Source organism: Ranitomeya variabilis, chromosome 2 (genome assembly GCF_051348905.1).
Source record: "Ranitomeya variabilis isolate aRanVar5 chromosome 2, aRanVar5.hap1, whole genome shotgun sequence".
Classification (NCBI taxonomy): Eukaryota; Metazoa; Chordata; class Amphibia; order Anura; family Dendrobatidae; genus Ranitomeya; species Ranitomeya variabilis.
Window position 1 is genome coordinate 111,612,825 of NC_135233.1, and position 72,089 is coordinate 111,684,913.

At 44.2% G+C, this 72,089-nt stretch overlaps 1 protein-coding gene across 2 annotated transcripts; it reads left to right on the forward strand.

Annotated features, from left to right (window-relative positions):
* Nucleotides 1-11,822: 11,822 nt before the first annotated feature.
* LOC143809158 (uncharacterized) lies at nucleotides 11,823-28,545 on the forward strand. 2 transcript variants are annotated; one of them, XM_077292297.1, is made up of 8 exons: nucleotides 11,823-12,024; nucleotides 14,238-14,358; nucleotides 15,199-15,266; nucleotides 17,016-17,150; nucleotides 19,999-20,160; nucleotides 24,042-24,203; nucleotides 25,711-25,822; nucleotides 26,763-28,545. In XM_077292297.1, exons 1-8 carry the CDS (start codon nucleotides 11,871-11,873, stop codon nucleotides 26,764-26,766), a joined length of 918 nt encoding a protein of 305 aa, XP_077148412.1. In that variant the 5' UTR covers nucleotides 11,823-11,870; the 3' UTR covers nucleotides 26,767-28,545. The 2 variants fall into 2 exon arrangements, with proteins under 2 accessions (XP_077148412.1, XP_077148413.1); XM_077292298.1 differs by lacking the exon at nucleotides 17,016-17,150.
* The last annotated feature ends 43,544 nt before the right edge of the window (nucleotides 28,546-72,089 follow it).

A 72,089-nucleotide genomic window follows, 5' to 3' on the forward strand; every position in this document is an offset into this window, starting at 1 on the left:
AGCCTCTCCAAGAAAAATAAAGTGCTCTCCTGGTGGGATCCTTGGATTTCATCAGTCCACATACCTCCGTCCGTTCTTGCTCTCATTTAGTAACTTTTGTAAGCTGCGATTTGTACTATGGTTAATTCTGTATTTCTATGTTGGAATTGCTGTGATTCTGAACATTGTGTATTCTTCCCCCTTCCCCTTGTACCTTTTTCCTCTTTGTTTCTCCTGCGGGGGATGTTATATGTACTTATTTCTTTATTGCTAATAAAAAGTTAATTGGTTAAAAAAAAAAAAAAAAACTATGAAATAACACATGTGGAATTATATACTTAACGAAAAAAAGTGTGAAACAACTGAAATGATGTCTTATATTCTAAGTTCTTCAAAGTAGCCACCTTTTGCTTTGATGACTGCTTTGCACAATCTTGGCATTCTCTTGATGAGCTTCAAGAGGTAGTCTGTTGTGAATTCGGCTTTTGGGCTCCCTCCGGTGGTCGTAGGTGGTAATGCAGTTGTCCCTGGGTTGCAGCCCTGGTCAGGTGTATCTGCTGATTGCAGTTCTGACTGGGGTATTTAGGCGTGCAGGATTCATTAGTCCTTGCCAGTTGTCCATTGTATTGGGAGGTTTTGTCCTTGCCTGGTTCCTTCTGCCTTGCTGCCAAATCTGCAAAGATAAGTGTCTGACGCTGCGGCGCAGACCGCAAATGTGAACGTAGTTTTAGTTCAGGGTTTGCGGTCAGTACAGATTCCACTTCTCCAGAGAAAGTTTCATGCGGCTCCAAAGTCACTGGATCATAACAGTACAACTGGCCAACAATGAGTTAAATGCATCTCAGAAGAAGGGAAGAAAGGTGTTGAGTCATTTTTTTTTCTGTAGTTTGTTTTGCCTGTTCCCTCTTTTTCTCTGGGTGGCTGAGGAGCCTTGTGTTAGCATGGATGTTCATGAATTAGCTTCTCGTGTAGACCAGCTTGCTGCTAGGGTGCAGGGAATTTCTGATTATATTGTTCAGACTCCTGTTTTAGAGCCAAAGATTCCTACTCCTGATTTGTTTTTTGGTGACAGGTCTAAATTTTTGAGTTTTAAAAAGAACTGTAAACTGTTTTTTGCTTTGAGACCTCGATCCTCTGGTGATTCCATTCAGCAGGTTAAAATCGTTATTTCCCTGCTGCGTGGTGATCCACAGGATTGGGCATTTTCCCTGGAATCTGGGAGTCCGGCTTTGCTTAATGTAGATTCCTTTTTGCAGGCTTTAGGACTATTATATGATGAACCTAATTCTGTGGATCAAGCGGAGAAGACCTTGTTGGCCCTGTCTCAGGGTCAAGAGGCGGCAGAATTGTATTGTCAGAAATTTAGAAAATGGTCTGTGTTGACTAAATGGAATGATGATGCTTTGGCGGCAATTTTCAGAAAGGGTCTTTCTGAATCCATTAAAAATGTTATGGTGGGGTTTCCCACGCCTGTCGGTCTGAGTGATTCTATGTCTCTGGCCATTCAGATTGATCGGTGCTTGCAGGAGTGCAGAACTGTGCATGCTGTGGCGTTTGTCCTCAGAGCAGAGTCCTGAGCCAATGTAGTGTGATAGGATTCTGTCTAGAACAGAACGACAAGGATTCAGACGTCAGAATAGGTTGTGTTATTATTGTGGCGACGCTTCTCATGTCATTTCAGTCTGCCCTAAGCGGACAAAGAAGATCGCGAGTTCATTTACCATCAGTACTGTACAACCTAAATTTCTGTTAGATGTGTCCTTGATCTGCTCATTGTCATCATTTTCTGTCATGGCGTTTGTGGATTCAGGCGCCGCTTTGAACTTAATGGACTTTGAGTTTGCCAGGCGTTGTGGTTTTCCCTTGCAGCCTTTGCAGAACCTTATTCCTTTAAGGGGCATTGATCCTACACCTTTGGCTAAAAATAAGCCCCAGTTTTGGACACAGGTGACCATGCGCATGGCGCCAGCCCATCAGGAAGATTGTCGATTTCTGGTGTTGCATAATTTACATGATGCTATCATGCTGGGTTTTCCGTGGTTGCAGGTACATAATCCTGTGTTGGATTGGAAGTCTATGTCTGTGACTAGTTGGGGTTGTCAGGGGGTTCATAATGATGTTCCTTGAATGTCCATCTCCTCTTCTTCCTCTTCCGAAATTACAGAGTTTTTGTCTGATTTTCAGGATGTATTCGATGAGCCCAAGTCCAGTTCTCTTCCACCGCACAGGGACTGTGATTGTGCTATTGATTTGATTCCAGGCTGTAAGTTCCCTAAGGGCCGACTTTTCAACCTGTCGGTGCCTGAACATACCGCTATGCGGAGTTATGTTAAGGAGTCTTTGGAGAAAGGGCATATTCGGCCATCTTCTTCGCCGATGGGAGCAGGTTTTTTTTTTTGTTGCTAAGAAGGATGGCTCCTTGAGACCCTGTATTGATTATCGCCTCTTGAATAAGATCACGGTCAAGTTTCAATACCCTTTACCCTTACTTTCCGATTTGTTTGCTAGGATTAAGGGGGCTAGTTGGTTTACAAAGATTGACCTTCGGGGGCGTATAATGTTGTTCGTATTAAGCAGGGTGATGGATGGAAAACTGCGTTCAATACGCCCGAAGGCCATTTTGAATACCTTGTGATGCCGTTCGGGCTCACTAATGCTCCATCTGTTTTTCAATCTTTCATGCATGATATCTTCCGGACTTATATTGATAAATTCTTGATTGTATATCTGGACGATATTTAGATTTTTTCTGATGATTGGGAGTCTCATGTGGAGCAGGTCAGGATGGTGTTTCAGATCCTTCGTGACAATGCTTTGTTTGTGAAGGGGTCTAAGTGTCTCTGTGGGGTGCAGAAGGTTTCTTTTTTGGGTTTTATTTTTTCTCCTTCATCTATTGAGATGGACCCGGTTAAGGTTCAGGCCATTCATGATTGGATTCAACCCACGTCCGTAAAGAGCCTTCAGAAATTTTTGGGTTTTGCAAATTTTTATCGCCGTTTCATTGCTAACTTTTCCAGCGTGGTTAAACCCTTGACCGATTTGACGAAGAAAGGCGCTGATGTGGCGAATTGGTCCTCTGCGGCTGTTTCTGCCTTTCAGGAGCTTAAACGTCGATTTACTTCTGCTCCGGTGTTGCGCCAACCTGATGTTTCTCTTCCGTTTCAGGTTGAGGTTGACGCTTCTGAGATTGGGGCAGGGGCCGTTTTGTCTCAGAGGGATCCTGTTGGTTCCTTGATGAAACTGTGTGCCTTCTTTTCCCGTAAATTTTCGCCTGCTGAACGCAATTATGATGTCGGCAATCGGGAGTTGTTGGCTATGAAGTGGGCGTTTGAGGAGTGGCGACATTGGCTTGAGGGAGCTAAGCACCGTATTGTGGTCTTGACCGATCATAAGAATCTGATTTACCTCGAGTCTGCCAAACGGCTGAATCCTAGACAGGCTCGATGGTCTTTGTTTTTTTTCCCGTTTTGATTTTGTGGTCTCGTATCTTCCGGGTTCTAAGAATATTAAGGCTGATGCCCTTTCTAGGAGTTTTTTGCCTGATTCTCTTGAGGTCCTGGAACCGGTCGGCATTCTGAAAGAAGGGGTGGTTCTTTCTGCCATTTCCCCTGATTTACGACGGGTTATTCAGGAATTTCAGGCTGACAGACCTGACCGCTGTCCAGTGGGGAAACTGTTTGTTCCTGACAGATGGACTAGTAGAGTGATTTCTGAGGTTCATTGTTCTGTGTTGGCTGGTCATCCTGGTATTTTTGGTACCAGAGACTTGGTTGGTAGGTCCTTTTGGTGGCCTTCTTTATCACGTGATGTGCGTTCTTTTGTGCAGTCCTGTGTGACTTGTGCGCGGGCCAAGCCTTGTTGTTCCCGTGCTAGTGGGCTGCTTTTGCCATTGTCGGTCCCTGAGAGACCTTGGACGCATATTTCTATGGATTTTATTTCTGATCTTCCGGTTTCCCAGAGGATGTCGGTTATCTGGGTTGTTTGTGACCGGTTCTCTAAGATGGTTCATTTGGTGCCTTTGTCTAAATTGCCTTCCTCTTCAGATTTGGTTTCGTTGTTTTTTCAGCATGTGGTTCGTTTGCATGGTATTCCGAAGAATATTGTGTCTGACAGAGGTTCCCAGTTTGTTTCTAGGTTTTGGCGGGCCTTTTGTGCTAGGCTGGGCATTGATTTATCTTTTTCCTCTGCATTTCATCCTCAGACAAATGGCCAAACCGAGCGAACTAATCAGACCTTGGAGACTTATTTGAGATGCTTTGTGTCTGCTGATCAGGATGATTGGGTGGCCTTTTTGCCATTGGCCGAGTTTGCCCTTAAAAATCGGGCTAGTTCGGCTACTTTGGTTTCGCCTTTTTTTTGTAATTTTGGTTTTCATCCTCGTTTTTCTTCTGGGCAGGTTGAGCCTTCTGACTGTCCTGGTGTAGATTCTGTGGTTGACAGGTTGCAGCAGATTTGGACTCATGTGGTAGACAATTTGGTGTTGTCTCAGGAGAAGGCTCAACGTTTTGCTAACCATCGTCGGTGTGTTGGTTCCCGGCTTCGGGTTGGGGATCTGGTCTGGTTGTCTTCCTGTCATGTTCCTATGAAGGTTTCTTCTCCTAAGTTTAAGCCTCGGTTTATTGGTCCTTATAGGATTTCTGAGATTATTAATCCGGTGTCTTTTCGATTGGCGCTTGTGGCCTCTTTTGCTATCCATAATGTCTTCCATAGATCTTTATTGCGGAAATATGTGGTATCCGTTGTTCCCTCTGTTGATCCTCCGGCCCCTGTGTTGGTTGATGGGGAGTTGGAGTATGTGGTTGAGAAGATTTTGGATTCTCGTTTTTCGAGGCGGAGGCTTCAGTATCTTGTCAAATGGAAGGGTTATGACCAGGAGGATAATTCTTGGGTTTTTGCCTCCGATGTCCATGCTGCTGATTTGGTTAATGCTTTTCATCTGGCTCGTCCTTATCGGCCTGGGGGCTCTGGTGAGGGTTTGGTGACCCCTCCTCAAGGGGGGGGTACTGTTGTGAATTCTGCTTTTGGGCTCCCTCCGGTGGTTGTAGGTGGTAATGCAGTTGTCCCTGGGTTGCAGCCCTGGTCAGGTGTATCTGCTGATTGCAGTTCTGACTGGGGTATTTAGGCGTGCAGGATTCATTAGTCCTTGCCAGTTGTCCATTGTTTTGGGAGGTTTTGTCCTTGCCTGGTTCCTTCTGCCTTGCTGCCAAATCTGCAAAGATAAGTCTCTGGTTTTGTTTTTGTGGCACACATGCTGTGTGCTTAATAATTCAGTGCTATTCATTGTTTTTTGTCCAGCTTAGATTGTGTCCGTATTTTCTCAGTCTTGTTGGATTCTCAGGAGTTGCAGATATACATTCCATGTCTTTAGTTAGATTGTGGAACTTTTTGTATTATCTGCTGTGGATATTTTTGAAGAGTTTTAATACTGACCTCTTAGTATTCTGTCCTATCTTTCCCTATTTAGCTAGAGTGGCCTCTTTTGCTGAATTCTGTTTTCTGCCTGTGTGTGTCTTTCCGCTCCTATTCACAGTCAATATTTGTGGGGGGCTGCCTATCCTTTGGGGTTCTGCTCTGAGGCAAGTTAGTATTCCTATTTCCATCTATAGGGGTATTTAGTCCTCCAGCTGTGTCGAGGTGTCTAGGGTTTGTTAGGCACACCCCACGGCTACTTCTAGTTGCCGTGTTAGTTCAGGGTTTGCGGTCAGTACAGATTCCACTTCTCCAGAGAAAGTTTCATGCGGCTCCAATGTCACCGGATCATAACAGTAGTCCCCGGGAACTCGAGCGCGGGAAAATATTCTGAAAAGTTCACAGGCTGGAGTTCATATGAGTTCATCCAGCAGAGGGCGCAGCACCGCTACTTGAGGTAACTACAGTACATTTCCCTGCATTCCATTCATTGACCAAGTTTTACAGGCAGGAGCACAGCTGCATTAGCAGAGCTCCTGGGTGTAAAATGATTTAACCCCTTCAGATGGATTTACAGTGTGGGACAAGACTGAACGACGGAAGGTATGGGATATTGTTGTTTGTTTTTTTTACTTTATTTCAGGTGACAAGGGTCTTAAAGGGACTCTGTCACCTGAATTTGGAGGGAACAATTTTCTGTCATATGGGCGGGGTTTTCGGGTGTTTGATTCACCCTTTCCTTACCCGCTGGCTGCATGCTGGCTGCAATATTGGATTGAAGTTCATTCTCTGTCCTCCATAGTACATGCTTGCGCAAGGCAAGTTCTTTAGAACATCAGTGCATATTTCTCGCAAGTCACACGCATGGTCCGTGTGTAATCCGTAATTTTCTCGCCCCCATAGACTTTCATTGGCGGATTTTTTGCGCAATACACTGACAAACGCACATACCGTATATTACGGATGCGTAATATACGGCGGATAGGAGCTGGGCCATAGAGAATCATTGGGCCGTGTGCAATGCGTATTTTCTGGACGTATTTTCTGCGCTCATACGTCCGTAAAACTCGCTAGTGTGATGCCGGCCTTACAATTTATTTCTCTTTCCTCTGATATGAGCTAGCATACCAGAGGAAAGAGAAATGGCGTCCCCCCGAGTCTCCCTGCTCTGTTCCCCGGCCCTCCGGGTCATCTTCCTTGAAGAGAATGGCAGGCACATGCGCAGTGCGGCCACCGTGATCTGCTGGACGGTACCCGGCAACAGTAGGAAATTTTTCATATTGGTTCATTTTGATCACTGTGATAGACCCTATCACAGTGATCAAAATAATAAAAAAAAAACATAGTAAATCAAACCCCCCTTTGTCACCCACTTAGTTACATAAAAATGATAAAATATTTGTTTTTTATTTTTTCCATTCTTTGCAGTTACGGTTGGGGTTAGGGCTGTGGTTAGGGTTGGGGTTAGAGTTGTGTTAGGGTTGCTTTGGGGTTGTGTTAGGGTTGGGGTTAGGGTTAGAGTGAGAATTGGTTTTATTTCAAAATGGAAAAGAAAAGTGATGACAATATGACAGCTAGTGTTGAGCGCAAGTGCTCGTTGCTCGAGTTTGCATCAGGTGCTCTGGTATGCACCGAGTATCTCAGATACCCCGCATGTTTTTTAGGGATGTCTAACAGCCAAGAAACATGCGAGGAAGAGATTTGAGCATGTCTCTCGAGCACCCACGATATTTGGTGAATATCCAAGCACCTGATACAAACTGGAGTAGCGAGCACTTGTGCTCAACACTAATAATGACATATTCAATATTACAGGCTAATGTTATCAAATTCTGTGTCATACCTCTGGGTTCAACATGCTCACTATACCCCTGGATAAAATACTTGAGGGTAGTGTTGAGCATTCCGATACCGCAAGAATCGGGTATCGGCCGATACTTGCGGGTATCGGAATTCCGATACCGAGATCCGATACTTTTGTGGTATTGGGTATCGGTATCGAAACAACATTAATGTGTAAAATAAAGAATTAAAATAAAAAATATTGCTATACTCACCTCTCCGACGCAGCCTGCACCTTACCGAGGGAACCGGCAGCCTTCTTTGCTTAAAATGCGCGCGTTTACTGCCTTCCGTGACGTCACGGCTTGTGATTGGTCGCGTGCCGCCCATGTGGCCGCGACGCGACCAATCACAGCAAGCTGTGACGTAATTTTCAGGTCCTGAATGCCTAATTCTAGGCATTCAGGATTTGAAAATTACGTTACGGCTTGTGATTGGTCGCGTCGCGGTCACATGGGCGACGCGACCAATCACAAGCCGTGACGTCACGGGAGGCAGGAAACGCGCGCATTTTGAAATTACATCAAGGCTTGTGATTGCTTGCGTGCCACCTATGTGACCGCGACGCGACCAATCACAGCAAGCCGTGACGTAATTTTCAGGTCCTGAATGCCTAATTCTAGGCATTCAGGATTTGAAAATTACTTCACGGCTTGTGATTGGTCGCGTCGCGGTCACATGGGCGGCACGCAACCAATCACAAGCCTTGACGTAATTTCAAAATGCGCGCGTTTCCTGCCTCCCGTGACGTCACGGCTTGTGATTGGTCGCGTCGCCCATGTGACCGCGACGCGACCAATCACAAGCCGTAACGTAATTTTCAAATCCTGAATGCCTAGAATTAGGCATTCAGGACCTGAAAATTACGTCACGGCTTGCTGTGATTGGTCGCGTCGCGGCCACATGGGCGGCACGCGACCAATCACAAGCCGTGACGTCACGGAAGGCAGTAAACGCGCGCATTTTAAGCAAAGAGGGCTGCCGGTTCCCTTGGTAAGGTGCAGGCTGCGTCGGAGAGGTGAGTATAGCAATATTTTTTTATTTTAATTCTTTCTTTTACACATTAATATGGATCCCAGGGCCTGAAGGAGAGTTTCCTCTCCTTCAGACCCTGGGAACCATCAGGGATACCGTCCGATACTTGAGTCCCATTGACTTGTATTGGTATCGGGTATCGGTATCGGATTAGATCCGATACTTTGCCGGTATCGGCCGATACTTTCCGATACCGATACTTTCAAGTATCGGACGGTATCGCTCAACACTACTTGAGGGGTGTGATTTCCAAAATGGGGTCACTTGTGGGGTGTTTCCTCTATTTAGACACATCGGGGGCTCTCAAAAACGCAACACTGTGCACGCAATCGATTCTAGCCAATTTTGCATTCAAAACATCATACGGTGCTCCTTCCCTTCCGAGCTCTGCTGTGCACCCAAATAGTACAGGGTGGGCCATTTATATGAATACACCTAAATAAAATGGGAATGATTGGTGATATCAACTTCCTGTTTGTGGCACATTAGTATATGGGAGGGGGAAAATTTTTCAAGATGGTTGGTGACCATGGCAGCCATTTTGAAGTCGGCCATTTAGGATTCAACTTTATTTTTTTCAATGGGAAGAGGGTCATGTGACACATCAAGCTTATTGAGAATTTCACAAGAAAAACAATGGTGTGCTTGATTTTAACATAACTATTTTATTTCATGAGTTATTTACAAATTTCTCATTGACATGTTGCAGAGGTTAACACGTGAGGAGCGGATAGAAATTGTGTTGATGTCTGGTGAACGCAGTACCTGGGACATTGCAGCAGATTTCAATGCAAGACACCCTACGAGACCACCCATCTCCCATGCTACAGTTCGCAAACTGCTTGCCAAATTTTGTGAAACAGGTTTAGTGTTGGATTTGACAAAATGTGGATGCAAGAAAACTGTCACTAATCATCAGTGTCTGTCCTAGCATCATTCAGCAAGAGCCCACAGGGTAGCACTCGCTGCATGTCATTGGAGAGTGGCATCATTCGAACATCCCTTCTGCGGATATTAGCTACTCACATATACTCACACTTATTGTTATTGCACTCAACAAAACTGTATGTCTTTTTGCTAACTTGTATTGTTGTTTTTCTTCTCAGTCCCGGAGTACTGTGTTTAACCAGGGGGGAGTGCAGCGCCCCAGAGTCCTGGTCGTTGCAGTACTGTGGCTCCGCCACTAAGGGGAGCTATGGTGCGTCTGATGGCACTGAAAGAGTTCATCTGATCAGGTATCACAGACACCAATACATTTCACAGCCGGGCCTCCGGGGGGAGCTAAGGGTTCTATTCACTAGGCCACTCCCCACCATAGTGGGTAAACTGGGGGTCAGGCAGGAAGTTAGAGGAGAAAGCTGACTGGGTTGGAACCAGGCAACACCTGGTGGCAGAGGGTGTTGTGGGGGAAGATACAGTAGTGTCTCTGTCAGGGGTGGGATCCTGACAGAGGCTTGGCAACTTGAACGAACGTAACGGGACCGTGCCTGCTCAGGATAGCGGCGGTGCCCAAGGAAGGACCAGAAGCGAGATAGATTGTGCTGAGTGAGAAACGAGATCAAGCAATAGGAGAATACCAGTAGGGGTCGTGCTGTAAGACCGAAGCAACACCCTACTGAGGCGCACTACCGGTGGCCGGAACGCCGAGACGGTATTTCAACATCCAGCTTCAAGCAATACTCTAAACAGCGGCAGGGCAGTGAGTCTAAGGCGGGCTGTCTAACTTTAATCACCTATGCAGTCTTGGGGGGCAACTTGTGGAGAGGGGCGACTCTAGGGTCCCGGAAGAGCTGTGAGCCTACCCGTCAAACGGGTGCCGTCCCAACCAGAACACCAGGGAGGGACGGAGGATTAGCGGAACATCATCTAATCGAGTTGTGAGGGAACTTAAGAAACAGACACAACAGTTGTGGGGGACTTTCTGTAAGCACAGCAGGGAAGGACCGCAACACATAGCGCGAGCAGGAAGGCACAGATTTCCACCTGCTAAGAGAACTCCGGAGGTGCCATTGGATCGGCCGGACTTGCGTAGCCTGGTTATCCGGATTCCGGACTGAGGACCCAGAGATCTTCAGTAAAGAGGTAAAGAGACTGCAACCTGGTGTCCTCATTATTTACCGCGACCTGCACCCCACAACTGCACCACTCATCATTCACTACTGTTTCACTGGACGTCTCTCCCACTGACCGACAGGGCCACGGACCGGGTCTAGACACCGTGACAACCCCAGAACAGAGACTCAGAGGCCCGGTACCGGGTACCCCTCGGCCCTGCGGCAGTGGGGGCGCTCCACGCATAGTGGACGAATGTGGAATTACCGCTGTCTGTCGGACGCCCTAATGTGAATAGCGTCCGACATGACAATAACACAGTGTGGAGATTACAGTGAGGAGGCCATCATACAGTGTTGGAACCATCAAACAGTTTGGGGGTTACTAAGGGGTCAGTATACTATGTGGGTGGTACTATACAGTGAGTGGGCCTTATACTGTGAACTGTCTCCTCCTTATATCTCTGAACTAATCTCCCGATATCTTCCCTCACGTAATCTCCGGTCCTCCCAAGACCTCCTTCTCTCCTCCACACTTATTCGCTCCTCATCCAGTCGCCTCCAAGACTTCTCCCGAATATCCCCCATCCTATGGAATTCTCTGCAACAACACGTCAGACTATCAACCACATTCGGATCCTTCAGACGGAACCTGAGAACTTATCTCTTCAGGAAAGCTTACAGCCTGCACTGACCCCGCTGCCTCCTCATCACTACCGAAGCTACCGCCTCACCAACACCGGAGCTCGTGCAACCCTCAACCTACTGTCTCCTTCCCCATAATCCTGTAGAATGTAAGCCCGCAAGGGCAGGGTCCTCACCCTTCTGTATCAGTCTGTCATTGTTAGTTTGTTTACTGTAAATGATATCTGTAATTTGTATGTAACCTATTCTCATGTACAGCACCATGGAATCAATTGTGCTATAAAAATAAATACTACTAATAATAATAATAATTAATAATTAAATGTAAAGTGGGCACTTATGGTTATAAGGGAACTCAGGTTACTGTGACTATGAAAGGGGCACACAGGGCATTATTACTTTCTAGGGGGCAAAATACGGGCTAGACAACCCCTTTAATAGTTTTGCACACAGTTTACCAATACTACCACATACAAGAAACAAATTAAAAACATTATAATGTCCCTTTATGTGCCCCTAATATATTAATCATTTCCTCCTATGTGACCCATATACAGTAATATTGTCCCCTTCTCTGGCCCCCATATAGTAATAATGTCCCACTTTGCTGCCCCCTTACAATAATATTGGCCCCTATACATTCATAATATGCTCTAACACGGCTTGGTCCTTATACACTAATATTATACTAATCATATATAGATTGATGGAGCTGCTCCATGTTTAGTGGTTGCAGTTATCTGACCCATTGTGACATCACTCGTGTTCCGCTCCTTGTGATGTCACATAGAGATCTCCATTGTGACATCACGGAATTTGTGGTTATAAGGCAGCGACGCTGCAGGAAGAGGCTTTGTCTGAAGAAGCTCACTGTGGATTACACATTAAGCGATATTTCTTCAGGCTAAAATGCTCTCTCGATTTCTTTTAATCGTGAGTGTGCTATTAGCATGTATGGAAGACGTGCCTGCCAACATCCGCCGCCGTGATCCCTGGCCAAACCATATGGCGCCTGTCAACATCCGTAGCCATGATTCCGGGCCAACGTATCCCCGCTTTTTTTGTAAGTACTTTTCCAAATATTCACATATTATGGGGTAAACACCATTAGGCTGGGTGAAGGCTTATTTTTGTGCCCTGAGTTCACATTTTTACTGATACCATTTTGGGGTCCAGTCAATGTTTTGATCGCCTTTTATTGCAATGTTGCGGCTGCCAAAACATTTTATTCTGGCGATTTCGATTTTTAATCATTTCCTCCTATGTGACCCATATACAGTAATTTTGTCCCCTTATCTGGCCCCCATATAGTAATAATGTCCCCTATGCTGCCCCCATACATTAATATTGGCCCCTATGTGGCACTCATCTGGTAAACCTGTCCCCCATGTGTTCATCATGAGTTAATACTGTCACCCTATGTTGCCCAGTAATAGTAATGTCTCCCTGTGCCCCAACACATGAATAATGTCTCTCTATGCGGCGCCCATACATTCATAATACCCTGTAACGCGGCTTGGTCCTTATACACTAATATTATATTAATCATATATAGATTGATGGAGCTGCTCCATGTTTAGTGGTTGCAGTTATCTGACCCATTGTGACATCACTCGTGTTCCGCTCCTCATGTTCCGCACATCATAATGTCACATTGAGATCTCCATTGACAAATGCAGCGATAACAAAAGTGTATTTAGAATACATTTTTTAAGTGTTTAATTTTTAATGAACTTTTTTCATTTTTTACTGTATTTTTACTGTACTTAATAGTCCTCTTTAGGGACTTGAAGCTGTGATTGGTTGATTGTGCTATACATAACAGTGGATAAACACTGCTATGTATAGCTAAAGCCACGTTCTCCTATGAACGCCAGCTACAGGCTGACTTTCACAAGAGGATCCGCACAACAAGCATGGCATCTTCAGCAGACCCTCGGCTGTCATGGCAACCCATCGTCACCCCCCAACATGTCACGGGTACGCCGATCAGCTTCTGATATGACCCCCCGCGGCACGTGTTAAATGCAAATGTCAGAGATTCATAGCGGCATTAAACAGGTTAACACCCATCGGTGGAGCTCTACTCCACCCGCAACTGTTAAAATCACATGAATCATCCATTAACTGCCAGGAGACATGCAGGCTTGGCATGAGAACGGCATTATACACAAGGACACGACCTTTGACGTACATGTATGTAGTGGGAGTGGGGGAAGTTGTATAGAATCATTTCATTTTTTTACTTTTGCTGTAGAACAGGGACATTATTACTGTAAAAATATACGGAGATGGGGGGTATATATAACTGGAAGGAGCCAAGAATGGGGGGCATTATACCAGGAAAGGGTCCAGGATGGAGGACATTATACCAGGAAGAGGCAAAGGAATGAGGACATTATACTGGGAAAGGGAGACATTATACCGAGGAAATTATACTGGGAAAGGGAGACTATACCAGGATGTAGGACATTATACCTAGAAGGGGCCAAGGATAAAGACTTTATATCAAGATGGTAGATATTATTACTGAATGAGGTCCAGGATAGGGAACATTATTACAGGAAGGGGCCAGGATGGGTGATATTATTATATGAAGGGCCAGAATTGGGGACTTTATTACAGGATGGGGACATTGTACATGAGGGGGCAAACACGTATGTCTTCACAGGATCTGGATTGCTACAAGAGACCATACATCTGACAAATATGCAGGTGGGGACCCAGGTCAAATTTTTTCATCGTGACACATCGGTCTCTACCTAAGCAACTGGATAGATCTCTATATTGTCCATTATATCTATTGTATATTAATATGGCATCATCCCTGAGACATAATTTTGAAAACTTCAGCCCCATTTTTTAATAGTCTTGCCGGGTCCTACAGTCCAATAGAATATATAATAGAGTCACAGATTTCTCTTCTGCAGATTGAGCAGCGCTCAGGTTTTGAGCTGTGTATAACCCCGCCACAGCTTTGTGTTTACATTGTATATTGACAGAAAGCGGCTAATCAGTGCTGGAGCCTGGCTGGACTAGGAGGCGCAAGGCCAGTTGTCCTGTAGTGATAATCAATTGCTGGTAAAACAGTGATTCTATTGAAACAGTCCAGTAATTGACACATCGGTGTAATAAAGGTCTATGCTTCTACATTATGGCTGTCTCAGATAACATGGCAAAAGCCTGGTGACAGATTCCCTTTGATAATAATGGCATAGTGTATTACAGACAAGTTATTGAATATATATAATATACATATTCTTTCTTCTTTTTCAGTGGATGGTATTGTTCCTCTAAACATCTCTTGGAATGAATTCATAATTTATGTAATGGTACTTCCCATCACCATGTTCCTCCTTGGAATATTCATTGGATTCATCTATGACATCATATGGAGGTGAGTATTGTAAAGGATGATTTATATTGTACATGAGAGTCTGTAAAAAATGACATCTTTATTACAGATGAGAGGCTGTGACAAAATTCTGCCAAATCATGCAGGTTTTATTTAGAGATTCGATTCATGGCAAAATTATTCTTCACAAATTGATTGTTCTTATTATGCTCTGGGGTCTCCCCAGTCCCAGATCATAATAAATGGAGGAAAGAAGAAAATAAAGTTCATGCATCACCAAGCCCCTCTCCGGAAGCCCCACTGCTCTCCGCCCGCAGCTCGCGCACAGTGTTGGCTCTTAGTTGGGGCTTACATGAGCAAAGACCTTCCAGGGCCCACTTGTAGCCAAAGTTCCAATCCAAAGGGAACACTTGGCCAGAGGCGCGGTACAATGATAGTGTGGAAAACTGGCCATCGAGAATAAAGCAGCAGAAGTCGGTCAGAGAGGAGAGCTAAACTTTTTGCCAGCGCTCTACTGTTCCGCAAGCTGGAGGCTGCAGCTAGCTTCCACTTTGTCTTATTTGCATGGAGTGAACTACAAACAATCTGTGTTCTCCAAAATTCTGAGTTTTGTAAATATGAGCAAAATTAAATTCCACTCACATAAATCCACTCATGGCTAATCTTCATATTACCTTACAATCCAGTATGATCCACACATATTGAACGTTCATGTACATGAAAAATGGTTGATAAATACCAAAATGTTACTTATTGCCAATGTTTCTACAGAATGTAAGAGACAAATGAATGAAGAAACATAAGAGTCTATATTTCATTCTGCAGAATACAGATATGTTACTCTGTAATTCACAATATACCTTATATTTTACTGTTTTAAAGACATCTGACAAGGGATGAATCCGGGAGAGATGATGGATCTGATGACAGAGCGACTACTGCACCTCTTGGTAAGTACAGCCTAACCAATCTGACACTAAAGCAGTTCTCCAGGATAAGAAAAACAGGGCTGCCATAAAAAGAACAAAAAAAACCCCTGTGCTTTCAAACTCTTCAGCTTGTTCCTGGTATTGCAGCTCTGTACATTCCCGTCACTGGAGCGGAGCTACAATACCGGGCACAACCTGTACACAGGGGAGCTCTTATTTTTCAAACAAACCAATTACATTTTTCTAACCCTGGACAAGACTATAAAATCTATATGCCAATAGTTATTGTTTTGCTTTTTTATAACTTGGTAACAGCTTTATGACGTCAATGATTTACTCTGGGGACATTTGATACGTAATTAATAGAACATCTTTTTCTAAATGGTCTCTTAACCGTTTCGTGCCAGAGCCTTTTTTCGCCTTCATAACCAGGCCAATTTTGAAAGTTTCAACGGATCCCACCAATTCTGAGACAGTTTTTTCAATACATATTGTACTCCATTACAGTGGTAAAATTTGTTCAGTATAAATTGGGTTTATGTCTGAAAATATCGGAAAATTTTGCAATTTTTTTATTTTAAGTCCTTAAACCAGAGTTTTATCACACAAAATAGTTAATAAATAACATTTCCCACATGTCTAGATATCATCAGCACAATTTTTGAAACATAATTTTTTTTTTTAAGGAAGTTAAAGGGGTTAAAAGTTCATCAGCAATAGCATTTTTCTCATTTTTCCAACTAAACTTGCAAAAACAATTTTGTTAGGGACCACTTCACATTTGAAGTTACTTTGAGGAGCATGTAATACCGAAAATACCCAAAAGTGACATGATTCTAAAAACTGCACCCCTCAAAGTGCTCAAAACCAAAGTTTTTGGTATTCCAAAGTCTGACTGCTCTAACTGTAAAGAACCCTTTCCTAATTAGCTGCAGTTATCGTCTTTCTTCCATCGGTAATGAGTGCCCCCTAGTCCTAAGTATGGTCCTTGTAAGGAATTAGTCATGTGCTAAACCTTTGTATTGACCACACATATATATTTATATATATTAATGAGATCTCATGTAAGAAGCCCAACTTTTCCACCTCTCATCATATGAGAGGCCTTCCATCCCATGTAATAATCTAATTTCCCACTTTTGAACTGATTCTAATTTCTGAATATCCTCTTTTAAATGTGCAGCCTAAAACCCCATATTCTAGATGTGGCCAGTGTCATAGAGGGAAAAGAAGTGCACCCCCACTGAAAACTCTCTGGCAATTCCCACTCTGATTTCACAAAAGTTACCTTAGTAACAACAAGTATTTTGATTACTAATATCTACTTAACTGAGGCAAATTTTTAAAAAAGTTTTATTCCACTTTACTGCCCATATTACATCATGTGTCCAGTTCAACAAGAAACATTTATGATGAACAGTCTCCTTTACAGAGAACCTGTCATCAAGAAAATACAGTTTAAAATGCAGGTTCCATATTAGAGAGCTGAGGAAGCGGAATACATTGAGATATAGTTTTGTGAGGAAAGATTCAGTAAAACCCATTTTTTAATCCCTTCACGACATTGAGGTTTTCCCTTTTTGCGTTTCTGTTTTTTCTCCCCTTCTGAAAATATATTAGAAACGCAATGAAAAGAAAAACAACCTTGTAAAAATCGTCTCTTAAAGAATCTTGTCGGTAAAAGATCCGTAGACGTAGAGGTAATAATCTATGGGAAACATAGAGAAGTGTTTATTATCAAAATACTGATTTCTGTGGTTTCTGTTACAGGAAATCATAAAGCTCCTCACGGACCCTTGGCTGAAAAAAGGGACAAGCTCAAAAACATCAGAATCCCTTCCGGTCCGGTTAGGGATCTGGTCGCCAAATTCCAGTCACATCAGAACACGATCGTCAACTCTGACAGTAAGTACTCAGGACTTTTATTACATAAATTTAATGGAAAAACGCCCTTATAAAAAAAGTCTCTTAAAGGAAAATGTCAGTGAATAAACCCTAGACATAGAGGTAACTCTAGTGGTTTGGTCCATCTTTTTTATACATCACTGCACCAATTAGAGGTTATAACATTTATATGATGTTTATTTTATATATTTATCTCACTTACAGTGGGGAATATAAGTATTTGATGCAATGCCAATTTTGCAAGTTTTCCCAACTACATCGAATGGAGAGGTCTGTAATTATTACCATAGGTACATTTCACCTGTGAGAGACAGAATCTTACAATGTGATTTTCTGGATTTAGTTTATGATTTGCATTTTATTGCATGAAATAAGTATTTGATCACCTACCAACCAGCAAGAATTCTGGCTCTCGGAGAACTGTTAGTTTTTCTTTAAGAATTTCTCCTACTCTACACTCATTACCTGTATTATTTGCACCTGTTTGAACTTGTTATCTGCATAAAAGACACCTGTGCACACACTCAATCAATCACATTCCAACCTCTCCACCATTGCCGAAACTTGACAGATCTGGAGAAGATCTGTATGGAGGAGTGGGCCAACATCCCTGCTACAGTGTGTGCAAACTCGGGAAAGAACTACTACATGTGACCTCTGTAATTGAAAATAAAGGTTTCTGTAGCAAATATTAAGTTCTGTTCTTCTATTGTATCAAATACTTATTTCATACAATAAAATGCAAATTAATTATGCAAAAATTATACAATGTGATTTTCTGGATTTTTTTAAGATTCTCTCTCTCACGGTTGAAGTTTACTTACAATAAAAATTACAGAACTCTCCATTCTTTGCAGGTGGGTAAACTTGCAGAATTGGCAGTGTGTCAAATACTTATTTTCCCCACTGTATGTAGCGCCATTATTTCCACAACGTTTTACTTACATTGTTATTACTGTCCCCATTGGGGCTTACAATCAAAATTCCCCCTCAGTATGTCTTTGGAGTGTGGGAGGAACCCGGAGGAAACCCACACAAACTCCTTGCAAATGTTGTCCTTAGTGAGATTTTAACCTAATTTCAATATTCTACATTACGGGAAAGCATGAGGGCAAAACAAACATTGTGACTGATGTCGCTCCTCACGGACCCATGGCGGAAAAGAGAGAAATCCTCAAAAACACCATGATCCCTATGCCTGATGCCAATGATGAAGTAATGAACATGGGCCCAGATGAGGACGTGGTCACCGCCCCTGACAGTAAATTAATTTTGCCTTGACCCTGATAGAAAAGATTGCTGACATCACCCACCCAAAACCCCAAAACAGCTGTCATTCTAACTTTCTTTGCTTGCATAAAATAAACATTTGGTTTTTATAGCAATATGTTATTGATTTGCAGTTTAAAGAGGACTTTTCACCAAAGTTTTCTGGTTGAACTGGTCACATGATATAATAGTGACTGCAGAGTGAAATAAAATGATTTTGTTATTTTTGCATTAGACATTAGTGTGATGACTGATGCATCTCTGGACAGACAGTGTGGGGGAGAGGCAGGACAGCAGAGATGGTGACTGTGCTATCAAAGAAGGATAAAAGCTGATAGAAGGGTTTGTAATGTGACACAGATAAACTCAGTTGTGCTGCCTCTGCCTCCACACTGACTCATGCAGAATGTTAGACCAGGAGATTAGGGCTGTATCCTCAGATCTCACACATTGAGAAACCTGCTCTAAGCTATTGTTGGGCTGTGTTCTTTTTCTGATGTGTTGCTTGTTGCTTATGCTTTTTTTCATAGGTTGAAAAAGGCTTAGGTCCATCAAGTTCAACCTTTCTCCACCAATTGTGCATTTTCTCACTAAATGAACTATAACCCACAATGTTATGTGTACTGAGGAATTCATCCAGATCTTTGTTAAAGCGGTTATAGTGTCTGCCATTACTACCTCTTGTGGTCGGCATTCCAAAATCTGACTGCTCTAACTGTAAAGAACACTTTCCTAATTAGCTGCAGTTATGGTCTTTATTCCATCGGTAATGAGTGCCCCCTAGTCCTAAGTATGGTCCTTGCAAAGAATAAGTCATGTGCTAAACCTTTGTATTGACCACACACATATATTATATATGTTAATGAGATCTCATGTAAGAAGCCCAACTTTTCCACCTCTCATCATATGAGAGGCCTTCCATCCCATGTAATAATCTAATTTCCCACTTTTGAACTGATTCTAATTTCTGCATATGCTATTTTAAATGTGCAGCCTAAAACCCCATATTCTAGATGTGACCAGTGTCATAGAGGGAAAAGAAGTGCACCCCCAGTGAAAACTCTCTGGCAATTCCCACTCTGATTTCACAAGTTACCTTAGTAACGACAAGTATTTTGATTACTAATAACTACTTAACTGAGGCAAATTTTTAAAAAAAGTTTTATTCCACTTTACTGCCCATATTACATCATGTGTCCAGTTCAACAAGAAACATTTATGATGAACAGTCTCCTTTACAGAGAACCTGTCATCAAGAAAATACAGTTTAAAATGCAGGTTCCATATTATAGAGCTGAGGAAGCGGAGTACATTGAGATATAGTTTTGTGAGGAAAGATTCAGTAAAACCCATTTTTTAATCCCTTCACGACATTGAGGTTTTCCCTTTTTGCGTTTCTGTTTTTTCTCCCCTTCTGAAAATATAATAGAAACGCAATGAAAAGAAAAACAACCTTGTAAAAATCGTCTCTTAAAGGATCTTGTCGGTAAAAGATCCGTAGACGTAGAGGTAATAATCTATGGGAAACAGAGAGAAGTGTTTATTATCAAAATACTGATTTCTGTGGTTTCTGTTACAGGAAATCATGAGAATAAGCTAAATATTGGAAATGATGAATCTCCTGGAGGACCCTTGGCTGAAAAAAGTGACAAGCTGAAAAACATCAGAATCCCTCCCAGTCGGGTTAGTGATCTGGTCGCCAAATTCCAGTCACATCAGAACGTGATCGTCAACTCTGACAGTAAGTACTCAGGACTTTTATGACAAATTTAATGGGAAAACGCCTTTATAAAAAAAGTCTCTTAAAGGAAAATGTCAGTGAATAAACCCTAGACATAGAGGTAACTCTAGTGGTTTGGTCCATCTTTTTAATACATCACTGTACCAGTTAGAGGTTATAACATTTATATGATGTTTATTTTATATATTTATCTCACTTACAGTGGGGAATATAAGTACCGTATTTTCCGGCGTATAAGACGACTTTTTAACCCCTGAAAATCTTCTTAAAAGTCGGGGGTCGTCTTGTACGCCGGGTGTATATGGTGGGTGGGGGGGGGAGTGGTCCTGATGACGACGAGGGGGCGTCTCACAGGAAAGTGAGTATCCCCCATTACCTTATCGTAGCACTGCAGCGTGGGGTCTCTGTGCTGGGAGCGGCGGCTGCTGTGCTGTGGGGCGGCGGCTCCTCTTCTGCAGTGTGGGGCCTCTGGTGCTGTGGGGCGGCGGCGGCGTATCTTCATATAGTCGGGGCTCCTCCGGCATCTCCTTAAAGCCTGGAGGCCCCGCCGGCAACTCCATCAGTGCAATGCAGTGGCCTCCGGGAAAATGGCCGCTGCTCAGATTCAGATCTCGTGTCCCGAGATTTCGGGACGAGATCTGAATCTGAGCATGCGCCGCCCCCAGCAGCCATTTTCCCAGAGGCCACCGCATCGCACCTATTGAGCTGCCTCCGGGAAAATGGCCGCTGCTCAGATTCAGATCTCGTCTCCCGAGATCTCGGGACGAGATCTGAATCTGAGCAGCGGCCATTTTCCCGGAGGCCCCCGCATTGCACCGATGGAGTTACCGGCGGGGCCTCAAGGCTTTAAGGAGATGCCGGAGGAGCCCCGACTGCATAAAGATACACCGCCGCCGCCACCCCACAGCACAGAGGCCCCACACTGCAGAAGAGGAGCCGCCGCACCACAGCACAGCAGCCGCCGCTCCCAGCACAGAGGCCCCACACTGCAGAAGAGGAGCCGCCGCACCACAGCACAGCAGCCGCCGCTCCCAGCACAGAGACCCCACGCTGCAGCGCTACGATGAGGTAATGGGGGATACTCACTTTCCTGTGAGACGCCCCCTCGTCGTCATCAGGACCACTCCCCCCCCCCCAAAAGGAACATATTCACCGGCCCTATAAGATGACATACGGTGTATAAGAAGACCCCCGACTTTTAAGAAGATTTTATATTTTAACTGGTAAAGTTGGGGGGTCGTCTTATACGCCCAGTCGTCTTATACGCCGGAAAATACGGTATTTGATGCAATGACAAGTTTGCAAGTTTTCCCAACTACATCGAATGGAGAGGTCTTTAATTATTACCATAGGTACACTTCACCTGTGAGACACAGAATCTTACAATGTGATTTTCTGGATTTAGTTTATGATTTTTATATCATTGATTTGCATTTTATTGCATGAAATAAGTATTTGATCACCTACCAACCAGCAAGAATTCTGGCTCTCGGAGAACTGTTAGTTTTTCTTTAAGAATTTCTCCTACTCTACACTCATTACCTGTATTATTTGCACCTGTTTGAACTTGTTATCTGCATAAAAGACACCTGTGCACACACTCAATCAATCACATTCCAACCTCTCCACCATTGCCGAAACTTGACAGATCTGGAGAAGATCTGTATGGAGGAGTGGGCCAACATCCCTGCTACAGTGTGTGCAAACTCGGGAAAGAACTACTACATGTGACCTCTGTAATTGAAAATAAAGGTTTCTGTAGCAAATATTAAGTTCTGTTCTTCTATTGTATCAAATACTTATTTCATACAATAAAATGCAAATTAATTATGCAAAAATTATACAATGTGATTTTCTGGATTTTTTTAAGATTCTCTCTCTCACGGTTGAAGTTTACTTACAATAAAAATTACAGAACTCTCCATTCTTTGTAGGTGGGTAAACTTGCAGAATTGGCAGTGTGTCAAATACTTATTTTCCCCACAGTATGTAGCGCCATTATTTCCACAACATTTCACTTACATTGTTATTACTGTCCCCATTGGGGCTTACAATCAAAATTCCCCCTCAGTATGTCTTTGGAGTGTGGGAGGAACCCGGAGGAAACCCACACAAACTCCTTGCAAATGTTGTCCTTAGTGAGATTTTAACCTAATTTTAATATTCTACATTACGGGAAAGCATGAGGGCAAATAAAATATTGTGACTGATGTCGCTCCTCACGGACCCATGGCGGAAAAGGAGAGAAATCCTCAAAAACACCATGATCCCTATGCCTGATGCCAATGATGAAGTAATGAACATGGACCCAGATGAGGACGCGGTCACCGCCCCTGACAGTAAATTAATTTTGCCTTGACCCTGATAGAAAAGATTGCTGACATCACCCACCCTAAACCCCAAAACAGATGCTATTCTAACTTTCTTTGCTTGCATGAAATAAACATTTGGTTTTTATAGCAATAAGTTATTGATTTGCAGTTTAAAGAGGACTTTTCACCAAAGTTTTCTGGTTGAACTGGTCACATGATGTAATAGTGAGTGCAGAGTGAAATAAAATGATTTGTTATTTTTGCATTAGACATTAGTGTGATGACTGATGCATCTCTGGACAGACAGTGTGGGGAAGAGGCAGGACAGCAGAGATGGTGACTGTGCTATCAAAGAAGAATGAAAGCTGATAGAAGGGTTTGTAATGTGACACAGATAAACTCAGTTGTGCTGCCTCCACACTGACTCATGCAGAATGATAGATCAGGAGATTAGGGCTGTATCCTCACATCTCACACATTGAGAAACCTGCTCTAAGCTATTGTTGGGCTGTGTTCTTTTTCTGATGTGTTGCTTGTTGCTTATGCTTTTTTTTCATAGGTTGAAAAAGGCTTAGGTCCATCAAGTTCAACCTTTCACCACCAATTGTGCATTTTGTCACTAAATTAACTATAACCCACAATGTTATGTGTATTGAGGAAATCATCCAGCTCTTTTTTAAAAGTGGTTATAGTGTCTGCCATTACTACCTCTTGTGGTCGGCTTTCCTAATTAGCTGCAGTTATTATTTTTCTTACATCGGTAATGAGTGCCCCCTAGTCCTAAGTATGGTTCTTGCAAAGAATAAGTCATGTGCTAAACCTTTGTATTGACCACACACATATATTATATATGTTAATGAGATCTCATGTAAGAAGCCCAACTTTTCTACCTCTTATATGAGGCCTTCCATCCCATGTAATAATCTAATTTCCCACTTTTGAACTGATTCTAATTTCTGAATATCCTCTTTTAAATGTGCAGCCTAAAACCCCATATTCTAGATGTGGCCAGTGTCATAGAGGGAAAAGAAGTACACCCCCAGTGAAAACTCTCTGGCAATTCCCACTCTGATTTCACAAAAGTTACCTTAGTAACGACAAGTATTTTGATTACTAATATCTACTTAACTGAGGCAAATTTTTAAAAAAGTTTTATTCCACTTTACTGCCCATATTACATCATGTGTCCAGTTCAACAAGAAACATTTATGATGAACAGTCTTCATTACTGAGAACCTGTCATCAAGAAAATACAGTTTAAAATGCAGGTTCCATATTAGAGAGCTGAGGAAGCGGAGTACATTGAGATATAGTTTTGTGAGGAAAGATTCAGTAAAACCCATTTTTTAATCCCTTCACGACATTGAGGTTTTCCCTTTTTGCGTTTCTGTTCTTTCTCCCCTTCTGAAAATATATTAGAAACGCAATGAAAAGAAAAACAACCTTGTAAAAATCGTCTCTTAAAGAATCTTATCGGTAAAAGATCCGTAGACGTAGAGTTAATAATCTATGGGAAACATAGAGAAGTGTTTATTATCAAAATACTGATTTCTGTGGTTTCTGTTACAGGAAAACATGAGAATAAGCTAAATATTGGAAATGATGAATCTCCTCGCGGACCCTGGGCTGAAAAAAGTGACGAGCTCAAAAACATCAGAATCCCTCCCAGTCGGGTTAGTGATCTGGTCGCCAAGTTCAACTCATATCAGAACGCGAGCGTCAACTCTGACAGTAAGTACTCAGGACTTTTATTACATAAATTTAATGGGAAAACGCCCTTATAAAAAAAAGTATCTTAAAGGAAAATGTCAGTGAATAAACCCTAGACATAGAGGTACCTCTAGTGGTTTGGTCCATCTTTTTAATACATCACTGTACCAGTTAGAGGTTATAACATTTATATGATGTTTATTTTATATATTTATCTCACTTACAGTGGGGAATATAAGTATTTGATGCAATGCCAATTTTGCAAGTTTTACCAACTACAAAGAATGGAGAGGTCTGTAATTATTACCATAGGTACACTTCACCTGTGAGAGACAGAATCTTACAATGTGATTTTCTGGATTTAGTTTATGATTTTTACATCATTGATTTGCATTTTATTACATGAAATAAGTATTTGATCACCTACCAACCAGCAAGAATTCTGGCTCTCGGAGAACTGTTTTTGATTTTTTTCTCTCGTTACACCGTTTACTGATCAGATTAATTATTATATTTTGATAGCTCGGGCGTTTCTGAATGCTTTGATACCAAATATGTGTCTATTTTTTTTTGTTTTATCACTTTATTTTGAATGGGGCAAAAGCGAGTGATTTGAATTTTTATTTTTTTAATTGTCTTCATGTTTTTAAAAACATTTTATTCCACTTTTTACTTGTTTCAATACTCTATTTAGGAGACTTAAAGCTGCAATCATCTGTTTGCTTCAGCCCTGCTGCCTGTAGCAAAAATGATCATTTACTATGAGCGCTGGGCTTAGGGTGGCGCTCATAGCAGATCAGCAATGACAACCACAGGGGTCTCTTGCAGACCCCGGGTTGTCATGCTATCCCATTAGCACCTATTATGTGACGGGCACGACGATGGGTGAGATTAGTGACGCGCTTCTGCCGTGAATATGATAAATGCAGCTGTTTTGTAAATTGACAGCAGCATTTAACAGGTTAACAGCTATGGGTGGATCATGATTACACTCACGGCTGTTAGGGGCACATGACAGCTGATCAGATCAGCTCTCATGTGCCTAAAAACATGAGGGTTCAGAATAGTAGCCTGCATGTAATGCAGAGCACAAACTATGACGTGTATATATGTCATAGGTCATGTAGGAGTTAATCATTTAAACTTCTGCTCTTTCTGGGATTTGTGGTCCAGTGGGCAGTCCTATCCGTGGTTGACAGCTACCTCTGTATACATACTTCTACAAAGAAATGTGTCAGTTAGTGATAGTACCGCCAACTGGTCCGAAAATCCAAGAAAAAGCAAAGGAAACAATGATTAAAACACAGGTAATACTGAATGTTTTCTCACACAACTACATTATATATGAATCTACTCATCCCCCAGATCTATTATATGATGTCTGCAGATAGAACTGTGTTTTCATGGTGACAGTTTCCCCTTAAGTCATTTCCTAGTATGCTGGGGGTCTCCAATCCCAGGATGGCTGTAGAGTAGAATCAATGTTCTTTTCATGATCAACCAGTCTCACTAACATTGTATTTTACAGAACATCAAGAGGACAAAAAACATGTTCCACCTTCTCTGCTTATTTTTCTTAAAGCGTCTGAACGTCCTACTGGCTTCTCGGAAGATGAAGCCCGTCCCAGCCAAAACCGACAGTAAGTTCTTAAGACTTAAATATATGTTTGATGATATACAGTATGTTATGTTCTAGCATTAACAAGCAGTGGGATAACTAGTTAGAAATTGATCACTCGAGACCTTAATGTTGATAGCGATATTTTTATTTGTGCAAGCTAAAGCTTCAGACTGGGAGCCAAAACCGGTCTTTGTATGGAGTCTAGCTGGTACCAGCAACATATTATTATTATTTATTCATATAGCACCATTGATTCCATGGTGATGTACATGAGAAGGGGTTAAACACAAATTACAGCTATCACTTACAGTAAGCAAAGTAACAGTGACAGAGTGATACAGAGGGGAGTTTCCATACTGGTTCTGTTAATGTTTCTAAAATCCATTTCCTTTCAATAAGTGACTAATCGATAATCTAGTAGTCAATCTGTCAGAGGATGGCCTGTAAGGCTAGGATCAGTTCATTGCCTGTAAAGACTGTAATATAATGTAAGAAGCCTCTTCAGAGAGGCAGAGGACATGAACAGTAGTGCCATAAAAGTCAATATCGACTTTTTAAAAAACCTTGCCACATAACTTAGGAAAAGAAGCCAAAGCAGAAATTCCCATTGCAGATATGTGTTTCGGGGTGTTTGCTTCTCATCAGTGTAAAGCAGGAGATCTGATTTTCCTGCATGAGAGACGTCTGACATGGGGTTTAAGGGTTTAGGTTTCTTCGTGTAGACAATTCTTCCCTGGGAATTTGAGAGAGTTCACATCCTCTTCCTCTCTGAAGAGACTATTTACTTATTCAGATTCCCTGGGAAGCATTGCATTTCCTTTAAGTCTCCACAAGCAATATAATCTGGAAATAATGAATGACATATAAACTTTTCCAGCTGTCTTGCTCATTAAAATCCGTCTCCATATCCATATAGTCATCTTTACTGTTTTGCTAACATTGTGACATTTATTTTGCAGGTGAGGCAGGGCGGGGTCTCGCTGTGAACCCACAAAGAACATGGGATCCAGCTGGAGACGACTTTACATCAGCACTGGATGACATTACTGGACATTCTACACCACTGGATACGACATTACTAGACATTCAGCAGCTAGACGCACTCACAAAACGAGTGAGTTTCCTACTGCAGAACGAGGCAGATTCCGGGCTCGGTCTCTGTCCTCCACCCCTGGATGTACCATTACTGGACATTCAGCAGCAAGCAGCTAGATGCACTTACTGAATAAGTGAGTTTCCTACTGCAGAACGAGGCAGATTCCGGGCTCGGTCTCTGTCCTCCACCCCTGGATGTACCATTACTGGACATTCAGCAGCAAGCAGCTAGATGCACTTACTGAATAAGTGAGTTTCCTACTGCAGAACGAGGCAGATTCCAGACTTGGTCTCTGTTCTCCACCCCTGGATGTACCATTACTGGACATTCAGCAGCAAGCAGCTAGATGCACTTACTGAATAAGTGAGTTTCCTACTGCAGAACGAGGCAGATTCCGGGCTCGGTCTCTGTTCTCCACCACTGGATACGACATTACTAGACATTCAGCAGCTAGACGCACTCACAAAACGAGTGAGTTTCCTACTGCAGAACGAGGCAGATTCCGGGCTCGGTCTCTGTTCTCCACCCCTGGACACGACATTACTGGACATTCAGCAGCAAGCAGCTAGATGCACTTACTGAATAAGTGAGTTTCCTACTGCAGAACGAGGCAGATTCCAGACTTGGTCTCTGTTCTCCACCCCTGGATGTACCATTACTGGACATTCAGCAGCAAGCAGCTAGATGCACTTACTGAATAAGTGAGTTTCCTACTGCAGAACGAGGCAGATTCCGGGCTCGGTCTCTGTTCTCCACCACTGGATACGACATTACTGGACATTCAGCAGCTAGACGCACTCACTAAATAAGTGAACGAGGCAGATTCCAGACTTGGTCTCTGTTCTCCACCCCTGGATGTACCATTACTGGACATTCAGCAGCAAGCAGCTAGATGCACTTACTGAATAAGTGAGTTTCCTACTGCAGAACGAGGCAGATTCCGGGCTCGGTCTCTGTTCTCCACCACTGGATACGACATTACTGGACATTCAGCAGCTAGACGCACTCAATGAATAAGTGAGTTTCCTACTGCAGAACGAGGCAGATTCCAGACTTGGTCTCTGTTCTCCACCCCTGGATGTACCATTACTGGACATTCAGCAGCAAGCAGCTAGATGCACTTACTGAATAAGTGAGTTTCCTACTGCAGAACGAGGCAGATTCCAGACTTGGTCTCTGTTCTCCACCACTGGATATGACATTACTGGACATTCAGCAGCTAGACGCACTCACTGAATAAGTGAGTTTTCTACTGCACAATAAGGCAGATTCCGGGCTCGGTCTCTGTTGTCATCAATGAACACCCAAAGCCTAAGTGAAAGGCAGTCCTTCAGCCATGGTTTGCTAGAGAGATTTCCTCCACTGGGGGTTTTCCTTTCCTGACTGCTGAAGGTTGACTCTTCGTGAGTCAAAGACCCCTTGTCATCATCATCATATGGGCAGCACGGTGGCGCAGTGGTTAGCACAGCAGCCTTGCAGCGCTGGAGTCCTGGACAACATCTGCAAAGAGTTTGTATGTTCTCTCCGTGTTTGCGTGGGTTTCCTCCGGGTTCTCCGGTTTCCTCCCACATTCCAAAGACACACTGATAGGGAATTTAGATTGTGAGTGCTATATAAAAATAAAGATTATTATTATTATCATCAGAGCCACATGTTAAACATTTATTGCCTTGGCTTCTATGAGAACTTTTACATTAAACATCTAGAATAAAGTTAATAAAGAAGTTAGTGAATAATATGTAGCAGTGTATCTGAGCCTCTATGGATCTTTATAACACAGATTATACATTGCATTGTGAGGAAGGATTATTTCCTATAGTCATTGAACACCTGGCTGCTTATAAGCATATTTCCTTACAAAGATATAAATTGGGGTACATTTGTGTTGTTTTAAAAAATGAAGATGATTAAAGAAGATTTAAAAGTGACACACAAAATGTGGAACTGGTTGTATATCAGTCTAGGTGGCATTATATACTTCAGTGTTGCTAGAACATAAATTGCACAGTATTCAAATAGTAACTGTCTTTTTAATTTTAAGTTTGTTAATCAATAATACTAATGAAAATGCAATATATATTATCAGAGAATTGTGCTTCTTCCCCTGGACTGACCTTTCAATCTCAATTCAATCAAAATTCTATCAAATCTGTATTCAGTTGTAAAGGGGAGGCAAATGGAAGATGCATTCAGTCAACATTGCACAGCACCTGCAAGTAAATGCCACCATCTGCTGGCTGCACTGTATAGGCAGGAACTGAAGGACGGAGAGAGTGTTCCCTAGATGAAATAATTTGAGGGGGACACCGGGTCAAGTGACATCTGTGACACAGTTGCTAAATATAAAAGGCCAGGACCGTGAAGCACAAGTCAGGGCAAAAGGACGGGCTCGTGGAAGATATTGTGCTCATTGTACCTTAGAGCGGTCTGATCCTGGGGACGTCTCGACTATGTAGTTCAAGCACCAAAGACTGACTTTTTAGGTAAAGCATTGAAGATCGACTTCGCAGATCAAGCCATAAAAGTCAGATGTTGATCGGCGGCCAGAGAAAAACACCTTTCATTCCTAAAAGAAGACCCTGAGTGAACTGAGATGTTACTTCCAGTTTAGACATATGGTACAGGTTGTGAGCAGGGGGTTATAACTCTGGAACGCTTCAACGGATCCTGATGATTCTGACATTGTTTTCTCGTGACATATTGTACGTCATGATAGTGGTAAAATTTCTTTGATATTACCTGCGTTTATATGTGAACAAATGGAAATGTGGTGAAAATTTAGAAAATTTTGCAATTTTCCAACTTTGAATTTTTATGTCCTTAAATCACAGAGATATGTCACACAAAATACTTAAAGGGAACCTGTCACCCCCAAAATGGCTGGTGAGGTAAGCTCACCGACATCAGGGGCTTATCTACAGCATTCTGTAATGCTGTAGATAAGCCGCCGATGTTACCTGAAAGATAAGAAAAAGACGTTAGATTATACTCACCCAGGGGCGGTTCCGCTCCGGTCCGGTCAAATGGGTGTCTCCGGTCCGCTCCGGTGCCTCCCATCTTCATTCGATGACGTCCTCTTCGGGTCTTTAAGCCGCGGCTCCGGCTCCGGCGTACTTTGTCTGCCCTGTTGAGGGCAGAGCAAAGTACTGCAGTGCGCAGGCGCCGGGCCTCTCTGACCTTTCCGGCGCCTGCGCACTGCAGTACTTTGCTCTGCCCTCAACAGGGCAGACAAAGAACGCCTGCGCCGGAGCCGCGGCGTAAAGACTCGAAGAGGACGTCATGGAATGAACATGGGAGGCGCCGGAGTGGACCGGAGACACCCATCCGACCTGACCGCAGCGCGACCGCCCCTGGGTGAGTATAATCTAACGTCTTTTTCTCCTCTTTCAGGTAACATCGGGGGCTTATCTACAGCATTACAGAATGCTGTAGATAAGCCCCTGATGCCGGTGAGCTTACCTCACCAGCCATTTTGTGGGTGACAGGTGCCCTTTACTTATCTACAGCATTACAGAATGCTGTAGATAAGCCCCTGATGCCGGTGAGCTTACCTCACCAGCCATTTTGTGGGTGACAGGTGCCCTTTAATAAGTAACATTTCCCACATGTCTACTTTACATCAGCACAATTTTGGAATCAAAATATTTTTTTTTTTAGGGAGTTATAAGGGTTAAAAGGTGACCAGCAGTTTCTCATTTTTACAACACCATTTTTTTAGGGACCACGTCACATTTTAAGTCACTTTGAGGGGTCTTTATCATAGAAAATACCCAAGTGTGACACCATTCTAAAAACTGCACATCTCAAGCTACTCAAAACCACATTCAAGAAGTTTTTTTAACCCTTCAAGTGTTTCACAGGTATTTTTGGAATGTTTAAAAAAAAAATGAACATTTAACTTTTTTTCACAAAAAACTTACTTCAGCTCCAATTTGTTTTATTTTACCAAGGGTAACAGGAGAAATTGGACCACAACAGTTGTTGTGCAATTTGTGCTGAATACGCTGATACCCTATATGTGGGGGTAAACCACAGTTTGGGCGAATGGCAGAGCTTGGAAGGGAAGGAGCGCCATTTGACTTTTCAATGCAAAATTGACTGGAATTGAGATGGGATGTAATGTCGTGTTTGGAGAGCCCCTGATGTGCCTAAACATTGAAACCCCCAACAAGTGACACCATTTTGGAAAGTAGACCTCCTAAGGAACTTTTCTAGATGTGTGATGAGCACTTTGACCCACCAAGTGCTTCACAGAAGTTTATAATGTAGAGCCGTAAAAATAAAAAATCACATTTTTTCACAAAAATCTTTTTGCCCCCAATTTTTTATTTTCCCAAGGGTAACAAAAGAAACAGGACCCTAAAAGTTGTTGTGCAATTTGTCCTGAGTAGGCTGATACCCCATATGTGGGATTAAACTTATCTAGATGTGTTGTGAAAAGTTTGAACCTCCAAGTGTTTCACTACAGTTTATAACGCAGAGCCGTGAAAATAAAAATCCTTTTTTTTTCCCACAAAAATTATTTTTTAGCCCCCAGTTTTGTATTTTCCTAAGGGTAACAGGAGAAACTGGACCCCAAAAGTTGTTGTCCAATTTGTCCTGAGTACGCTGATACCCCAATGTGGGGGAAACCTCCATTTGGGTGCATGGCAGAGCTCGGAAGGGAAGGCGCGCAGTTTGGAATGCAGACTTAGATGGATTGGTCTGCAGGCATCACATTGTATTTTCAGAGCCCCTGATGTACCTAAACAGTAGAAACCCCCCATATTGGAAACTAGACCCCCCAAGGAACTTATCTAGATGTGTTGTGAGAACTTTGCACCCCCCTAGTGTTTCACTAGAGTTTATAATGCAGAGCCGTGAAAATAAAAATTCTTTTTTTTCCACAAAAATTATTTTTTAGCCCCCAGTTTTGTATTTTCCCAAGGGTAACAGAAGAAATTGGGTCCCCAAAATTTGTCCAATTTGTCCTGAGTGCGCTGAAACCCCATATGTTGGGGTAAACCCCTGTTTGGGCGCATGGGTGAGCTCGGAAAGGAAGGAGCACTGTTTTACTTTTTCAATGCAGAATTGGCTGGAATTGAGATCGGACGCCATGTAGAGAGAGCCCCTGATGTGCCTAAACAGTGGAAACCCCCAATTCTAACTGAAACCCTAACCCAAACACACCCCTAACCCTAATCCCAGCCATAACCCTAACCACACCCCTAACCCTAATCCCAACCCTAATACCAACCGTAAGTGTAATCCAAACACTAACTTTAGCCCCAACCCTAACCCTAACTTTAGCCCCAACCCTAATCCTAACCCCAACCCTAACTTTAACCACAACCCTAACCCTAACTTTAGCCCCAACCCTAACCCCAACTCTAACTTTAGCTCCAACCCTAACTCTAATCGTAAAATGGAAATAAATACATTTTTTAAAAATGTATTACTTTTCCCTAACTAAGGCGGTGATGAAGGGGGTTTGATTTACTTTTATAGCGGGTTTTTTAGCGGATTTTTATGATTGGCAGCCGTCACACACTAAAAGACACTTTTTATTGCAAAAAATAGTCTCCACATTTTGAGAACTATAATTTTTCCATATTTTGGTCCACAGAGTCATTTGAGGTCTTGTTTTTTGTGGGACGAATTTACGCTTTTATTGGTAACATTTTCGGGCACGTGACATTTTTTGATCGCTTTTTTTTTAGATTTTTGTGAGGTAGAATGAACAAAAACGAGCTATTCATGAATTTCTTTTGGGGTGGCGTTTATACCGTTCCGCGTTTGGTAAAATTAATAAAGCAGTTTTATTCTTCAGATCAGTACGATTACAGCGATACCTCATTTATATTATTTTTTATGTTTTGGCGCTTTTATATAATAAAAACTATGTTATATAAAAAATAATTATTTTTGCATTGCTTTATTCTGAGGACTATAAATGTTTTACTTTTTCGTTGATGATGCTGTGTGGTGGCTCGTTTTTTGCGGGACAAGATGCCGTTTTCAGCGGTACCATGGTTATTTATATCCGTCTTTTTGGTCGCGTGTTATTTCACTTTTAGTTTGGCGGTATGATAATAAAGTGTCGTTTTGTTTTTTTTATCGGTGTTCACTGAAGGGGTTAACTAGTGGGACAGTTTTATAGGTCAGGTCATTATGGACGCGGCGATACTAAATATGTGTACTTTTCTTTTTTTTAATTTAGATAAAGAAATGTATTTATTGGAACAATATTTTTTTTTTCTTTATGTAGGGATTTTTTTTTTACACATGTAAATATATATATATATTTTTTAACTTTTTTACATTGCGCCAGGGGGGGCATTATGCTATAGTGTCAGATCGTGGATCTGACACTGCAGTGCACTGTGTCAGATCAGCGATCACACAGGCACTGCAGGAGGCTTGCAGGCGCCTGCTCTGAGCAGGCGCTTGCAAGCCACCTCTGTCATGGTTCTCAATGGCAAGAGAACGTAGTAAAGCATACAAAAAGGACTAGCTCTTGGAAGATGGGAACTCGAGCTGACTGTGAGCTAAACCTACCGCACAAATAACAGTGGCCGGGTAGCGTGCCTACGTTTTATCCCTAGACGCCCAGCGCCAGCCGGAGAACTGACTGACCCTAGCAGAGGAAAATACAGACCTGGCTTACCTCTAGAGAAATTTTCCCCAAAAGGCAGACAGTAGCCCCCACATATATTGTCGGTGATTTCAGAGGAAATTGATATACGAAGTATGAAGATAGGTTTAGCAAATTGAGGTCCGCTTACTAGATAGTAGGAAGACAGAAAAGGGAACTTCACAGTCAGCTGAAAACCCTTTCAAAACACCATCCTGAAATTACTTTAAGACTCTAATATCAACTCATGACACCAGAGTGGCAATTTCAGTTCACAAGAGCTTCCAGCCTCAGAAATTAACAATCACAGAGAACTGGAACAAAAATGCAAAACAAACTTAGGACTACAAGTCCAACTTAGCTGATAGTAGTCTAGGAGCAGGAACATGCAACAGAAAGGCTTCTGGTAACATTGTTGGCCGGCATAGAAATGACTGAGGAGCAAGGCTAAATAGACAACTCCCACATCCTGATGGAAACAGGTGAACAGAGGCGATGAAGCACACAAGTTCAGTACCACCAGTGACCACCGGGGGAGCCCAGAAACCAAATTCACAACAGTACCCCCCCCCTCAAGGAGGGGGCACCGAACCCTCACCAGAACCACCAGGGCGATCAGGATGAGCCCTATGAAAGGCACGGACCAAATCGGAGGCATGAACATCAGAGGCAGTCACCCAAGAATTATCCTCCTGACCGTAGCCCTTCCACTTGACCAGATACTGAAGTCTCCGTCTGGAAACACGGGAGTCCAAGATCTTCTCGACAACGTACTCCAACTCACCCTCAACCAACACCGGAGCAGGAGGCTCAACGGAAGGCACAACCGGTACCTCATACCTGCGCAACAATGACCGATGGAAGACATTATGAATAGAAAAAGATGCAGGGAGGTCCAAACGAAAGGACACAGGGTTAAGAATCTCCAATATCTTGTACGGGCCGATGAACCGAGGCTTAAACTTAGGAGAAGAAACCTTCATAGGGACAAAACGAGAAGACAACCACACCAAGTCCCCAACACAAAGACGAGGACCAACACGACGACGGCGGTTGGCAAAATGCTGAGTCTTCTCCTGGGACAACTTCAAATTGTCCACCACATGCCCCCAAATCTGATGCAACCTCTCCACCACAGCATCCACTCCAGGACAATCCGAAGACTCCACCTGACCGGAAGAGAAACGAGGATGAAACCCCGAATTACAGAAGAAAGGAGAAACCAAGGTGGCAGAACTAGCCCGATTATTGAGGGCAAACTCCGCCAAGGGCAAAAAGGCAACCCAATCATCCTGATCCGCAGACACAAAACACCTCAAATAAGTCTCCAAGGTCTGATTAGTTCGCTCGGTCTGGCCATTAGTCTGAGGATGGAAAGCAGACGAAAAAGACAAATCAATGCCCATCCTAGCACAGAACGCTCGCCAAAATCTAGACACGAATTGGGTTCCCCTGTCAGACATGATATTCTCCGGAATACCATGCAAGCGAACCACATTTTGAAAAAACAGAGGAACCAGCTCGGATGAGGAAGGCAATTTAGGCAAGGGGACCAAATGGACCATCTTAGAGAAACGGTCACACACCACCCAGATGACAGACATCTTCTGAGAAACAGGGAGATCAGAAATAAAATCCATGGAGATGTGAGTCCAAGGCCTCTTCGAAATAGGCAAAGATAACAACAATCCACTAGCCCGAGAACAACAAGGCTTGGCCCGAGCACAAACATCACAAGACTGCACAAAACCTCGCACATCTCGCGACAGGGAAGGCCACCAGAAGGACCTAGCCACCAAATCCCTGGTACCAAAGATTCCAGGATGACCAGCTAACGCAGAAGAATGGACCTCCGAGATGACTCTACTGGTCCAATCATCAGGAACAAACATTCTACCAGGCGGGCAACGATCAGGTCTATCCGCCTGAAACTCCTGCAAGACCCGTCGCAAGTCTGGGGAAACAGCAGATAATATCACTCCATCCTTAAGGATACCTGTAGGTTCAGAATTACCAGGGGAATCAGGCTCAAAACTCCTAGAAAGGGCATCCGCCTTCACATTTTTAGAACCCGGTAGGTAAGAAACCACAAAATTAAACCGAGAGAAAAATAACGACCAGCGCGCCTGTCTAGGATTCAGGCGCCTGGCAGACTCAAGATAAATCAAATTCTTGTGGTCAGTCAATACCACCACCTGATGTCTAGCCCCCTCAAGCCAATGACGCCACTCCTCAAAAGCCCACTTCATAGCCAAGAGCTCCCGATTACCAATATCATAATTTCGCTCAGCGGGCGAAAATTTACGAGAAAAGAACGCGCAAGGTCTCATCACGGAGCAGTCGGAACTCTTCTGCGACAAAACCGCCCCAGCTCCGATTTCTGAAGCGTCGACCTCAACCTGAAAAGGAAGAGTAACATCAGGCTGACGCAATACAGGGGCGGAAGAAAAGCGGCGCTTAAGCTCCCGAAAGGCCTCCACAGCAGCAGGGGACCAATCAGCAACATCAGCACCCTTCTTAGTCAAATCAGTCAACGGTTTAGCAACATCAGAAAAACCAGTTATAAATCGACGATAAAAATTAGCAAAGCCCAAAAACTTCTGAAGGCTCTTAAGAGAAGAGGGTTGCGTCCAATCACAAATAGCCTGAACCTTGACAGGGTCCATCTCAATGGAAGAGAGGGAAAAAATGTACCCCAAAAACGAAATCTTTTGAACCCCAAAGACGCACTTAGAACCCTTTACACACAAGGAATTAGAGCGCAAAACCTGAAAAACCCTCCTGACCTGTTGGACATGAGAGTCCCAGTCATCCGAAAAAATCAAAATATCATCCAGATACACAATCATAAATTTATCCAAATATTCACGGAAAATGTCATGCATAAAAGACTGAAAGACTGAAGGGGCATTTGAAAGACCAAAAGGCATTACTAAATACTCAAAATGGCCCTCAGGCGTATTAAATGCGGTTTTCCACTCATCCCCCTGCTTAATTCGCACTAAATTATACGCCCCACGAAGATCAATCTTAGAGAACCACTTGGCCCCCTTTATTCGAGCAAACAAATCAGTAAGCAGTGGCAAAGGATACTGATATTTAACCGTGATTTTATTCAAAAGCCGATAATCAATACACGGCCTCAAAGAGCCATCTTTTTTAGATACAAAGAAAAAACCGGCTCCTAAGGGAGATGACGAAGGACGAATATGTCCCTTTTCCAAGGACTCCTTAATATATTCCCGCATAGCAGCGTGTTCAGGCACAGATAGATTAAATAAACGACCCTTTGGAAACTTACTGCCCGGAATCAGATCTATTGTACAATCGCAATCTCTGTGCGGAGGTAGTGAACCAAGTTTAGGCTCCTCAAAAACGTCACGATAATCAGATAAAAATTCCGGAATCTCAGAGGGAATAGATAACGAAATGGAAACCAAAGGTACGTCCCCATGAGTCCCCTGACATCCCCAGCTTAACACAGACATTGCTTTCCAGTCGAGGACTGGGTTATGAGATTGCAGCCATGGCAATCCAAGCACCAACACATCATGTAGATTATACAACACAAGGAAGCGAATAATCTCCTGGTGATCCGGATTAATACGCATAGTTACTTGTGTCCAGTATTGTGGTTTATTACTAGCCAATGGCGTGGAGTCAATACCCTTCAGAGGTATAGGAACTTCCAGAGGCTCTAAATTAAACCCACAGCGTTTGGCAAAGGACCAATCCATAAGACTCAAAGCGGCGCCAGAGTCGACATAGGCGTCCGCGGTAATAGACGATAAAGAGCAAATCAGGGTCACAGATAGAATAAACTTGGACTGTAAAGTACCAATTGAAACAGACTTATCAACCTTCTTAGTACGTTTAGAGCATGCTGATATAACATGAGTTGAATCGCCACAATAGAAGCATAACCCATTTTTTCGCCTAAAATTCTGTCGTTCGCTTCTGGACAGAATTCTATCACATTGCATAATCTCTGGCGCCTTCTCAGTAGACACCGCCAAATGGTGCACAGGTTTGCGCTCCCGCAAACGCCGATCAATCTGAATAGCCATTGTCATGGACTCATTCAGACCTGCAGGCACAGGGAACCCCACCATAACATCTTTAATGGCATCAGAGAGACCCTCTCTGAAATTCGCCGCCAGGGCGCACTCATTCCACTGAGTAAGCACAGACCACTTACGAAATTTTTGGCAGTATATTTCAGCCTCATCTTGCCCTTGAGACAGGGCCATCAAGGCTTTTTCAGCCTGAATCTCTAAATGAGGTTCCTCATAAAGCAACCCCAAAGCCAGGAAAAACGCATCCACATTGAGCAACGCAGGATCCCCTGGTGCCAAAGCAAATGCCCAATCCTGAGGGTCGCCCCGGAGCAAGGATATTACAATCCTGACCTGCTGTGCAGGATCTCCAGCGGAGCGAGATCTCAGAGACAAAAATAATTTACAATTATGTTTGAAATTCTGGAAGCGAGATCTATCCCCGGAGAAAAATTCAGGCAAAGGTACTCTAGGTTCAGATATAGGAGCATGAATTACAAAATCCTGTAAACTTTGAACCTTCATAGCGAGATTGTTCAGACCTGTAGCTAAACTCTGAGGATCCATTTTCATCAGGTGAAATCAGAACCATTCAAGGATTAGAAGGAGAGAGAGACGAAGGCTGCAGTAAGCAGAGATGCTAGTGAATAAACTAATGAGCAAACTCAGGAAAAAAAAAAAAAAATTATCTGCAGACTTCTTTTCTCTCCTTTCTTCTGCCAATAATTTTAACCCTTGGCCGACCAAACTGTCATGGTTCTCAATGGCAAGAGAACGTAGTAAAGCATACAAAAAGGACTAGCTCTTGGAAGATGGGAACTCGAGCTGACTGTGAGCTAAACCTACCGCACAAATAACAGTGGCCGGGTAGCGTGCCTACGTTTTATCCCTAGACGCCCAGCGCCAGCCGGAGAACTGACTGACCCTAGCAGAGGAAAATACAGACCTGGCTTACCTCTAGAGAAATTTTCCCCAAAAGGCAGACAGTAGCCCCCACATATATTGTCGGTGATTTCAGAGGAAATTGACATACGAAGTATGAAGATAGGTTTAGCAAATTGAGGTCCGCTTACTAGATAGTAGGAAGACAGAAAAGGGAACTTCACAGTCAGCTGAAAACCCTTTCAAAACACCATCCTGAAATTACTTTAAGACTCTAATATCAACTCATGACACCAGAGTGGCAATTTCAGTTCACAAGAGCTTCCAGCCTCAGAAATTAACAATCACAGAGAACTGGAACAAAAATGCAAAACAAACTTAGGACTACAAGTCCAACTTAGCTGATAGTAGTCTAGGAGCAGGAACATGCAACAGAAAGGCTTCTGGTAACATTGTTGGCCGGCATAGAAATGACTGAGGAGCAAGGCTAAATAGACAACTCCCACATCCTGATGGAAACAGGTGAACAGAGGCGATGAAGCACACAAGTTCAGTACCACCAGTGACCACCGGGGGAGCCCAGAAACCAAATTCACAACACACCTCCCTGCAGGACCCGGAAGGCCCCAAGTGGCCATTTTGGATCTGGGCCTGCAGGGAGGAGGTAGGAGACCCTCGGAGCAACACGATCACATCGCGTTGCTCCGAGGGTCTCAGGGAAGCACGCAGGGAGCCCCCTCCCTGTGCGCTGCTTCCCTGTGCCGTTGGAACGCTGCGATCATCTTTGCTCGCAGTGTGCTGGGGGTTAATGTGCCAGGAGAGGTCCGTGACCGCTCCTGGAACATAGTGCCGGATGTCAGCTGCGATAGTCAGCTGACACCCAGCCCTGATCGGTCGCGCTCCCCCCGTGAGGGCGGCTGATCAGTGATGACGTACTATCCCGTCGGTTGTCATACGGGCCCATACCACCTCGACGGAATAGTACGTCATATGTCAGAAAGGGGTTAATCACTGGTGTTTGTGCAGTGTGGCAGTCATTGTTGCTGTGGTGTTGTGCTTGTGGGGTGTTGTGCCCTGAAGTCATGGGGACTCAGCCTCGCAGCATGGGTGCTGTCAGGCACCAGGGCGCCCACCATGGTGATATATCGTCGCTGCGATGATGGTTTGAACACCATGCTGCACTTTTTAGTTTAGGGACCCACTGAGAGGTTCACTGTGACATGGTAGTTGGCTTCATAAAGTCTGATCAGAATGTTAAACTAAGAACCTCATGTTCAGTTTTGTAAATCTATGCCTAGCGTAATTAAATCAACGTATGATTTTTGGATGTGTGGTCTATGTCTTTTTTTTCTACAGTTTTGGCACTCACATATTTAGGACTTGCGACCTAGTAGGAAATATCAGTGAACCCTATCCATTAGGGCCAGTGTAACATTCAAAGGTGCTTAAAGAGAATTCAATGGTGACAGGGCTAGTATTGAGAGTGACGCACGTTAACCTCTTCATGACATACTGCAGGAGCCTGCCATGTACAGTGGGTACAGAAAGTATTCAGACCCTTTTCAATTTTTCACTCTTTCTTTCATTGCAGCCATTTGGTAAATTCAAAAAAAGTTATTTTTTTTCTCATTAATGTACACTCTGCACCCCATCTTGATGGAAAAAAACCAGAAATGTAGAAATTTTTGCAAATTTATTTAACCCCTTAATCCCATATGACGTACTATCCCGTCGAGGTGGGGTGGGCCTTAATTCCCACCGACGGGATAGTACGTCATAGCGATCGGCCGCGCTCACGGGGGGAGCGCGGCCGATCGCGGCCGGGTGTCAGCTGCCTATCGCAGCTGACATCTGGCACTATGTGCCAGGAGCGGTCACGGACCGCCCCCGGCCCATTAACCCCCGGCACACCGCAATCAAACATGATCGCGGTGTACCGGCGGTACAGGGAAGCATCGCGCAGGAAGGGGGCTCCCTGCGGGCTTCCCTGGTACGATCGGTACAAGGGAATGTACTCACCTTGTACCGAGCGTCTTCTCCCTGCAGGGCCTGGATCCAAAATGGCAGCGGGGCTGCATCCGGGTCCTGCAGGGAGTACTTCCGGGTCCGGAGCAGGCTGCAGAGCAGAGAGCAGCCTGCTCCGATGAAAGTATGATCACCGATTTGACAGAGTGCTGTGCACACTGTCAAATCGGCGATCTGTGATGTCCCCCCCTGGGACAAAGTAAAAAAGTTAAAAAAAAAATTTCCCCATGTGTAAAAAAGAAAAAAAAGAAAAATTCCTAAATAAAGGAAAAAAATATATATTATTCCCATAAATACATTTCTTTATCTAAAAAAACCAAACAAAAACAATAAAAGTACACATGTTTAGTATCGCCGCGTCCATAACGACCCAACCTATAAAACTGTCCCACTAGTTAACCCCTTCAGTGAACACCATAAGAAAAAAAAAAAAAAAACGAGCCAAAAAACAACGCTTTATTATCATACCGCCAAACAAAAAGTGGAATAACACGCGATCAAAAAGACGGATATAAATAAACATGGTACCGCTGAAAACATCATCTTGTCCCACAAAAAACGAGCCACCACAAAGCATCATAAGCAAAAAAACAAAAAAGTTATAGTCCTCAGAATAAAGCGATGCCAAAATAATTATTTTTTCTATAAAATAGCTTTTATCGTATAAAATCGTCAAAAAATAAAAAAATGATATAAATGAGGTATCGCTGTAATCCTACTGACCCGACGAATAAAACTGCTTTATCAATTTTACCAAACGCGGAACGGTATAAACGCCTCCCCCAAAAGAAATTCATGAATAGCTGGTTTTTGGTCATTCTGCCTCACCAAAATCGGAATAAAAAGTGATCAAAAACTGTCACGTGTCTGAAAATGTTACCAATAAAAGCATCAACTCGTCCCGCAAAAAACAAGACCTCACATGACTCTGTGGACCAAAATATGGAAAAATTATAGGTCTCAAAATGTGGAGACGCAAAAACTTTTTTGCTATAAAAAAGCGTCTTTTAGTGTGTGACAGCTGCCAATCATAAAAATCCGATATAAAAAACGCTATAAAAGTAAATCAAACCCCCCTTCATCACCCCCTTAGTTAGGGAAAAATAATAAAATTAAAAAAATATTTATTTTCATTTTCTTATTAGGGCTAGGGTTAGGGTTAGGGTTAGGGGCTAGGGTTAGGGCTAGGGTTAGGGTTGAGGCTAGGGTTAGGGTTAGGGCTAGAGTTAGGGATAGGGTTAGGGCTATGGTTAGGGTTGGGGCTAGGGTTAGGGTTGGGGCTAGGGTTGGAGATAAAGTTAGGGTTAGTGTTGTGTTATGATCCTTAGTGGTTGAGGATCACAAATTACTCCAGCAAGGTGACTAAACATAGGACAAGCTCTAGGGAGGTGGAAAACTGGACTGACCGCAAAACTGAACCTATCCAACCACACTAGAGGTAGCCGGTGAACGTGCCTAAAATCCTAGACGTCTCGAGCCAGCCTGAGGAACTAACTACCCCTAGAGAGAAAGAAAGACCTCTCTTGCCTCCAGAGAAATAATCCCCAAAGATATAGAAGCCCCCAACAGATAATAACGGTGAGGTAAGAGGAAGGCACATACATAGGGGTGAAAGCAGATACATCAAAAGAGGCCCACTAATTCTAGATAGCAGAAAATAGAAAAGGGGTCTATGCGGTCAGTTAAAAACCCTTACAAAATATCCACACTGAGATTTCAAGAACCCCCACACCAACTAACGGTGTGGGGGGAGAAACTCAGTCCCCTAGAGCAACCAGCAAGTAAGAAATCACATTTTAACAAGGTGGACAAAAAACATGATGAACGCTGATAATCAGAAAAATTAACAAACAATAACTTAGCTTGTCCTGGAGAGACTGGGAGCAAGGTAGTCACAAGGAATCTGAAGAGCACTGAATACATTGATAGGCAAGGAACTGAGTATCCAGGTGAGCTAAATAGGAAACCAACCAAGGATAACGAACCAGCTGATGAAGCCAACCTGCAGAAAGACAACACTACACAGTACCGCTTGTGACCACTAGAGGGAGCCCAAAAATAGAGTTCACAACAGTACCCCCCCTTGAGGAGGGGTCACCGAACCCTTATCAAGACCCCCAGGGCGATCAGGACGAGCTGCGTGGAAGGCGCGAACCAAATCGAAATCGGCCGCATGAACATCAGAGGCGACAACCCAGGAATTATCCTCCTGACCATAGCCCTTCCACTTAACCAGATACTGAAGTCTCCGTCTAGAGATACGAGAATCCAAAATCTTCTCCACCACGTACTCCAATTCGCCCTCGACCAGCACCGGAGCAGGAGGCTCAACAGAAGGAACCACAGGTACCACATACCTCCGCAACAAAGACCTATGGAACACATTATGGATGGCAAACGATGCCGGGAGATCCAAACGAAAAGACACCGGGTTAAGGATTTCCAAGATCTTATAAGGACCGATGAAGCGAGGCTTAAACTTAGGAGATGAGACCTTCATAGGAACATACCGAGAAGACAGCCACACCAAATCCCCAACACGAAGTCGGGGACCCACACCGCGGCGGCGGCTGGCAAAGCGCTGAGCCCTCTCCTGTGACAATTTCAGATTGTCCACCACATGGCTCCAAATCTGCTGCAACCTATCCACCACAGAATCCACTCCAGGACAGTCAGAAGACTCAACCTGACCCGAGGAAAAACGAGGATGGAAACCAGAATTGCAGAAAAAAGGCGAAACCAAGGTAGCAGAACTAGCCCGATTATTAAGGGCAAACTCGGCCAATGGCAAAAAAGTCACCCAATCATCCTGATCAGCAGAAACAAAACATCTCAAATAAGTCTCCAACGTCTGATTAGTTCGCTCGGTTTGGCCATTAGTCTGAGGATGGAAGGCCGACGAAAAAGACAAATCAATGCCCATCTTAGCACAAAAAGTTCGCCAAAACCTGGACACAAACTGGGATCCTCTATCAGACACAATATTTTCAGGAATGCTGTGCAAGCGAACCACATTCTGAAAAAATAGAGGAACCAAATCGGAGGAGGAAGGCAGCTTAGGCAAGGGCACCAAATGGACCATCTTGGAAAAACGATCACACACCACCCAGATGACAGACATTTTCTGAGATACTGGCAGATCCGAAATAAAATCCATGGAAATGTGCGTCCAAGGCCTTTTCGGGACAGGCAAAGGCAAAAGCAACCCGCTGGCACGAGAACAGCAAGGCTTAGCCCGAGCACAAATCCCACAAGACTGCACAAAGGAACGCACATCCCGCGACAAGGAAGGCCACCAGAAGGACCTAGCCACCAAATCTCTGGTACCAAAAATCCCAGGATGACCCGCCAACACCGAAGAATGAACCTCGGAAATAACTCTGCTGGTCCATCTATCCAGGACAAACAGTCTCTCTGGTGGACAACGGTCAGGTCTATCCGCCTGAAATTTCTGCAGCACTCGTCGCAAATCTGGAGAAATGGCAGACAAAATCACTCCCTCTCTGAGAATACCAGCCGGCTCAGAAACTCCCGGAGAGTCAGGCACAAAGCTCCTAGAAAGTGCATCAGCTTTCACGTTCTTCGAACCAGGCAGGTATGAGACCACGAAGTTGAAACGGGAGAAAAACAACGACCAACGAGCCTGTCTAGGATTCAGGCGCTTGGCCGACTCGAGGTAAATCAGATTTTTGTGATCAGTCAGGACCACCACACGATGTTTAGCTCCTTCGAGCCAATGACGCCACTCCTCAAATGCCCACTTCATAGCCAACAACTCCCGATTACCAACATCATAATTTCGCTCGGCAGGCGAAAACTTTTTTGAAAAGAAAGCACACGGCTTCATCACAGAGCCCTCAGAGCTTCTCTGCGACAAAACAGCCCCTGCTCCAATCTCGGAAGCATCAACCTCGACCTGAAAGGGGAGAGAGACATCTGGCTGACATAAGACTGGAGCTGAAGAAAACCGGTGCTTCAGCTCCCGAAAGGCCTCCACGGCCGCAGGAGACCAATTAGTCACATCAGAGCCCTTCTTGGTCAAATCCGTCAAAGGTTTAACCACGCTAGAAAAATTAGCGATGAAACGACGGTAAAAATTTGCAAAACCCAAGAACTTCTGAAGACTCTTAACAGACGTGGGCTGAGTCCAGTCATGAATAGCCTGGACCTTGACTGGGTCCATCTCCACAGTAGAAGGAGAAAAAATAAAACCCAAAAAGGAGACCTTCTGTACTCCGAAGAGGCATTTTGAGCCCTTCACAAATAAAGCATTAGCACGCAGGACCTGAAACACCATCCTGACCTGCTTCACATGGGACTCCCAATCATCAGAAAAGACCAAAATGTCATCCAGATAAACAATCATAAATTTATCCAGATATTTTCGGAAAATGTCATGCATGAAGGACTGAAACACAGAAGGAGCATTAGAGAGTCCAAAAGGCATCACCAAGTACTCAAAATGGCCTTCGGGCGTATTAAATGCTGTTTTCCATTCATCTCCCTGCTTAATGCGCACAAGATTATACGCACCACGGAGATCTATCTTGCTGAACCAACTGGCACCCTTAATCCGAGCAAACAAATCAGACAATAGTGGCAAAGGATACTGAAATTTGACTGTAATTTTATTCAGAAGGCGATAATCTATACACGGTCTCAAAGAACCGTCCTTCTTGGCCACAAAAAAGAATCCTGCACCAAGAGGGGAAGAGGATGGGCGAATATGTCCCTTCTCCAAAGACTCCTTTATATAACTCCGCATCGCGGCATGCTCTGGTATAGACAAATTAAAAAGTCGTCCCTTAGGGAATTTACTACCAGGAATTAAATTTATAGCACAGTCACAATCCCTATGAGGGGGCAGGGCACTGGACCTGGGCTCATCAAATACATCCTGGTAGTCAGACAAAAACTCAGGGACCTCAGAAGGAGTGGAAGAAGCAATAGACACCAATGGAGTATCGCCATGAATTCCCTGACAACCCCAACTAGACACAGACATAGCTGTCCAATCTAAAACTGGATTATGAGCCTGCAACCATGGCAGACCCAAAACGACAACATCATGTAAATTATGCAGAACAAGAAAGCGAATCACCTCCTGATGAACGGGAGTCATGCACATGGTCATTTGCATCCAATACTGAGGTTTATTCTCAGCCAATGGCGTAGCATCAATTCCCCTCAGAGGAATAGGAAATTCCAAAGGCTCCAGGACAAAACCACAGCGCCTGGCAAATGACAAATCCATCAGATTCAGGGCAGCACCCGAATCCACAAAGGCCATAACCGAGTAGGACAACAAAGAACAAATCAAAGTAACAGACAAAATAAATTTAGGCTGTATAGTACCAATGGTGACAGGTTTAGCAACCTTTTTTAAGCGTTTAGAGCATGCTGAGATAACATGAGCAGAATCACCACAGTAAAAGCACAACCCATTTTGACGTCTATGACTTTGTCTCTCAATTCTGGTCAGAGTTCGATCACATTGCATAGACTCAGGTCTCTGTTCAGAAAATACCGCCAAAGGATGAGCAGATTTGCGCTCCCGCAAACGCCGATCAACCTGAATGGCTAAAGCAATAAAATCACTCAGACTTGTAGGGGTGGGGAACCCCACCATAACATCCTTAATGGCTTCAGAAAGACCTTCTCTGAAATTTGCAGCCAGGGCACACTCATTCCATTGAGTAAGCACTGACCATTTCCGAAATTTTTGACAATACACCTCTGCTTCATCCTGCCCTTGAGAGAGGGCCAGCAACGCTTTTTCTGCCTGATTCTCAAGATTAGGCTCCTCATAAAGCAGTCCAAGAGCCAGAAAAAACGCATCCACATTAAGCAATGCAGGATCTCCTGGCGCCAGAGAGAAAGCCCAATCCTGAGGGTCGCCACGCAACAAGGAGATAACAATCTTTACTTGCTGAGCGGAATCACCAGAGGAACGAGGTCTCAGAGATAGAAATAACTTATAATTATTCTTAAAATTCTGAAACCTAGATCTATCTCCAGAAAACAACTCAGGAATGGGTATCTTTGGTTCTGACATAGGGCTATGAATAACAAAATCCTGAATACTTTGCACCCGTGCAGCAAGATGATCCACACTAGAAGTCAGAGTCTGAACATCCATGTCTGCAGCTGAGCTCAAAACCACTCAGAGTTAAAGGGGATGAAAGAAGCTAGACAGACTGCAGCAAGGAAAAGCGGGAGGGAGAAAAAAAAAAAAAGTACTCAGGTCTTCTTTTAATCCCACTTCTGCGATGCATTAAACACTTTGTGGCCTGCTATACTGTTATGATCCTTAGTGGTTGAGGATCACAAATTACTCCAGCAAGGTGACTAAACATAGGACAAGCTCTAGGTATAAACGCCTCCCCCAAAAGAAATTCATGAATAGCTGGTTTTTGGTCATTCTGCCTCACCAAAATCGGAATAAAAATTGATCAAAAACTGTCACGTGTCCGAAAATGTTACCAATAAAAGCGTCAACTCGTCCCGCAAAAAACAAGACCTCACATGACTCTGTGGACCAAAATATGGAAAAATTATAGGTCTCAAAATGTGGAGATGCAAAAACTTTTTTGCTATAAAAAAGCGTCTTTTAGTGTGTGACAGCTGCCAATCATAAAAATCCGATATAAAAAACGCTATAAAAGTAAATCAAACCCCCCTTCATCACCCCCTTAGTTAGGGAAAAATAATAAAATTTAAAAAATGTATTTATTTCCATTTTCCCATTAGGGCTAGGGTTAAGAGGCCCACTAATTCTAGATAGCAGAAAATAGAAAAGGGGTCTATGTGGTCAGTAAAAAACCCTTACAAAATATCCACACTGAGATTTCAAGAACCCCCACACCAACTAACGGTGTGGGGGGAGAAACTCAGTCCCCTAGAGCAACCAGCAAGTAAGAAATCACATTTTAACAAGCTGGACAAAAAACATGATGAACGCTGATAATCAGAAAAATTAACAAACAATAACTTAGCTTGTCCTGGAGAGACTGGGAGCAAGGTAGTCACAAGGAATCTGAAGAGCACTGAATACATTGATAGCAGGCAAGGAACTGAGTATCCAGGTGAGCTAAATAGGAAACCAACCAAGGATAACGAACCAGCTGATGAAGCCAACCTGCAGAAAGACAACACTACACAGTACCGCTTGTGACCACTAGAGGGAGCCCAAAAATAGAGTTCACAACAGTGTTGGGGCTAAAGTTAGGGCTAGGGTTGGGGCTAAAGTTAGGGTTAGGGTTGGGGCTAAAGTTAGGGTTAGGGTTGGGGCTAAAGTTAGGGTTAGGGTTTGGATTACATTTACGGTTGGGATTAGGGTTGGGATTAGAATTAGGGGTGTGTCAGGGTTAAGGGTGTGGTTAGGGTTACCGTTGGGATTAGGGTTAGGGGTGTGTTTGGATTAGGGTTTCAGGTAGAATTGGGGGGTTTCCACTGTTTAGGCACATCAGGGGCTCTCCAAACGCGACATGGTGTCCGATCTCAATTCCAGCCAGTTCTGCGTTGAAAAAGTAAAACACTGCTCCTTCCCTTCCGAGCTCTCCCGTGCGCCCAAACAGGGGTTTACCCCAACATATGGGGTATCAGCGTACTGGGGACAAATTTGACAACAACGTTTGGGGTCCAAGTTCTCTTTTTATCCTTGGGAAAATAAAAATTTGGTGGGCTAAAAATCATTTTTGAGGGAAAAATAAGATTTTTTTATTTTCACGGCTCTGCGTTGTAAACTGTAGTGAAACACTTGGGAGTTCAAAGTTCTCAAAACACATCTAGATAAGTTCTTTGGGAGGTCTAGTTTCCAATGTGGGGTCACTTGTGGGGGTTTCTACTGTTTGGGTACATCAGGGGCTCTGCAAATGCAATGTGACGCCTGCAGACCAATCCATCTAAGTCTGCATTCCAAATGGCGCTCCTTCCCTTCCGAGCTCTGCCATGCGCCCAAACAGTGGTTCCCCCCCACATATGGGGTATCAGCGTACTAAGGACAAATTGGACAACAACTTTTGGGGTCCATTTTATCCTGTTACCCTTGTGAAAATACAAAACTGGGGGCTAAAATATCATTTTTCTGAAAAAAAAGGATTTTTTATTTTCTCTGCGTTATAAACTGTAGTGAAACACTTGGGGGTTCAAAGCTCTCAAAACACATCTAGATAAGTTCCTTGGGAGGTCTAGTTTCCAATATGGGGTCACTTGTGGGGGGGTTGTACTGTTTGGGTACATCAGGGGCTCTGCAAATGCAACGTGACGCCTGCAGACCAGTCCATCTAAGTCTGCATTCCAAATGGCGCTCCTTCCCTTCCGAGCTCTGCCATGCGCCCAAACAGTGGTTTCCCCCCACATATAAGGTATCAGCGCACTCAGGACAAATTGGACAACAACTTTTGGAGTCCAATTTATCCTGTTACCCTTGTGAAAATACAAAACTGGGGGCTAAAAAATCATTTTTCTGAAAAAAAAAAGAATTTTTATTTTCACGGCTCTGCGTTATAAACTGTAGTGAAACACTTGGGGGTTCAAAGCTCTCAAAACACATCAAGATAAGTTCCTTAGGGGGTCTACTTTCCAAAATGGTGTCACTTGTGGGGGTTTCAATGTTTAGGCACATTAGGGGCTCTCCAAACGCGACATGGCGTCCCATCTCAATTCCAGTCAATTTTGCATTGAAAAGTCAAATGCCGCTCCTTCCCTTCCGAGCTCTGCTATGCACCCAAACAGTGGTTTACCCCCACATATGGGGTATCGTTGTACTCAGGACAAATTGCACAACAACTTTTGTGGTCTAATTTCTTCTCTTACCCTTGGGAAAATAAAAAATTGGAGGCGAAAAGATCATTTTTGTGAAAAAATATGATTTTGTATTTTTACGGCTCTGCATTATAAACTTCTGTGAAGCACTTGTTGGGTCAAAGTGCTCACCAATCACCACACATCTAGATAAGTTCCTTAAGGGGTCTACTTTCCAAAATGGTGTCACTTGTGGGGGTTTCAATGTTTAGGCACATTAGGGGCTCTCCAAACGCGACATGGCGTCCCATCTCAATTCCAGTCAATTTTGCATTGAAAAGTCAAATGGCGCTCCTTCCCTTCCGAGCTCTGCCATGCACCCAAACAATGGTTTACACCCACATATGGGGTATCAGCGTACTCAGGACAAATTGCACAACAATTTTTGGGGTCCAATTTCTTCTCTTACCCTTGGGAAAATAAAAAATTGGGGGCGAAAAGATCATTTTTGTGAAAAAATATGATTTTGTATTTTTACGGCAAAATGGTGTCACTTGTGGGGGGTTTCAATGTTTAGGCACATCAGGGGCTCTCCAAACGCAACATGGCATCTCATCTCAATTCCAGTCAATTTTGCATTGAAAAGTCAAATGGCGCTCCTTCGCTTCCGAGCTCTGTCATGTGCCCAAACAGTAGTTTACCCCCACATATCGGCGTACTCAGGACAAATTGTACAACAACTTTTGGGGTCCATTTTTTCCTGTTACTTTTGGTAAAATAAAACAAATTGGAGCTGAAGTAAATTTTGTGTGAAAAAAAATTAAATGTTCATTTTTATTTAAACATTCCAAAAATTCCTGTGAAACACCTGAAGGGTTAACAAACTTCTTGAATGTGGTTTTGAGCACCTTGAGGGGTGCGGTTTTTGGAATGGTGTCACACTTGGGTATTTTCTATCATATAGACCCCTCAAAATGACTTCAAATGAGATGTGGTCCCTAAAAAAAAATGGTGTTGTAAAAATGAGAAATTGCTGGTCAACTTTTAACCCTTCTAACTCCCTAACAAAAAAAAATTTTGGTTCCAAAATTGTGCTGATGTAAAGTAGACATGTGGGAAATGTCACTTATTAAGTATTTTGCGTGATGTATCTCTGTGATTTAAGGGCATAAAAATTCAAAGTTGGAAAATTGTGAAATTTTCAAAATTTTTGCCAAATTTCCGTTTTTTTCACAAATAAACACAAGTTATATCAAATAAATTTTACCAATAACATGAAGTACAATATCTCACGAGAAAACAAAGTCAGAATCGCCAAGATCCGTTGAAGCGTTCCAGAGTTATAACCTCATAAAGGGACAGTGGTCAGAATTGTAAAAATTGGCCCGGTCATTAACGTGCAAACCACCCTCGGGGCTTAAGGGGTTAAAAAGAAAAACCGAAATATCACATGGTTATTAGTGTTCAGACCTTTTGCTCAGACACTCATATTTAGGTCAGATGCTGTCCATTTCTTTCTGATCCTCCTTGAGATGATTCTACTCCTTCATTGGAGTAGAGCTGTGTTTAATTAAACTGATACGACTCAATTTGTGAGACCAAATGAGAATCATGAGGTCAAAGGAACTGGCCAAGGAGCTCAGAGATAGAATTGTGGCAAGTCAAAGATCTGACCAAGGTTACAAAAGAATTTCTGCAGTACTCAAAGCTCCTAAGAGCACAGTGGCCTCCATAATCCTTAAATGGAAAAATCCTTAAATAAAAGAAGTTTGGGACCACCAGAAGTCTTCCTAGACCTGGCTGTCCAGCCAAACTGAGCAATCGTGGGAGAAGAGCCTTGGTGAGAGAGGTAAAGAAGAACCCCAAGATCACTGTGGTTGTGCTCCAGAGATGCAGTAGGGAGATGGAAGAAAGTTCCACAAAGTCAACTATCACTGCAGCCCTCCACCAGTCGGGCCTTTATTGCAGAGTGACCCAACGGAAGCCTCTCCTCAGTGCAAAACATTTGAAAGCCTGCACAGAGCTTGCTAAAATGCACATGAAGGACTCCCAGACTATGAGAAATAAGATTCTCTGGTGCAAGATGGTGCACCACCACATTATGGGTGTCAGGTCTGAGCATTCCTACATGAACAGCTTCCTGGAAAGTGGATTGGTCGTCCTGGGCCAGTTGAATGGCCACCAAGGTCTCCCGATCTGACCCCCTTAGACTTTTATCTTTGGGGTCATCTGAAGGCAATTGTCTATGCTGTGAAAATATGAGATGTGCAGCATCTGAAACAATCGATACTGGAAGCCTGTGCTAGCATTTCTTCTGCAGTGTTGCTATCTTTATTACTTGTAAATAACTAATGAAAGAATAAAGTTACGTTAAAACCAAGCATACCATTGTTTTTCTTGTGAAATTCTCAACAAGTTTGATATAGCACAGCCCCCGCAGTATATCACACAGCCCATGTAGTATATAACACTGCCCATGTAGTATATAGCACAGCCCCCGCAGTATATCACACAGCCCACGCAGTATATCACACTTCCCATGTAGTATATAGCACAGCCCTCGCAGTATATCACACAGCCCACGCAGTATATCACACTGCCCATGTAGTATATAGCACAGCCCTCGCAGTATATCACACAGCCCTCGCAGTATATCGCACAGCCCACGCAGTGTATCACACTGCCCATGTAGTATATAGCACAGCCCACGCAGTATATCACACAGCCCTCGCAGTGTATCGCACAGCCCACGCAGTATATCGCACAGCCCCCGCAGTATATCACACAGCCCACGCAGTATTTAGCAGTGTGGGCACCATATCCCTGTTAAAAAAAAATAATTAAAGTAAAAAATAGTGATAAGTGATATACTCACCCACCGGGATCCACCGAAGCTCGGGCGATGCGCGCGCGGCTGCCGCCATCTTCCGTTCCCAGGATGCATTGCGAAATTACTCAGAAGACTTAGCGGTCTCGCGAGACCGCTAAGTCTTCTGGGTAATTTCACAATGCATCTCTGGGAACGGAAGATGGCGGCAGCCGCGTGCGGCTCGGCGGACTACGGAGGGGGAGAATAGCATTTTTTTTTTTAAATTATTTTTAACATTACATTTTTTCACTATTGATGAGATTGGGAACACACAGGGTTAATAGCAGCGGTAACAGAGCGCGTTACCCACGGCATAATGTGGTCTGTTACCGCTGCCATTAACCCTGTGTGAGCGCTGACTGGAGGGGAGTATGGAGCGGGCGCCGGGCACTGACTGCGGGGAGTAAGGAGCGGCCATTTTGCTGCTGGACTGTTCCCGTCGCCTGGCGGCCTCGACCAATCAGCAACGAGCACAGCTTGGTGACGATGATGTCATAATGGAAATCCCGCGTCTCTGATTGGTCGAGCCCTGGCACATACAACAGCACATACAACAGCACATACAACATATAACATACAGCACATACAACAGTACATACAACATATAACAGTACATACAACAGTACATACAACAGAACATACAACATGTAACATACAGCACATACAACAGTACATACAACATACAACTGTACATACAACATACAACACATACAACAGTACATACAACAGTACATACAACATAAAACATATGACATACAGTACATACAACATACAGTACATACAACATAACATACAACATATGACATGCAGAACATACAACAGAACATACAACATGTAACATACAGTACATACAACAGTACATACAACATATGTCATACAACAGTACATACAGAACATACAACAGATCATACAACATATAACATACAGCACATACAACAGTACATACAACATACAACAGTACATACAACATATGACATACAGTACATACAACAGTACATACAACAGTACATACAACATATGACATACAGTGCATACAACAGTACATACAACATACAGTACATACATACAACACATACATATAGACATACAGTGCATACATATAGACATACAGTACATACAACATAGAGTACATACTCACCATCACCTTAATCCCCGAAGCCCTTGCTCACCTGTTAAAAATATTAAAAATAATTAACAAACAATATACTCCCTGTTCTGCAGATATCCAATTAATACGATTGTCCCTCGATGATCTCCGTTGGAGAGCAGTCACGTCAGCTGATACGACCGCTCTCCAGGGGCTCCAGCAATACAATGACGGAAGGGATCCTTCCGCACTGTATTCCTCCGCCGCTGTGAGAAATAGTCCCTATTCTCACTTGTGGCACTGCTGTGTGGGAAAATTCCCATGGAGCTTTGCCATAAAGTGAGACCCTAAACTCAGGTAACCTCTTCAGTGATGCACTGCAGGAGCCATTGTCTCCTGTCAGTGTGTCACTGGAGGCCTATAGAGCAGTGACATCACCTGATGTCACTGTTCTATAGTGGAGATCGTCGTGGGACACTCGTTAATAATTGGATTACGGAGGACAGGGAGTATACGGTTGGTTTATTACTTTTAATTAATTTTTTGCAGGCGATCGAGTATGGTAAGTATGGTGAAGTTAAGAATATTAAAATACTTTTTTTCTGGCTGTGTCTTTTTTTTATTTAACTCTTTCACTAATATAGGATTAATAATGGAAAGGCGTCTTTTTGACGCCTCTCCATTATTAACCGGGCTTAATGTCACCTTACATTAGCAAGGTGACATTTCCCCCTTATTACTCCATATCCCACCGCTACAGGGGAGTGGGAAGAGAGGGGCAAGTGCCGGAATTGGCGCATCTTACAGATGCGCCATTTCTGGGGTGGCTGGCATTTGTAGCCGGGGGGGGCAAATATCCATAGCCCCTCTCTAGACTATGAATATCAGCCTGCAGCTGTCTGCATAGCCTTTCTGGCTATAAAATATAGTGGGACCCCACGTCATTTTTTTTGGGGTCCCCCAATTTTAAAAGCCAGTAAAAGCTATGCAGACAGCTGCGGGCTGATATGTGTAGCCTGGGAAGGGGCAATGGGTATTACCCCCTTCCCAGGCTACAAATATTGGCCCTCAGCCGTCTGCTTTACCCCTCTGGAGCAGAAAATTGCGGGGTAGCCCACACCATTTTTTTTTCCATTTTTTTTAATTAAACATGTTCATTAATCAACATCGGCCTTGCTATTATATATCTATGGATATATCTATGGATATATCTATATACAGTATCTATTGATGGATATCTATAGATATATCTATAGACACTGTATATATACAGTATATATATATATATATATATATATATACTGCTCAAAAAAATAAAGGGAACACTTAAACAACAGAATGTAACTCCAAGTAAATCAAACTTCTGTGAAATCAAACTGTCCACTTAGGAAGCAACACTGATTGACAATCAATTTCACATGCTGTTGTGCAAATGGAATAGACAACAGATGGAAATTATTGGCAACTATCAAGACACCCTTAATAAAGGAGTGGTTCTGCAGGTGGAGACCACAGACCACATCTCAGTACCAATGCTTTCTGGCTGATGTTTTGGTCACTTTTGAATGTTGGTTGTGCTTTCACACTCGTGGTAGCATAAGACGGACTCTACAACCCACACAAGTGGTTCAGGTAGAGCAGCTCATCCAGGATGGCACATCAATGCGAGCTGTGGCAAGAAGGTTTGATGTGTCTGTCAGAGTAGTGTCCAGAGGCCGGAAGTGCTACTAGGAGACAGGCCAGTACACCAGGAGATGTGGAGGGGGGCCGTAGGAGGGCAACAACCCAGCAGCAGGACCGCTACCTCCGCCTTTGTGCAAGGAGGAACAGAAGGAGCACTGCCAGAGCCCCGCAAAATGACCTCCAGCAGGCCACAAATGTGCATGTGTCTGCACAAACTGTTAGAAACCGACTCCATGAGGATGGCCTGAGTGCTCGATGTCCACAGATGGGGGTTGTGCTCACAGCCCAACACCGTGCAGGACAGAGGTGTAGCTAGGGTTTCTGGCACCCGGGGCAAGAATTCATTTTGGCGCCCCCCTTCCCCCGCCAAGGACATATGCACCCCGTCAGCCCCATCATTGCCCTCTCCCCGTCAGCCCCATCATTGCCCTCTCCTCCTCCACCATCCCCATCATTGCTCTCTCCCTGTCAGCCCCATCATTGCCCTCTCCTCCTCCACCAACCCCATCATTGCTCTCTCCCCGTCAGCCCCATCATTGCCCTCTCCTCCCCCCCCACACACACACACACGCCATTCACTTTTCTGCACATTCCCCTGCAGCGCGATACACACACACACACAATACTGAGCCACACACACGCACACATACACACACATTCACATACATACACACATTCACATACACACACATTCACATACACACACACACACATTCACATACACACATTCACATACATACACACACATTCACGTACACACACACATTCACATACATTCACACATACACACACACACCTCTCATCTCTCCTCGTGCTCTGCCACAGCATCACATCGCCTTCTTCTGACACAGCCGGCCGCTGAATGATGATGTCATCCAGCGGCGCGTCTGTGTGAGAGGAAGCAGAAAGACAGATCGCTGGGCAGCGGAGCTGCAGGGATTTTTCCCTGCCTGCAGCAGCCACCCTCCACCTCTGCACTGCACATGTTGGGAGCCGGCGCTCTGCAGCTTCTCTGTGCCATCTGTCAGCTTGACAGCTGGCACAGAGAACAGCTGACTCCCAGACCGGGGGCGGCAGAATGCAGCCGCCGGGGGAGACACTGCGGACCACCGAATTAGGCGGCCCGACTGCGCCCCCCTGCTGGCTGCGCCCGGGGCACATGCCTCAGCTGCCCCCCCTAGATACGCCACTGGTGCAGGATGCTTGGCATTTGCCACAGAACACCAGGATTGGCAAATTCACCACTGGCACCCTGTGCTCTTCCCAGATGAAAGCAGGTTCACACTGAGCACGTGTGACAGATGTGGCAGAGTCTGGAGACACCATGGAGAGCGATCTGCTGCCTGCAACATCCTTCAGTATGACCGGTTTGGCAGTGGGTCAGTAATAATGTGGGGTGTCATTTCTTTAGAGGGCCACACAGCCCTCCATGTGCTCGCCAGAGGTAGCCTGACTGCCATTAGGTATCGAGATGAGATCCTCAGACCCCTTGTGAGACCATATGCTGGTGCAGTTGGCCCTGGGTTCCTCCTAATGCAGGAAAATGCCAGACCTCATGTGGCTGGAGTGTTTCAGCAGTTCCTGCATGATGAAGTAATTGAAGCTGTGGACTGGCCTGCCCATTCCCCAGACCTGAATCCGATTGAGCACATCTGGGACATCACGTTGCACCACAGACTGTCCAGGAGTTGGCGGATGCTTTAGTCTAGATCTGGGAGGAGATCCCTCAGGAGACCATCCGCCCCTCATCAGGAGCATGCCCAGGCTTTGTAGGGAGGTCATACAGGCACGTGGAGGCCACACACAATACTGAGCATCTTTTCCTTGTCATGAGGCATTTCCACTGAAGTTGGATCAGCCTGTAATTTGACTTTCCACTTTGATTTTGAGTATCATTCCAAATCCAGACCTCCATGGGATATTTATTTTGATTTACATTGATAAATGTTATGTTTTATCGTTCAGAACACATTCCACTATGCGATGAATAAAAATTCTCAACCAGAATATTTCATTCAAAGATATCTGACATGTGTTTTTTTAGCGTTCCCTTTATTTTTTGAGCAATATATATATATATATATATATATATATATATATATATATATATATATATACTGTGTATATATTATTTATAGCTACACACATTTCCTAGTAAAAGTTGATTACACCTGTGCATTTGGGAAACCCCTTTGAAGATAATCATTCTTTCCCTCTTGTGCAGACAGTGGGGATGCATCATAATTTATTTATACCCAGTGGCTATTTATTGCCCATGGTGATATTTATGGCTATACCTATGTGGTTATATTCATCTTAGCTTTATTAGTCTGGTCCGTTGTTTTCATTCATTATATGCTCATCATTGTATTTATTATTGTCTCCATTTCAAAGGGCGGGCACTTTTTTTGTTGTACTGCTACCTTTTACCATTTTGCTCAGTACAGGTACTCTTATCCTTATACCAACTGTTCCTTATTTTTCCCTTTAGATAATAAGTTTGCCAATGACACACAACTATACACGTCATCCCCTGATCTTACCCCCGCTGTACTACAGAACACCAGTGACTGTCTGTCTGCAGTCTCCAACATCATGTCCGCTCTCTATCTGAAACTCAACCTCTCCAAAACTGAACTTCTTCTGCTCCCACCATCTACTAACCTCCCTAAAGCTGACATTTCACTCTACGTGGGTGGCACCATAATAACGCCCCGGCAGCAGGCGCACTGTCTGGGTGTTATGTTTGACTCCGATCTCTCCTTCACCTCCCATATACAATCTCTTGCCCACTTGTGCCGCTTACATCTAAAGAACATTTCTAGAATACGCCCTTTTCTCACCATGGAAACAACAAAGACCCTCACTGTTGCCCTGATCCACTCCCGCCTGGATTACTGCAACGCTCTATTAATTCGCCTCCCCTTCACTCGACTTTCCCCTCTCCAGTCTATCCTTAATGCAGCAGCCAGGGTTGTCCATCAAGCTAATTGGTATTCAGATGCAGCCGCTCTTTGCCAGTCGTTACACTGGCTGCCCATTCATTATAGACAATTCAAAGTACATGTTCTCACCCACAAAGCTCTCCACAGTGCGGCACCCCTTTACATCTCCTCCCTCATTTTGGCCTAACCTATCGCTGCGCTCTGCAAACGACTTTCGACTAACGTCCGCACTAATCCGTACCTCCCACTCCCGACTCCAAGACTTCTCCCGTGCAGCGCCCATCCTTTGGAATTCTCTACCCAAGATATTAGGACCATCCACAATTTGCATAGTTTTAGGCGCTTCCTCAAAACACATTTGTTCAGAGCGGCCTATCACGTTCACTAATCAGTCATTTTATGTTTATGTGTATGTGTGTAGCCCATTCACTACTTCCAGCTATCCCCCACCCCCTGAAGATGGCTGGACCATCATTGTAAATACATCATTGTAAATACACACCTGTACTTTGTATCTCACCCACCTCATTGTAGATTGTAAGCTCTCACGAGCAGGGTCGTCTTATTTTGCTTTATTATTGTATTGCTAACATTGTTACCTATGATTGTTGTTTGAAACTGTTAAACTGTAAAGCGCTGCGGAATATGTTCGCGCTATATAAATAGAGATTATTATTATTACAAGTTCGAGGTTTTCTCTTTTTGGTTTCTCTTGATTTTTTGAATGGTCTACCATTCACTCACCTAGGAACTATATGTCACCTGTTTCATACAATAGTTGATTTATTTGTTCTTTTCAAGTTGATATATAGTAATTACTATGTTCTGTATGGGTTTTGTTGTGAATTCCGTTCTTGGGCTCCATCCTGTGGTTATGAATGGTATTTTTGGGAGTTCTGCTCTTGGGCTCCCTCTGGTGGTTTCGAGTGGAACTTAGCAGCTGCTTTCACTAATCGGTTCCCTGGCCTTGCTATTTAACTTGGCTCTAGTCTGTAGTCCATGCCAGCCATCAATGTTTTCCTGTTGGATTCTGTTCTCTCCTGGAAGTTCTCTGTTGGCCAGTCCATTTCAGCTTAAGATAAGTTTGCTAGTTCTTGGGTTGTTCCCTGCTTTTGACCCTCTGTTCAGGTTTAAGTTATGTCTCTTTTGTCCAGCTTGTCATTATGAAATACTCAGGCTAGTTGGAAGCTCTGGGGTAGCAGATTAGCGGATTTTTTAGCTTTTATACTGCCCGCACAGTATCTTTTTCTATCTCTGTCTATTTAGATAGTATTGGCCTCCTTTGCTAAAATCTATTTTCATTTCTGAGTTTGTCGTTTCCCTCTCCACTCACCGTCAATATTTGTGGGGGGCTATCTTTCCTTTTGGAGGTTTCTCTGAGGCGAGATAGTTTTCCGTTTCCATCTTCAGGGGTAGTTAGTTCTTAGGCTGTGACGAGGCGTCTAGGAAGAGTTAGGAACGCTCCACGGCTATTTCTAGTGTTGGTGCTAGGAGTAGGGATTGCGGTCAGTAAAGCTACCACCTCCTCAGAGCTTGTCTATTATTAGTTTTACCCACCAGGTCATCTCAGTGCTGCTCCGTAATCACCAGGTCATAACAGTGATTGCTGTCGGTGGAGCTGCCACCTCCTCGGAGCTTGTCCATGATGTTTTACCCACCAGGTCATCTCAGTGCTGCTCCGTAATCACCAGGTCATAACAGGGTTTATCCAAACTCCAGACCAGGCAGTAAGAACTAACACTGGCAATCCCTAAGTGCCAGAGGCAAACATATACAGTTGTGTGAAAAAGGATTTTCCCCTTCCTGTTTTCCTATTCTTTCGCATTTTTTTCACGCTTAAATGTTTCAGATCATCAAACAAATTTAAATATTAGACAAAGATAACACAAGTAAACACAAAATGCAGTTTTTAAATGAAGGTCTTTATTATTAAGAAAAAAATAAATCGAAACCTACAGGGCCCTGTGTGAATAAGTGATTGCCCAATAAACCTAATAACTGATTGGGCAACCCTTAGCAACAACAACTGCAATCAAGCGTTTGTGATAATTGGCAATGAATTTTGCTCTGGAGGAATTTTGGCCCACTCATCTTTTCAGAATTCTTGTAATTCAACTGCCTTGGAGAGTTTCTGAGCATGAACCGCCTTTTTAAGGTGATGCCACAGCATCTCAATCAGATTAAGGACACAACTTTGACTAGGCCACTCCAAAGTCTTAATTTTGTTTTTCTTAAGCCATTCAGATGTGGACTTGCTGGTGTGTTTTGGATCATTATCCATAGCAGAGGGGAGTAGACAACACTGAACAGATGAGACAATCCAGGAAGGAAAGCTTCATGAGCTTCAACTGAACAGATTAATCCTTGCGCCGCTAGCAAGAAAAAAACCTGCACTGTTTAATACAATGGTGACGTACTTCTAACCAGTGCGGGAGTGCGTGAAAACAGACACCGTGGTCTTCTGGCCCCTCTCTGTTGCGGTACCTGCGTGACATACAGTATGTAAAAGATGACATTAAAAAACGCATTGCATATGGATTGCATACGCATGTTATACAGATGTCATACGGATGCTAGGAGAGAAAAGTCGCATTTTACTCACATGACACTCGTCCTACTTTTTGGATTAATATCTGAGCAATGTTTTTTCTTTTTTTTTTTACGCAGATGATAGCGAGCCCTTACACAAAAACTGGCATTCTCAGGGGGTTTATGTGGGATGTGAGAAGCTGTGAGGTAGAACATGTCCACTCCTGTGTTTGTCCCCTCCTCTGTGCCTTGGCTGGCATGCTGTAGATGCAGAATACTGTTGGAAAAGGAAGCATCCCATCTCCAAAATGTTTCAGCTCCTGCAGAAAAATCCGCAATAGTAAAACAAGTCCAAATTATACATGATAAGATTCTGATTTGCCACTTTAGATTCCCCTGCAGCTTTAGATGAGCAAAAAATTTCCACTGCAGAATTGGCCGCCTGTCTGTGCATGTACTGAATACGTCATTTAGATATTCTGATGCAGATTTGTCATGGATGTGAATTGCAAAGGGCAAAAAACTCACAAATGCACTAAAAACTCTGCAGAGTATTTCCTCAGATTATGATAGCTTGAATTTTTATAATCTGCTCCATCATTACACCATTTACATCATCATAAATTACAACATACTAAAATCCATGGAAGTGTCAGGGGATTGTGTTATACTGCAAATGCACCAGCAAGTTATTATTATGCAAAAAGCCTCTTCACAGAAGAAAACTTGAACTAACCCTGCTGTTCTGTTGGTCAAAAATGACCGTTTTTGAAATTCTATAATGTTATAAAAATTCAGCGTGTGATTCTGAGACTTGAGGGTCCCTGACTTTTCGTCATTAGGGGGGTACTCTCTGTGGGAATTTTTTTTTTTTAAATTTTTGTTTACTTTATTTGGTACAATTTTTTTATGTGAAATCTAAACAGAACAGCAGGGTTTTAATAATTCTCTACTTGCCACAAGCTGCACTTTTCCATTTACTCCATTAACAGCTTATTATGTATGTTATAGATTGCAGGGACTTGACTGTGTCTATCTGCTGTTTATAATGTGGAGACATAAATAAAAGCCTGATGTGATGTCCATTCTAAGCACTTATGCGCAGGACACAGTGTTTGCGATGCCATCTCATTACTACAAATGTATACAACTGTATATAGCCTTAGGACAAGTCTGTATTGGTCCCTGAGAACACAGCGATGTTGTTTGTTTTAATAAATGCGTTCTTGCAGCTAAAACTTTCATTTGTAACTGTTTGGGGGCTTATCTTTAATTTTTATTTTTGTGGGGTAATTTGTATTTGTTAATGCAGCTTTATGGGGGATAATATTGTGTGCATGCGCTGGCGTGTTCAGAAGGCGAGGGTTTGATTATGTAATTAATGAAAAGTGCAACCTCTAGAAATACTTTGTTTCCATTGCTACTGCAGCGCCCCAGAGTCCTGGTCGTTCCAGTACTGTGGCTCTGCCACTATGGGGAGCCATGGTGCGTCCGATGGCACTGAAGGAGTTCATCTGATCAGGTATCACAGACACCAATACATTTCACAGCTGGGCCTCCGGGGGGAGCTAAGGGTTCTATTCATTAGGCCACTCCCCACCATAGTGGGTAAACTGGGGGTCAGGCAGGAAGTTAGAGGAGAAAGCTGACTGGATTGGACGAAGCAACACCTAGTGGCAGAGGGTGTTGTGGAGGAAGAGACAGTAGGGTCTCTGTCAGGGGTGGGATCCTGACAGAGGCTTGGCATTGAAAAGAACGTAACGGGTCCGCGCCAGCTCCGGGAAGTGGCGGGACCCAAGAGAGGACTAGAAGAGAGATAGATTGTGCTGAGTGAGAAACGAGATCAAGCAATAGGAGAATACCAGTAGGGGTCGTGCTGTAAGACCGGAGCAACATCCTACTGAGGCGCACTACCGGCGGCCGGAACGCCGAGGGAGTATTTCATTAGACAGCTTCAAGCAATACTCTAAACAGCGGCAGGACAGTCAGTCTCAGGCGGGCTGTCTCACCTAAATCACCTATGAAGTCTTGGGAGGCAATTGCGGGAGAGGGGCGTCTCTAGGGTCCCGGAAGAACTCCAGGCCTACCCGACAAACGGGTGCCGTTCTAACTGTAACATCAGGAAGGGACGGAAGATTAGCAGAAGATCAGTTAATCGAGTTGTGAGGGAACACGAGAAACAGACACAACGGTTGTGGGGTACTTTCCGTAAGCATAGCAGGGAAGGACTACAACACATAGCGCTAAGAAGGAAGGCACCGATTTCCACCTGTGAAGTGAACTCTGGAGGTGCCATTGGACCGGCCGGACTTGCGCAGCCTGGTGAACCGTATTCTGGACTGAGGACTCAGAGATCTCCAGTAAAAAGGTAAAGAGACTGCAACCTGGTGTCCTCGTTATTTACCGCGACCTGCACCCCACAACTGCACCACCAACATCCACACCGATCATTCACTGTGCGCCCCACGGCAGGGTCACAGGCCGGGGCCTAGCCGCCGTGACAACCCCAGAAGCAGAGACTCAGAGGCCCGGTACCGGGTACCCCTCGGCCCTGCGGCAGTGGGGGCGCCACAACTTGGCGTCACGAACAGGATCTACTTAAGCCCGAAGAATCAGGTCATGTGTGCCTTGGAACTGTGATTTGTTGTGCTTGGACTGTGCTTTATTGCAAAGACTGTGTGTTGCCATTTTCCGCCAAAAGTTCGCGCCAAAACCGCCGCCATTACAGCGCTAAGGAGAGTGCAGGAGAAGACGAAGGGCGTGGAAGGGGGCGTGAACAAGCTGAAGAGCGCGAAAGACAATGGCCGCCCAGTCTAAATATCTCGGCCCCTTGAGGACGTGTCCGTCAGCAGCCGAGATCCGCCTCCTGATCCTCAATGGTGGGCAGAGACAGAGAAAACGAAACCGCCCACGAAGGAGAGAGCGGGAAAAGGACCAGGAAGAAGAATTCAGCGACATGGGGGACGCCATGGCCAGCCGCCCGGAGCCGGAGCGTGGGGTCGGAGCCGAGGACTCCCCCAGCTACCCGGAGAGGCACCGCAGCCAGACCTCCATAGTTGACGCTGACCTCCTGCAGACCGGAGCGGACGAGCTGATCCACCAACTCCCGCAGACGCAGCTGAGCACTGAGGCCGGGTGGAAGAAGGCCATCATCAGGAGCCTCACCGGACATCTGTCGGCAGCCTCATCTGGTCCGGAGCAGGAAAGAAGTCCCAGCGCTCCGAAGCTGGGAAGCAAGGCCCTGCCGAAAAGCGAGATGCTGCAAACGGAGATGACAACGCCGCAGCGCAAGGCCCTGCAGCTAGCGTTCCAGACCCCAGCGGAGACGGGGCAGACCGGCACCGGAGGGACCGCATCTGAAGCAGGTATGAAGGACGACCCTGCCCTGATGACTGACACCACTCCCGCGACTGCTAGTGCCACAGCTGCTGACTTCGTTCCAGTGACTGATCTTGCAGCAGCCGCTACCTCTGCTGCAGCAAATGCCCATACTCAAGCTGCGCAGACCTCCATCGCTGCGCATGATTTAACTGTACATGAAAGACGGATTAACGGCGTTTGTCCAGCACTGGGTGCAACCCTGGACTTCACCCATCCCGGGCCAAGAGGGGTAAAGTGCCAGGTGCAGCCCTGGAAGCCATCCAACTAAGCCTCGGAAACCTGAAACTGTAAATGGTTAACTGTTTATTTCCTTGCTGTTTTGCTGCTAAAACCCGTCCTGGGTTAACTCTTAAAGGGATCCCTTTGTTTACCCGGGATCCCTATTGCTTTTTATTTTTGCTTTCACTTTCATTTTTGCTTTTTTGTTCCACAATGTTATAAAAACTGCTGAATCATGAACAATGCATGATACAAACTTCTTGTAAATAGTTTGCACCTTCTTAAAGGTGCTATCTACTGGTTCTATATGAAGAAAGGACACTTTGCGAAGATATTGTTTTTTGAAAACATCACTGGAGTCCTTATTACAAACAGACTTGCAGCTTGAGGAGTTGCACTACCTCACAGAGACTTGGTCCCCTCTTAAAGGGGATGTTCATTTGTCGCGTTTCGATAGTAATATTGCTTAAGACAAGTAGCAATAATGTTGATGAGAGAAAAGTGATGACAATGTTTGTACGAGAAAGTTATATGTGTTTAATTAGTTAAATGTGAAGAAATACTGATGATGTGCTCTGAGAATTAAAAGGTGAAAGATAGAAGAAGGATGCAGTGGGCCCGTAGAGATAGATGTGGTGTCCAGCATGCAAGAAAGGAAGAAAGATAATGAGAAGGCTTAATGTTCGATAGAAAATGTTTAGATAATGTTGATAGATAGTTAGGATAGAAGGTAAACCCTGAGTCCTCATAGGAGTCATGTAGAGATGACTCAGTGCTCTTAAACTGAAAGTAATGTTATGTTCTATACTGTGTATAGTAGTTGAAAAGGCAGTAGGCCCGGGCTGAACGGGGCGGTCCTGTAACAGAAAGGAGAGGCAGTAGGTCTGGTGCCGATAGGACAGGCGGTCCTGCAGATTTAAAGAAGGAGAATGAGAAAGTTAAATTGCCTTATAATGTGATTATAGGAAGGTCTTTAGTGGATTTAGAGTTTGAGTCCTTAAAGGCAATGTTAAACTATTGTTCAACAATTTTGCACTTAGTAGAATACCCGGTTGGGTAACAGGAGTTATTTATAGCCTGTAATTTATAATGTTAACCATGTTTGTAACGTTCAAGTGTCCTCACCTCCCATAAAGGGAAGCCTGTTCAAGTATACTTATTGTTATTACACTCAATGAAACTGTATGTCTTTTTGCTAACTTGTATTGTTGTTTTCTTCCCAGTCCCAGAGTACTGTGTTTAACCAGGGGGGAGTGCAGCGCCCCAGAGTCCTGGTCGTTGTAGTACTGTGGCTCCGCCACTATGGGGAGCCATGGTGCGTCCGATGGCACTGAAGGAGTTCATCTGATCAGGTATCACAGACACCAATACATTTCACAGCTGGGCCTCCGGGGGGAGCTAAGGGTTCTATTCATTAGGCCACTCCCCACCATAGTGGGTAAACTGGGGGTCAGGCAGGAAGTTAGAGGAGAAAGCTGACTGGATTGGACGAAGCAACACCTAGTGGCAGAGGGTGTTGTGGAGGAAGAGACAGTAGGGTCTCTGTCAGGGGTGGGATCCTGACAGAGGCTTGGCATTGAAAAGAACGTAACGGGTCCGCGCCAGCTCCGGGAAGCGGCGGGACCCAAGAGAGGACTAGAAGCGAGATAGATTGTGCTGAGTGAGAAACGAGATCAAGCAATAGGAGAATACCAGTAGGGGTCGTGCTGTAAGACCGGAGCAACATCCTACTGAGGCGCACTACCGGCGGCCGGAACGCCGAGGGAGTATTTCATTAGACAGCTTCAAGCAATACTCTAAACAGCGGCAGGACAGTCAGTCTCAGGCGGGCTGTCTCACCTAAATCACCTATGAAGTCTTGGGAGGCAATTGCGGGAGAGGGGCGTCTCTAGGGTCCCGGAAGAACTCCAGGCCTACCCGACAAACGGGTGCCGTTCTAACTGTAACATCAGGAAGGGACGGAAGATTAGCAGAAGATCAGTTAATCGAGTTGTGAGGGAACACGAGAAACAGACACAACGGTTGTGGGGTACTTTCCGTAAGCATAGCAGGGAAGGACTACAACACATAGCGCTAAGAAGGAAGGCACCGATTTCCACCTGTGAAGTGAACTCTGGAGGTGCCATTGGACCGGCCGGACTTGCGCAGCCTGGTGAACCGTATTCTGGACTGAGGACTCAGAGATCTCCAGTAAAAAGGTAAAGAGACTGCAACCTGGTGTCCTCGTTATTTACCGCGACCTGCACCCCACAACTGCACCACCAACATCCACACCGATCATTCACTGTGCGCCCCACGGCAGGGTCACGGGCCGGGGCCTAGCCGCCGTGACAACCCCAGAAGCAGAGACTCAGAGCCCCGGTACCGGGTACCCCTCGGCCCTGCGGCAGTGGGGGCGCCACACTACGTGCCCAATAAATGTAAAATGGCAATTACTGCATATACAGGTGATTCCCACAAAAATAGAACATCATTAAAAAGTTAATTTATTTCAGTTCTTCAATACAAGAAGTGACACTCATATATTATATAGAGTCATTACAGACAGAGTGATCTATTTCAAGTGTTTATTTCTGTTAATGTTGATGATTATGGCTTACAGCCAATCAAAACCCAAAAGTCATTATCTCAGTAAATTAAAATACTTTATAACACCAGCTTGAAAAATCAATTACTGCATCAATGCGGCGTGGCATGGAGGCGATCAGCCTGTGGCACTGCTGAGGTGTTATGGAAGCCCAGGTTGCTTTGATAGCAGCCTTCAGCTCGTCTGCATTGTTGGGTCTGGTGTCTCATCTTCCTCTTGACAATATCCCATAGATTCTCTATGGGGTTTATTTCAGGTGAAAGTTTATGGCCAATCTAGCACAGTGATACTGTTGTTTTTAAACCAGGTATTGGTACTTTTGTCAGTGTGGACCGGTGCCAAGTCCTGCTGGAGAATGACATTTCCATCTCCATAAAGCTTGTCGGCAGAGGGAAGCATGAAGTGCTCTAAAATTTCCTGGTAGATGTCTGTGCTGACTTTGGTCTCGATAAAACACAGTGGACCTAGACCAGCAGATGACATGGCTCCCCAAACCATCACTGATTGTGGAAACTTCACACTAGACCTCAAGCAGCTTCGACTGTGTGCCTCTCCACTCTTCCTCCAGACTCTGGGACCTTGATTTCCAAATTAAATGCAAAATTTACTTTCATCTGAAAACAACACCTTGGACCACTGAGCAATAGTTCAGTTCTTTTTTTCCGTGGCCCAGGTTAGGCTGCTTTCACACTAGCGTCGGTACGGGCCCGTCGCAGTGCGTCGGGCCGACTTATCGACACATGCTGTGAAAACAATGCCCAACGTGGGCAGCGGAAGCAGTCTTACGACGCTTCCGCTGCCCCATTGCAAGGTCCGGGGAGGAGGGGGCGGACTCGACGCACAAAAAAAGTTACATGTTACGTTTTATATGCCGGCGGTCCGCCAAAACACGACGTAACCATCGCACGACGGTTGCAACGTGTGGCAATACGTCGCAATGTGTCGGTAATGTAAGTCTATAGGGAAAAAAAGCATCCTGCAGACAACTTTGCAGGATGTGTTTTTTCTCTTGAACGACACATTGCGACGTATTGCAAATGACGCTAGTGTGAAAGTAGCCTTAGATGCTTCTGAGGTTGTCTACTGGTCATGACTGGCTTGACACAAGGAATACGACACTTGTAGCTCATGTCCTGGATACGTCTGTGTGTGGTGGCTCTTGAAGCAATGACTCCAGTGTTAGTCCACTCCTTGTAAATCTCCCCAAAATTTTTGAATGGCCTTTTCTTAACAATCCTTTCAAAGCTGCGGTTATCCCGGTTGCTTGTGCACCTTTTTCTACCACACTTTTTCCTTCCACTCAACTTTCCATTAATATACTTGGATACAGCACTGTGTGAAGAGCCAGCTTCTTTAGCAATGACCTTTTGTGGCTTACCCTCCTTGAGGAGTCTGTCAATGACTGCCTTCTGGACATCTGTCAAGTCAGCAGTCTTCCCCATGATTGTGGAGCCTACTGAAACAGACTAAGGGTATGTGTCCACGTTTAGGTTTCCTTCAGGCTTTGGTCAGGATTTTATGCAGGTTATCCTGTAACATGTGGATGCTGCGTTTTTGACGCTGCAGCTCAGCGCTGCGTCAAAAACGCAGCGTTTCCTGAACGTGGACACAAAGCCTAAGAGACCTTTTTAAACGCTTAGGAAACCTTTGCAGGTGTTTTTTGTTAATTATTCTAATTTATTGAGATATAAATATATATATATACACAGTGCCTTGTGAAAGTTTTCGGCCCCCTGGAACTTTTCAACCTTTTCCCATATATCATGCTTCAAACATAAAGATACCAAATGTAAATTTTTGGTGAAGAATCAACAACAAGTGGAACACAATTGTGAAGTTGAACAAAATTTATTGGTTATTTTAAATTTTTGTAGAAATTCAAAAACTGAAAAGTGGGGAGTGCAATATTATTCGGCCCCTTTAACTTAATACTTTGCTGCGCCACTTTTGCTGCGATTACAGCTGCAAGTCGCTTGGGGTATGTCCCTATCAGTTTTGTACATCGAGAGACTGAAATTCTAGCCCATTCTTCCTGCCACCACCATGTTTGACAGTGGGGATGCTGTGTTCAGGGTAATGAGCTGTGTTGCCTTTACGCCAAACATATCGTTTGGCATTGTTGCCAAAAAGTTCGATTTTGGTTTCATCTGACCAGAGCACCTTCTCCCACATGTTTGGTGTGTCTTCCAGGTGGCTTGTTGCAAACCTTAAACTACACTTTTTATGGATATCTTTGAGAAATGGCTTTCTTCCTGCCACTCTTCCATAAAGGCCAGATTTGTGCAGTGTACGACTGATTGTTGTCCTATGGACAGACTGTCCCACCTCAGCTGTAGATCTCTGCAGTTCATCCAGAGTGATCATGGGCCTCTTGGCTGCATCTCTGATCAGTCTTCTCCTTGTATGAAATGAAAGTTTAGAGGGCCGGCTGGGTCTTGGTAGATTTGCAGTGGTATGATACTCCTTCCATTTCAATATGATCGCTTGCACAGTGCTCCTTGGGATGTTTAAAGTTTTGGAAATCATTTTGTATCAAAATCCGGCTTTAAACTTCTCCACAACAGTATCACGGACCTGCCTGTTGTGTTCCTTGGTCTTCATGATGCTCTCGGTGCTTCAAACAGAACCCTGAGACTGTCACAGAGCAGGTGCATTTATACGGAGACTTGATTACACACAGGTGGATTATATTTATCATCATTAGGCATTTAGGACAACATTGGATCATTCAGAGATTCACAATGAACTTCTGGAGTGAGTTTGCTGCACTGAAAGTAAAAGGGGCTGAATAATATTGCATGCCCCACTTTTCAGTTTTTGAATTTCCACAAAAATTTAAAATAACCAATAAATGTCGTACCAACTTCACAATTGTGTTCCACTTGTTGTTGATTCTTCACCAAAAATTTACATTTGGTATCTATATGTTTGAAGCATGATATGTGGGAAAAGGTTGAAAAGTTCCAGGGGGCCGAATACTTTAGCAAGGCACTGTGTATATTGCTAAAAAAATGATACCATAGAAGAAAAGATATAGCCAGGGCCGGCGTCAGCACCCGGCGCACCCGGGCAAGTGCCGGGGCCCTGGCGAGACGGGGGGCCCACTCACGCTGTCATAGAGATCCATTCGGCCGTTCAATTTGTGCTGGCACAAGCATCTTCTCAGTCAGTGCAGGGCCAGGCACATAGGGGTTAAGAACGCAGCCAGCGTGACATTGTTTGTGGGCGGAGAGAGCACGTTCTCCTGCTCTGCTCTCCCGCCCGCCCCTCGCTGGCTGCACTCACTGTCTGCTGAGCAGTGCTGAACTTATCAGATTCAGGCAGCCAGATTCCGGAGGAGCTCCTAACCGCCCTGAGTGAGTGTGATATATCGCTGTATTCTGACAGTCTGGGTGACCTGGGGCGCCCACAGCTGATATACTATATATTATATACTTCAGCAGCCGCCCAGGCCCCCAGCACCTGTCCTGTATATGTATATACTGTATCTATACAGCCTGTATGACAGTATATATAATATATATACAGGACAGGTGCTGGGGGCCTGGGCTGCGCGGCTGTTGAAATATATATACACTGCACAGTACCATCACTGCCCTGTATATATACACTGCACAGTACCATCACTCCCCTGTATATATACACTGCACACTACCGCTCCTCGTGTCCTGTATATATATACACTGCACAGTACCACTCCTCCTATCCTGTATATATACACTGCACAGCACCACTCCTCCTGTCCTGTATATATACACTGCACAGTACCACTCCTCCTGTTTATATACACTGCACAGTACCACTCCTCCTGTATATATACACTGCACACACACTGCACAGTACCCCTCCTCCTGTCCTGTATATATACACTGCACAGTACTGCTCCTCATGTATACATACACGGTACAGTACTGCTCCTCCTGTCCTGTATATATATACTGCACAGTACCCCTCCTCCTGTCCTGTATATATACACTGCACAGTACCACTCCTCCCGTCCTCTATATATACTCTGCACAGTACCACTCCCCCTGTATATATACACTGCACAGTACCACTCCTCCTGTATATATACACTGCACACACACTGCACAGTACCCCTCCTCCTGTCCTGTATATATACACTGCACAGTACTGCTCCTCATGTATACATACACGGTACAGTACTGCTCCTCCTGTCCTGTATATATATACTGCACAGTACCCCTCCTCCTGTCCTGTATATATACACTGCACAGTACCACTCCTCCCGTCCTCTATATATACTCTGCACAGTACCCCTCCTCCTGTCCTGTATATATACTCTGCACAGTACCCCTCCTCCTGTCCTGTATATATACACTGCACAGTACTGCTCCTCCTGTATATATACACTGCACAATACCCCTCCTCCTGTCCTGTATATATACACTGCACAGTACCCCTCCTCCTGTCCTGTATATATACACTGCACAATACCCCTCCTCCTGTCCTGTATATATACACTGCACAGTACCCCTCCTCCTGTCCTGTATATATACACTGCACAGTACCACTCCTCCTGTCCTGTATATATACTCTGCACAGTACCCCTCCTCCTGTCCTGTATATATACTCTGCACAGTACCCCTCCTCCTGTCCTGTATATATACACAGCACAGTACTGCTCCTCCTGTATATATACACTGCACAGTACCGCTCCTACTGTCCTGTATATATACACTGCACAGTACCACTCCTCCTGTCCTGTATATATACACTGCACAGTACCGCTCCTCCTGTCCTGTATATATACACTGCACACTACCGCTCCTCCTGTCCTGTATATATACACTGCACAGTACTGCTCCTCCTGTATATATACACTGCACAGTACCGCTCCTCCTGTCCTGTATATATACAATGCACAGTATCACTCCTCCTGTCCTGTATATATACACTGCACAGTACCACTCCTCCTGTCCTGTATATGTACACTGCACAGTACCACTCCTCCTGTCCTGTATATATACACTGCACAGTACCACTCCCCCTGTATATATACACTGCACAGTACCACTCCTCCTGTATATATACACTGCACACACACTGCACAGTACCCCTCCTCCTGTCCTGTATATATACACTGCACAGTACTGCTCCTCATGTATATATACACTGCACAGTACCGCTCCTCCTGTCCTATATATATACACTGCACAATACCCCTCCTCCTGTCCTGTATATATATACTGCACAGTACTGCTCCTCCTGTATATATACACTGCACAGTACCCCTCCTCCTGTCCTGTATATATATACTGCACAGTACTGCTCCTCCTGTATATATACACTGCACAGTACCGCTCCTCCTGTCCTATATATATACACTGCACAATACCCCTCCTCCTGTCCTGTATATATACACTGCACAGTACCCCTCCTCCTGTCCTGTATATATAAACTGCACAATACCCCTCCTCCTGTCCTGTATATATACACTGCACAGTACCCCTCCTCCTGTCCTGTATATATACACTGCACAGTACCACTCCTCCTGTCCTGTATATATACTCTGCACAGTACCCCTCCTCCTGTCCTGTATATATACT

What these genes read in the sequence shown, in the direction of transcription:
- LOC143809158 (XM_077292297.1), top strand. Translation starts at nt 11,871, where the DNA reads ATGCTCTCTCGATTTCTTTTAATCGTGAGTGTGCTATTAGCATGTATG. An exon ending in AGCGACTACTGCACCTCTTG is followed by an intron (nt 15,267 to 17,015) that starts GTAAGTACAGCC and finishes TTTCTGTTACAG; the next exon opens with GAAATCATAAAGCTCCTCAC. An exon ending in CGTGATCGTCAACTCTGACA is followed by an intron (nt 20,161 to 24,041) that starts GTAAGTACTCAG and finishes TTTCTGTTACAG; the next exon opens with GAAAACATGAGAATAAGCTA.